The 72,089-nt window shown below is 45.3% G+C and overlaps 1 protein-coding gene across 1 annotated transcript; it reads right to left on the bottom strand.

Moving 5' to 3' along the window:
* Positions 1-51,175: 51,175 nt before the first annotated feature.
* On the bottom strand, positions 51,176-56,560 carry DLX2 (distal-less homeobox 2). The gene is made up of 3 exons (XM_085645293.1): positions 55,948-56,560; positions 53,836-54,020; positions 51,176-52,346 (listed from the first exon to the last, which is right to left on the bottom strand). The coding sequence occupies exons 1-3, from the start codon at positions 56,264-56,266 to the stop codon at positions 51,996-51,998; spliced, it is 855 nt and encodes a 284-aa protein (XP_085501419.1). The 5' UTR covers positions 56,267-56,560; the 3' UTR covers positions 51,176-51,995.
* Positions 56,561-72,089: the final 15,529 nt, after the last annotated feature.

Genomic DNA, 72,089 nt, shown 5'->3' with positions numbered 1-72,089 from the left:
ATTGCAATGTGTGACATTTTCAGAATTTCAGTGAAGTTATGAGAGACATTTTAACGACTATGAGTGACACTTTGTAACGAGCAAAACCAAGCAATGAAGAGGATGGACAAATATAAGGGCACCGCAGGCAGCTCAGGATGAGGCAAATTTAAGTAGCCATAGCAAGTGACCTACTACTATACGCCGGGATCTGAGTCAGGCACACTCACTAATCCAACTCAACAATGGTGCTGAGTTAAACCATCCTCGGAAGGATGAAAGAGACAGCCAGCCCTGCTGGGACCTTAACCCAAAACTGATCTGCAGTCAATTATGTGAAACTTGTAGCACCCAGATTAATAGTGCCCCGAGGCAACCTTTGAGTTTAAACATTGTGGGAGCTGCAGGCGTCAGCGCATGGCCATGTGCCAAAAGGCCTCTCGGTGCGGTGATGTACTCGTCTATCGACACTCGCTCTCCTGAAGAGTCCCCCCTGCACTCCCCACTTCTAAAATACACCTCTCCCAGTCAGGAGTGTTAGAGATAAGCCGATCCAGAAGGAAAACCGTATATTTCTATTTCAATAAAAAAAGTGCAGAAAGCAAAGCTACAGAGTCACTGCATCTCCTGAGGCCAGCAGGTCAAAGAACCGTACGTGCTTCCTTCGAGGAAGACAGGCAGCCCGACTCCATACTTGGGGGGATGAAACAGACATGAGATAATGCCGGGTTAAAGTGATTGAAAGCAGTTGCCCGTGTTACGGGGTCGACCGTGCTGCTTAAAAAGACACAAGTGGTTTCAGCTGAAGCAGCGCATGTCCTGCCTGCAAAAAGAGAATCTCAATAAAGTAAATAGTGCTTACTGACTAAATAACAGGACCCGTGTGCAATAAGAGAAACTCAATAAAGTAAATAGTGCTTACTGACTAAATAACCGGTCCCGTGTAACAACCGAAGTAAAGGGGCCAGTCGCCACGGGAGGGTACAAATGAAGACAAGGCCGTACTAAGGAGGGACTAACCCTATTAACGAATCCAAAGGCAGTATTTACAAAAGACAATGACACAAGCCAATGAAAAAGAGGAAGGCGGGGCCAGCATCGGCCCCGCCGCCATTATGGTGGTCGGCCGTGCCCCCACCGTAACTGTGCCCCCCACCAGTCCTGGTCACTCACTGACTAGCGCGGCCCGGAAGTGATTGAATCACTTCCGGGTCACGTGAGGCTCCCCCGCGCCCCGGAAGCGATCCGATCACTTCCGGGGGCGTGGGCGACCCTCGGGACTTTAAAGCCGGGGGGAGCTCTGCGATCATTCTCTCTTTCCTCCCGGCTGCACATCGGGCGGATGTGCATCACCTCCCTCGGGAGGCTCTGTAACTGTTTTTTCTTTGTTTTGTAGGTGCTCGTTGCGGTGTGCATCGACGATCGACGGGATCCAGTTGGCGGCGGCTGGCGGGGGATTTCGGACACCCGAAGCAGTCTTTGGCGTTTTCGAGTAGTGTGGCAGCAGCACCACGGCGAGGAACACGCTGCGGACTGCCACGTGGGGAGGACACATGCGGGGAGTACTGTTCAGGACTCTCCTCAGCAGCGCTGCACTTCGGACGGTTTAGCCTGAGTGGAGCCCTCTCGCTCTTTGGCCGGTATTTTTCGACTCGTTAAAGGTACGGTGGGGAGCGCGGGCAGTGTAGCGGGTGGATTCCATGGTCAGAGAGGGTAAAACTTGTTTGTCTTGCCGGCCCCCGGGGGGCTGCGCGGCGCCGCTTCCACTTCCCTCAGCCCGGGCGCGGGTGATCATAAGCCCCGCTGTTTTCACGAGCGCGCCTTTCCCTTCTTGGTTGCGGCGCGAGGGGGCGGTTCCAGGAATGAATATAGAAAACGTGGAGTCTCGCATTTAAGGACGTATTTATGCATCTTTACGACAAATAATTTTGCATCAGGCTTCAGAGGAGATTTAACAGTGAAACCTTCATTAGGGAGTGCCTCATTACCAGACGCTTCGAGTGTTGTGGTCTGGTTCATCGTTGCTAGGGCAATTTAAACAGCGCTTTGTCCCTTTTGTGTCTCCCTTGCATAGTACTGTCGTCTGGGGGGCAGGTAGGGTGGCAGCAGGTCGCCACTAATTTTGGTTGTTTTTAGGTAACATTTACACGGTCTTGGTTTCCATTGGAGGTGAATGCTGTTGTATTTTATTAATCACTTTCTTTTGTTCCTGCATCATAGGAAGACACGCTGTTATACGCACTAAGCAGACCGGTTAAAGGCAGCTCCAGGCGCAGGAAGGTGCCTTCTCATCGGTGGGACGCGGCAGTAACATCGGAGAGTGCCTGAGGACACGGTCTGTGGACTGCACCCCGGCGCTGCTGGGAGCCAAGCGGGTTGGAGCCTTTTGCCCACCTGCCCTGCTGGGTTAGCCAGTTGTGAGGCTCTGGTAGCGAGGGTGAAGTGGCCCGCGTGTTTCCTCCATCAAAAATCTTTGGTAAAAGTCTGGTGCAGGTAGTAGGGTAGCCATGCCCCCGAAGGCTAAGCACGGCGAGCAGCGCCCAGGTATAGCGACGGTGTTAGACGCGCTCATGAGGAAGATTGGGGAGATGGATAGTACCATGGCACAGCTGGCAGAAAGGCTGGATGCGCAGGAGGGGCCATCTGGGAGGTCGCGCAGGGACGCATTACCTCCAAGGGAAGCGTTTCCTCCCTTGCCAAAGAGGAGTAGAGCTAAGAAAGGCCCGCGGGTTGTCCCCGATAGTGGTGGGGTCCCAGTTTTGCTTAACGCACCGGAGGGTGAGCCCCTCCCTGTTGCCCCTCTAGGGGGGCCTGTTCCCTTGCTCCCCGCAACGCCTCTTGTCCCGCCTGCACCGCCTATCCCCATTCCCGCGCCAGCGGTGCCAATCCCGGCGGTTCCCTTGCTCCCCGCAACGCCTCTTGTCCCGCTTGCACCCCCTATCCCCATTCCCGTGCCAGCGGTGCCAATCCCGGCGGTACCAGTACCAGCGATGCCAGTTCCTTCCCTACCTCTTACCCCGGCACCGGCAAATCCTACCCCGGCGCCAGCACTGCCAGTCCCGGCGCTGCCTGCGCTTTCGGTACCTATTCCCCCCGCACCTGGGGGGGTGCCAACGCTGCCTCCCGATTTTGTTTCCAGTTTAGCAGCTGTGCTACCCTGGCTGGGGGGCATGGGTTTGAACGTGAGTGCGGCGGGTGTTGTCGGGGCGGACGCGTTGGAGCGGGCGAAGCAGCTGGTTAAATTAGCAAAGCCTAAAGACGTGCCGGCGGTTGAGGCCCCCAAGGAAACCTCGGGACCTTCGCAGGGTAAGCCACAGACGTTGCCAATGTTGGGCATGGGTGAGGCACGTACGTCTTACGAATCGCTCTCGCGCCACCTGTCGCAGGAGGTGAAGGAACGCATTTGGAAAGGGACCTATATCGATATTTTTTCACTTCTAATAGATGATGTGGAGAGGGAAGAGATGAGGAGAAAAAAGGATTATATGCCTGCGCGGGAGTGGGCTAATGAAATGTCAAAGTACAGGGTTGAGGAGAACATTAGGCATTGGATGCTGGCATACAACATCTACATGGCAGTGGTCACAGAACGTTTCCCTGAGGAGGCACCTGCAATGGCATGCTATATGTCTAGGATTAGCACGGCACAGGCGACTAAAGGGGGCTCGGGGTGGTTGGAGTATGATAAGAAGTTCAGGCGTATCAGGGCTTCGGATCCTACGTTAAAGTGGAATCAGGTAGAGGGGATTTCCTGGTTGGATCATGTGGGCGGACTTTCAGGGGAAGCTGTCACTGACTCGCCAAAACCGCAGCCCTTTCGGGCGTTCCCCCCAGCTGCGCAGGGCGGGGGGGGCGGAAAGAAGGGATGTTGTTGGGATTATAACAGACGCTCCTGCGTTAGGGCACCAGGGACATGCAGGTTTAGGCATGCATGCAGTTTCTGTGGTAACGCAGGGCATGGTGAGGCAAAGTGCCTTAAGAAGCAGAAGGATAGGGGGGGAAAGAAACCAGACGGTAGGGGTTTCCACCAGAACTAGGACTCCCATCCTCCTCCACGCCATGATGCCCTGGTTAAATCGATATAGGTGCACAACGTCTGCAAAAACCTTAATTGGGGGTTTCAGAGATGGTTTCAGAATCCCGGTAGTGAATTTTGTGGGCCCCTCTTTCTGCAGAAATCAAGTATCGGTAACCCAAAATGCCGGTGTGGCAGAGGCCAAGATTGCAAAAGAATGTCGATTGGGTAGAGTAGCAGGGCCCTTTGACAGCATTCCAGTGCGTAACTTCGTGTGTTCACCCCTGGGGGTAGTCCCGAAGAAGGACCCAGGAGAGTTCCGGCTGATTCATAATTTGTCAGCGCCACGGGGGCAGTCTGTGAACGACTCCATTGATGATGATTGCTGCTCGGTGCGTTATGCATCTATTGATCAGGCGATTGAGATGCTGAGGGGTCTGGGGCCGGGCGCACTGATGGCAAAATCTGACATAGAGTCTGCTTTCAGGCTCCTGCCCGTACACCCGAGCGATTTTCACCTCCTGGGCTTTCAGTTTGAGGGCAAGTATTTCATGGACATGTGCATGCCAATGGGGTGTTCGGTGTCATGTGCCTACTTTGAGATGTTTAGTACATTCTTGGAGTGGGTTTTTAGACAGGTGACAGGACATGCCCATGTGCTGCATTACCTTGATGACTTTCTCTTCCTGGGGCCTCCAGGGGGCGCAGGGTGTGGGCAGGCACTGGAGCAGTTCTGCGCATTAATGAAAAGCTTTGGGGTCCCATTGGCTCAGGGAAAAACCGTGGGCCCCTCCACGGTCATAGAGTTTTTAGGGATTGAACTAGACTCAGTCGCGGGATGCTCACGGCTTCCTGCTGACAAAGTGGCCAGGTTTGGGGAGACACTGAGGCAATGTTTGGAAGCAAAAAGGGTAACGTTGCACCAGCTACAGCAGATGGTGGGCCAGTTGAACTTTGCGCTACGCATTATACCTATGGCACGGCCATTTTCCAGGTCCATTGCACAGGCAATGTCAGGCCTTAAACAAAAGCACCACCACACCAGATTGAGCGGCGAGGTCAAGCAGGATATGCGGATTTGGTTAGCATTCCTGCGGGATTTCAATGGCTCTGTCCTGTGGCCCGGCCCTGTCACTTCCTGCGAGGAGTTGGGTTTGAAGACGGACTCCGCGGGTAGTGAGGGGTTTGGCACCATACTGGGCGTTCAGTGGGTGGCGCAGCGTTGGCCAGCATGGTGGGTGCACAATGGACTAACGGCTAACATTGGTTTCCTGGAATTATTCCCCATCTGGGTGGCATTGTGTGTCTGGCCTGAACAATTATGCAATAAGGCAGTGGTGTTCTGGTCTGATAACATGACGGTAGTGGAGTGTATAAATAACCAGGCGGCAAAATGTAAAATGATTTTGCGTTTGATTAAGGAAATTGTGTTGAGATGTCTCCAGCTGAATTTGCTTTTTAGAGCGAAACATGTCCCGGGGGTGTTGAATCATGCTGCTGACGCTCTGTCTCGTTTCAAGATGCAGGTGTTCAGAGCACAACTCCCGGGAGCAGCACCATGCCCAACACCGTTTCCCGACCAGCTCTGGCAGATTGGTGCCCGCACTTACCAGACTTGGTGGCAGCAAGTCTAGCACCAGGAACGCGCAAGGCATACGAAGGGGCGTTTGGTGCATATTGTAATTTCTTACAGAGTCAGGGGGGCACTGATTGGACGGAGGCGGGCGGGGTTTGCTGCTTCTTGCAAGCCCTGCGGGACAATGGGAAGTCGGTGGGGGTAGCTAGGAGACACATAGCTGCAATTTCATTCTTTGCGCAGCTGGGCGGCGGGCGGGACCCTACGCAATCATTCATAGTGCGTAAGGCGTTGAAGGGCTGGCAGCGTTTGCAGGGGAACGCGCCGGATACTAGACGCCCCATAGGTTTGAATACCCTGACTGCAGTCTTGACAGCGCTAGAACAGATCTGCAACTGTGTTTTTGAATGCTTATTGTTCAGGGCAGCCTTTACATTGGCTTTCTATGGGGCCTTTAGAATAGGGGAACTAGTGGCTAACAACAAAAGGGACCTGGAGGGTGGTGTACAGGTGGGTGACATTCATTTCCACAACGGTGCTTTGCAAGTTACAATCCGGCGTTCAAAGACTGATCAGCAGGGCAGAGGTCAGGTAGTGTTTCTTAGCCGGGCGCCGGGCAATCCCTGCTGCCCGGTTTATCATGTGGAGGCTTTCCTGTCACACAGGCCGAGGGATAGGGGGGGGGCACTGCTGATACACATGGGGGGGGATCCGCTGACAAAGTTCCAGTTTAGGCGGGTTTTAGACAAGGCAATAGGCAGGGCGGGTCTGGACCCAGGTAGTTTTGGGACACATTCATTCAGGATTGGTGCCGCCACCGAGGCGGTTGCGCAGGGTCTCGGGGAGGAGGCGGCGCGTAGGATTGGGCGGTGGGCTTCCAATTGCTTCAGGCGTTATGTGCGGGTGGATATGTTGTGACTCCATATGTTGACGGTACTGACGGCATTCTTTTCTTGTCTATCACCAGTTCCCTCTGCCTGCCACGCGGGTAGAGTGACGGCGACGCCCCACCAAGACAGCAACACAGTCAAGTCCACAAGGATTTCCCCGAAGGCACAGCGGGAGCGTCATGCTTGTGTTTTTGGCCATTCTTATGTGTCCCGGTTGGGCAGTTTTTTCAGGGCAAACAATGGGGCAGCACGTGCACAGCGTTTGGGTTTCAGGGTTTCCTTTTTCGGCTATGGGGGCTTACGTTTTGACAGGTTCAGGGAACGGATAGGCCACATGCTTACCTCCTTGGATGCCCCTCCTGACGCCATCATTTTACATCTGGGAGGCAACGATTTGGTACACCTCAACAGGAGGGTCCTGATAGAGACGGTGCTGTCGGAGTCGGCATGGCTGGCAAAGCAGTGCCCTGAGACGGTTATCGTGTGGTCACACATGATACCGCGACTCGAATGGCGTGGGGGGGTATCGGTGAAGGCGCTCAACCGCTCGGTGCAGAGGGTCAATAACAAAATAGACAGGCTGTTTAGGACCCCTAGACTACAGGTGATTGCTCATGGTTGCATTAGGGGGGATGTATGCTATGTGCAAGACGGAGTCCACCTCTCCCGGTTGGGTAACGAGTTCTTCCTGGGCAATATTTTGGCTTGGTTGGAGGGTTTCCGGTGGTAAGTATGACCTTGGGTTTGGGGGGGGGCCTGATAGTCGGTCTACTATGCAGGCCTGTGCGGTAAGGTCATAGGTTGGACAGACTAAATTGACTCATCTTTTGGGGCGTCTCATTACGTGAGCCGCCCAGAGGGGAGGGACATTTGGTTCTCACCAGACTCCAGGGGCAGTTACAACCGGTTGGTTGGAACGGTGCGGGGACAAGGGGGGGGTTACGCTTTCCATTGGCTGGTTAGCCACCCCGCACGCGGGCGTAAGTAAGCTGCGCTGTCTGCATGGCCCCTTTATGGAGTAAGTCCTGAACGTTTGGGGGTTGCCTGGGGGTAAGTACTTCCGGGTCAGCTGGGCCTCCGGCGCATGCGCATCCCGGTTGGGGTGCGCGGGACAGTTTCGGTGTAAGGGGGAGGGGCCAGCATTTTGACCTTGCCGTAGGCCCAGAACAATACGCAGAAATGTGAACAGCAATGTGTTAGACTAGGATAGGAACATTTATGTATTAGAGTTTTGTTAAAGCTAGGATCTAAGCAAATGTACCGAATCCTGTCTTGTCATTTCTGCGTTATGGTATGTTATGAATAAACGTGTTTGTATGTTAATAAATACGATCGGGGGTCAACGACCCCCTATTCCAAAAACAAGAAAGTTTCTTTGTTTTTGTCACCAGCAGGGGAGGAGGGGGCGTTAGGCCGTACCAGACCATAGAGGAAGGCGGGGCCAGCATCGGCCCCGCCGCCATTATGGTGGTCGGCCGTGCCCCCACCGTAACTGTGCCCCCCACCAGTCCTGGTCACTCACTGACTAGCGCGGCCCGGAAGTGATTGAATCACTTCCGGGTCACGTGAGGCTCCCCCGCGCCCCGGAAGCGATCCGATCACTTCCGGGGGCGTGGGCGACCCTCGGGACTTTAAAGCCGGGGGGAGCTCTGCGATCATTCTCTCTTTCCTCCCGGCTGCACATCGGGCGGATGTGCATCACCTCCCTCGGGAGGCTCTGTAACTGTTTTTTCCCCACCCACCATCCCTGAACGGAGAGCTTCGTTGTAAAGTGTATGTTTTATGTAAATTTTTCCACAGGTAACCAATTTGTAGATATGTTTTGATGCCTTTTTGTCGTGTTTTTAGGCGAATTTTCTAGGCGAGCGGTAAGGTCATAGGTTGGACAGACTAAATTGACTCATCTTTTGGGGCGTCTCATTACGTGAGCCGCCCAGAGGGGAGGGACATTTGGTTCTCACCAGACTCCAGGGGCAGTTACAACCGGTTGGTTGGAACGGTGCGGGGACAAGGGGGGGGTTACGCTTTCCATTGGCTGGTTAGCCACCCCGCACGCGGGCGTAAGTAAGCTGCGCTGTCTGCATGGCCCCTTTATGGAGTAAGTCCTGAACGTTTGGGGGTTGCCTGGGGGTAAGTACTTCCGGGTCAGCTGGGCCTCCGGCGCATGCGCATCCCGGTTGGGGTGCGCGGGACAGTTTCGGTGTAAGGGGGAGGGGCCAGCATTTTGACCTTGCCGTAGGCCCAGAACAATACGCAGAAATGTGAACAGCAATGTGTTAGACTAGGATAGGAACATTTATGTATTAGAGTTTTGTTAAAGCTAGGATCTAAGCAAATGTACCGAATCCTGTCTTGTCATTTCTGCGTTATGGTATGTTATGAATAAACGTGTTTGTATGTTAATAAATACGATCGGGGGTCAACGACCCCCTATTCCAAAAACAAGAAAGTTTCTTTGTTTTTGTCACCAGCAGGGGAGGAGGGGGCGTTAGGCCGCACCAGACCATATATGTGAGGAGAGTGGGCGCAGCTTCTCTCCCATACTCTACTACACCAGTCTTGCAGAGCAAGTAGCTCATGCGTGCTGCCGCTAAGCTCAACCTAAAAAAGCAGCTATAACACTTACAGTTACGCTAAGGCGATGTTTTTCATCAACAGCCGTCTAAAAGTTCCTTCCAAAAACAAAACAAAACTGTGGCTTTGGTAGGTAAACATCAGGTGGCACTGTTCATTGTTTTTGAAGATGTGATGACTTTCATTTCGGACTTGCTTTTATCAAAACAACCGATTTCTCTTGCCAACTGATATTCTCGAAGGAGGATCCCAAAAGAGCTCAAACTCTCTCTACCTCCAATCCTTGGCATAGTAGAGCAGCACAATGTGCTTGTCCCGAGAGGAAGATCGACCTCTTCCCCAGTGCCCAGTGGAAGTCTTTCGGTTCGCCCAGTTTGTTGTTGCCTAATTACCCTAGGACAACTGGTTTTAACCCTTCATTTTAATTTCACCTTCTGAACTCTGATTTTGATGCACCAGTGTGGTGTACCCCAAACCTTTCCTATAAGGAGCAAAGTTGATTGAATCATCCCACACATTAACTCTCAAATGTTTTTTTAATTCACACAAGATATTTGATGCTTACATAATTCTTTGAACCTGGTGACAGGCTTTCACCAGATGGTCTTTACCTTCCCTACACTTCTGTCCCAATGTTGTAATAATATAAGTAGCAAAAGCAGGATGTGTAGAAAATAAGGCGGGGTTCACAGAAAGAGAGACATCACAACTCTTCCTTACTTCTGGTCGAGTATTGGATAACGGCTCCTTCGTTTGTTTAGATAAGGACATGCAGATATACTCGGACCCCCCTTAGAAGGTGAAAAAGGAACAAAGGTCATAAATCAACAATTTTAAGAAATGTTAAGACATGTTGTGGTCTACAGCACACTACCAAAATAACTAAGTGGTTTCCACAATAGCAATAGTGTTGACTAGCCAGCAGTGAGGGCCTAGCTACTGACCCTAAAGCTCAGGAAACTGGTGAATGATGGGAAGTAAGGAGCAAACGGAGACAGGAGATGCTGAAGACTTGGAACGGGAGGAAAGGGGACAATGAGGGAAAACGGAATGAAAAAACAAAGCTGTGGGTTGGGAGGCAGGGTGCGAATATGGTCAACAGCTAAACGCAAGAGGCAATTATGCCAAGTTACCCAGCACCATGTTTCTACCCTGAAGTGTTCTTATACTGCTTCTGCTGTAGTTCTTATCCTGCAAAGCGATCGCAATCTCCACATTCTCCACAGCCACAAAGTTCTATCCCATAGAATACAAGTTGTTCACCTAACTCGCTAAATATATATCCTAACAATAAGAATGTAGAAATGAGAGTTGTAAAAATGCAAAAGTGGGAAAAAGTGTTAGTGTGTTTGGTGATTTAGAGGATAAAATGCGGGAAATGGGAAAAAAGACAGGAGTATCTCTGAAAAAGACAGTGAAGGAAATAAAGGATAAGGAGCCATATGTACGACCATTCAGTTTAGCGAGTTGCAAATTGCGCAGAATTACAACTCGCAATTTGCGACTCGCTAAACTGAATGTACAACAGTGTCTCAGACACTGTTTGCGATTCCCAATGGTGTCGCACATTGCATTCCTCATCAATATTTAAGCGCAATTTGCGACCCCATTGGGAATGGCTAGCACTCACAGGGATGGTGGCCAGCTGGGGTCAGCAGACCACCATATCTGTGACTGCTTTTTCAATAAAGCAGTTTTTCTTTTTTTAAATGCAGCCTGTTTTCCTTATAGGAAAACGGGCTGCATTGAAAAATGAAACCTGCCTTCTCTTAAAACTATTTTCGCACCCATGCACAAAGGGGTAGGGGTCTCCTGGGGATCCCTTCCCCTTTGTGAGGGGTTTACTATCTACTTTAAATAGGTGGTAAACTGCGGTTGTTTTGCGACCGGAAATGCGGTCGCAAAACAAACATACATCGGTGCTAGACTCGCTATTAGGAATGGACGCCCTTGGCACTCCCCTTCCTAATACCGAGTAGCAAACCATATTTTGTGAGTCGCTAATAGGTTAGCGACTCGCAAAATATGGTTTGTGCATGGGGCAGACCAATTTTGCGACTTCCCGTTTGCGACTGCAAAAAATGTTCGTACATCTGCCCCTTTGATTTCTCTGATCCTGGGGAAAAGACAAACACGAGGAGAAATGTTTAACATGAAAGGCACTCATCAGATTTGAGTCATCAATCTGGTAAATGTCATGCATCTTGAAAATTAAAAAAAAAAGGTTGGCCTGAATGGACTGGATGAGCCCAGATTTTCGTTTTACACTACAGCAGGCCTACCTTATTACTAAAGTGATGATGATTTAATAAAATGTGTTAATTGCAATCAAATATTTTTTGATTGCTTTCATGACCCTTGGTGCCTAGAACAATTAGTACAAGAGAATTTTATTGGGATTTTCACACTAGGAGTAAGAAGCATACAATGCCCAAAGGGTGGTTTAGTAATTTTCCTCAAAGACAATCTTCTCTTTCCTTTTGAAACTGACTATACATTGTTCATCCTCAAAAACAGAGGTTGACTTCTATTCAAAAAGTACTGAGGATTGTCGTCTGCCATATGCAAAGCGCTAGGTCCGTCCTTGTATCGGGAAGTTTTGACTCCAAGGAAGACAAGATCTCATTCCATAGCTCAATTCTAGCTGCTGATTAGAAACACCACCTAAAAAATTAGCCCCTAAAAATAAACTATTGTCAAGGAGGAAAAAGCACTTGGCATAAAAAATCTCCCAGTATGAAATCTAGCGAGTTGATGGCAACTGCGTTGAATACGAGGCCCTCCACAACACCGGACCAACATACCTGAACAACCGCTTCTCCTTCCACGCACCCAAAAGACACCTTCGATCACCTGACCTCTCTCTGGCCACCGTTCCATGCATCTACAAGAGCAGAACAGGAGGAAAGTCCTTCTCCGACCTCGCAGCCAAGGCCTGGAACAACCTCGCCCTCCACCTTTGGCAAGCTCCCACACTGCTCCAGTTGAGAAAGGACCTCAAGACCTGGCTCTTCGGATGACCCCAGCACTCAACAGGGCCACCTCCCCTCCAGCGCCTTGAGACCCTTGTTTGTGAGTAGCTGAACTTTAACAACCCCTGATTGATTGATTGATTGATTGAATAGGACCTTCTGGCTGGAGTCTGGTGAGTTATTGGCAACTGGATAGGATGGAACGTCAGTTGGAAGACCAGACTAATGGCTGGTGAGAGGTGGCAAAGCCAGACAGCAGAACCAATAGACCTGGGGCCGTAATACACGAGGTGCCCCAGGAGCGCAACAGGTGCTTGTGCCTGCTTTACGCGCCCTCGGTGCGCTTTGGTATTACAGAAGGGGCTGCAGACGATTGTGTGGCCCCTTCTGTAATACCGATAGCGCTGGCACACTTAAAGTGCCAGCGCTACCATGAGAGGCCGTTCCCTCATTTGCACGGGGGTTGACTAGTGCAAATGAGGGAATCCCTTTGCCTCTTCGCCCATGCCGTATTACAGACGCAGGCGCAGAGGCAAAGATGCTCTCAGGAGGCGCACTGACAGTGCACCACCTTTTGGGTGGTGCACTCAGTGCACCTCTTGATGGCAGCCCTCTAGAGGGTGGAAGGCGGGTCCTAGGACCCCCCAGACATCCCCTTCCAGGTGGGTGCAGTCACTCACTGCATCCGCATGCAAGGGGATCTCTAATCCCTCTTCAAAGTGCAGGCGGGTTGCCGCCTGCACTGTGAAAACACAGAGCGGCTTTAAAGCAGCCACTCTGTTTTACACCTGATTACGCTGCCCTAGGGGCAGAGCAAGTTCGCGGTTGGGGGCAACACATTCATGGTAATACGGCACATTTTCATTGTTTGCACCAGGTGCACCTTTTAAAAGGTTAGTGAAGTGATTGTGCGGAATTGGCTGATTATTTACTCTAAGCCCTTTGCCATGTATGGTAGGAAGGGGATAGGTCTGTAGTTGGAAAGTGTGGCTGGGTCTGCGGATGGTGTCTTGAGCAGGAGTGATGGTGGCATGTTTCCAGGTGTTTGGGAATGTGGCTGAGTCAATGGAGGTGTTGAGGGTGGGTGATAGTGTTTCGCTGATTGGTGGGATGTGGCGAATGCGTGGTGGGGCAGAATAGTCTTTCATTCATCCCCTTCCTTAATTCTCAACAGGTGACACACCCCTCTCAGATCTAATTTGGTGAAAATTTGTGAGTCATGTACCTCTTCACTATAGCCTTGATTAGGGGATCCTTAATGGTCATTTGATTAAGTCCTCGAAAATCAATGTAAGGTTGTAGATCAGTATTCTTTCAGATGTTTTGGTAACATAGAAAAGAAAATCTTGCACCCAGCTGGCAGATAAGAAGCTTACGGATCCTTTGATAAATTCAAGTTGGGGCCATAGATTGTAACAAGTACTGATCAAAAACCTATTGTTTGAATCAATGTGTGTTGGCCTCCTAGCAATGTTGATTACACTGTTGTGCTAGATGAATGATTAAAAACTATGTTTTATATGTTCTGCAACAATCAGGTCAAATTATCTGGAAATTTAAACACCAGAACGGGGCTTGTATTGGACACCTTAAAAAACTCAATTGAATTTACCTTAAAATACTGTACTTTCAGTGGATAAATACCGTAACCAATATGTATGGTAAAAATACGAGGAGCCTATTAAGAAAAAATAGCGTATTCACCGTGAACACTATGAGACAGTCCAACAAAAGCTAATCATATGAAATTTACGGATCAATAAATCAATTGCACTTTTATCACAAGTGTAATGTGAAATAACGTGTGGGACTTTATGATCACAAGGTATAAAAGCCAACATTTACCTCAGAAGCTCACATTAATAGGTATGTGTGAGGATTTGGGTGTATTATATGGTATAGCTGTGTAGCCTTACCATGGCATACACTCGCAAAAACTGTCTTGGGTCCAGTCAGGCTTGTTTGAACAACCTTAAGCTTAACCCTGGTTAGCTGTGGCTTTTGAGCATCAAGACTTGAACAAAGGGACTGAGTCTAAAGCATTTAACAGTACCAAACAATAGAATAAGAAAGCCACACAGCACAAAAAAACATGAAACCAATTTATGAGAATAGAATATATTTTTATTAATTTTTAGAATCCTTGATGAGCAAAATCCACTGGAGGGTTCCGGAGATACAGATTTTGAAAGGTTTTATTACTTTTAATTTCAACTGCAAACAAGCATTGGGAAACAAAAACATTTGTAAACTTTTCACAAGTTTGAAACAGGTAATTTGGCTACTCCAGCCCAGGTTGGGCAACCATATCCAAGAGGGAGATGGTCTAGGAGGCTAGTGGGGCAGATTTGGACAGTTACTTGGCCACTAGAGCGTTTTCAAACCCAGTTACAGCCCTTACAGTACATAGATGATAATGAAGTGGTCCTCATGCTGAGGATACAGAATGAAAAGATACTATCAGATGCTCCGGTTGCTGTGCGGTTCACGGAGGCGCCTTCGTGGTGATTTATCAGTCCACGGGTGATGTGGGGCTATTTTGGCCACAGAGGTCAGAGTCCCACACAAAGTCCTCTTCAAGACAGTAGAAGGCCAGCGGCTGCTGGGCTACTGGTCTCCGAGCACTGCAGTTGGAGTGAAATCCTTTAGTGGGGGCTAGTGTGTCTCTTGGCTGACCAATCTGGACTTTGATGATACTACTGAGACCGGCGACCAACTTGTCAGTTTGGACTTTTTCAGCTCTTTTGTACCTGGAGTTGGTTCCAGGGGATCAGCCAAATGATCCTTGTAGTCACTGCTTTGGTCTGGGGCATGACTTTTACCCACACCAGGAGACACAGGCACAGTCCCATCTTTGCTAGCCCAAAACCGCTGTAGGTACAGTCCAGCAGACGGTGCAGCCTCTCCTTGTACAGTCCAGGGGCAGCAGGGCAGTCCTTCTTCGGTCCTTGTTCCAGTTCCAATGTGATCTGAAGTTCAGGGTGCCAGGGGTGCTATATTTATCCAAGGAAAGTGCCCAGAGGGGGCCACGCAGTCACTAGCCAATGGATAGCTCCCTTCTGCTATTGATTTTCCGGCAATGTGTGGCAACTAACGATCCCAGAGTGCACTATTCTGCCCACTCACAAGATGTCAGCACCTTCCTCCGCTGTTAGGAGCTCTGTAGCTCACCCTAGAGGTGCGGCTACCTATGGGCTACACACTCATGGGAGAACGGTTTGAGCACTAGTCTTCCGTCTCTGGTCCTGTCTCCAGCTTTTTCTACCTATACAAAGGGCTGCCCCTCTGGAGTATTGCTGCCATTTGACCACCAATGGCACCTTTGCTTTTGAAGCTCGCCTTTTGGGCTTACACCAGAGTGGCTTTCTGCAAGGGAGAGGTAACACATCTCCCTCCAGCGGGCTTGTATAGTTTTTTGAGCCTGGGAGTCTTCACATGATTCCCCAGTCGGGCAGCATGCTGTCTGTGGACCAGCTAAGTCACAGAGTGGCAATTTTCAATAAGTTGCATTACTTTAATAGTGACCATAAATTCAACCTGGACATCAGGTCGGTTTAATACCATGATTAATTGAATACCTTACATTACCCTGTTAGGAAGTCTCAGACGTTAGCCAGGCTGGGGTGCTAGCCTATAAACCCTATATTAGCCAATGGAACTTATGACAATTTGAGGGTTTTTTCTACAAGGAAATATCTAAACATACATGTCCCTCTTAATGATATATAGCTGCCTGCCTTAGGTCTCTGTAGGCCTTCCTTAGAGGAGACTTACGTATATTGTTAAGGGAAGTGGGGGCTTTTACCAGTAAGATGCCGGTTTGAATGGGGTTTGGAGGTGGCAGGAAGGTGGGTTAAGGGGAAGCAAAGAATGTTCATCTAGTGACTGAGTTTCTCGATGCGTAACAAGAAAACCTAGGACAAAACCTGGCTTCCCCACTTGACCAAATTGTGTGATCCTAATCAACTGTTTTATTTAACTTTGACTCCTTTTTCTCAACTATTAAATATAAGACAACCTAATACATGAGTTCAGGATGTGCGGTGTATACAACCTTCTCTTGTGTTTGATTCAATAAACTGTCCATATATACCAACAACCCTGACCACCCATAGGGTGCACATGACAACTGACTCTGACTAGCCTCTTATTAATGGCATTGTTGTCAGGGTGGGGGGAGATATCAATGTTTTTAAATGCATGTAACTATCATTTTTAAAAAACGACTTCTCAATGAACTGATGTGATCTGATGTACTAAAGTGAAATGGGTCTGCATGTTAACGAAATTAAATTTTTGAAACGACAAGCAACTTTGTCATCATATTTATTTACACATTTGCTGCAAGATGTCTTTAGAAATGAAGGTGTTTCTAAAGTTAAGCAGTGCAGGACACCCTAGTTACTTCCTGTCTTTGATTTTAATTAACCTTGAAATAAATTCTTGCCTGTTTATTCAGCATCTTTTAACTTTAGTGCTGAGTTAGGTAAACAACAGCCCAGTGCTGTTGTTGACTAGGGTGCTGCATGACAGAGGCCAAGGGGGCCGTACTTTGAGTATCAATGTACTTGGTAGACATTTATAAGTAAGTCAGTGCTTGCCAATTGGGGCTAGCCAACTCAACATCCATTTTGTAAGGGGTTAGAACACTGGCACTTAGGTCTGGTTAGCAAGCCATGGTGCATTCTCAGAGTTGAAAAAAACAGCATCAGCCCAAAAATGTGGGTGTGAACATGAAAAGAGGCGTTTCCTTACAGTATCGAAGCTAGAAAGTGCATCAGTAGAACACCAGTAAAGGGTGGGAAGTCTGTCCCTTCTCAAAATTGGCTGATTACCAGACAATACTTTAGGCATACTCACTAGAAATGGGCTCAAATTAAATTTAAGACAATGCAAAGAAAAATCATGATATGAACTTACTGCAAATATTCTCTTAACTTAAAAAAACTTTTAGAATAAACACCGAGTGGTTATTCAAGGCAATCAACATAAATCTTTAGGGGGTGGAAGGAATACATTGCAACCACTATATCAGTTACCAAATAGGTCCTTCAGTATCAGATAGGAGTAGTGTCCCCTGCATTCAAAGACATCATCATTATAGGTTCTCATTTGGAAATATAATTGTCTCTTCGTAGCCCACGACTGCTCTCGTGCAGACAAATCTTGTGTCCCTTGACCCAGCCAGTATGCTCTACTCCCTCCTCAGCACTAGCCACTTTGCCATCCACCTTGGTTTTAAAGTATAAACCTCCTTACGTCCTTCCTGTACAGCACTCTCTTTAATATATATATATCTGTGTGTGAGTGTGTGTGTGTATATATATATATCTGTGTGTGTGTGTATAATTATATAATATATTTATATAATAAAGAGTGCTGTACATGGAGATAGATAGATGGGTAGATAGATAGATAGATAGATAGATAGATAGATAGATAGATGAGATATAGCTAAATATAGAGAGTCACCAGCAGAATAATGTTATTACCAAGTTTGATAATGTGTATATCGTATTTTGCTAATAATGGACAAGTGGCCAAATTTACCTAGGTTTAGCAGAAAAGTTCAAACTGGATTTTGTTGTGGTTGGCGATGCTATATTCTTGGGATGATAATAAACTACATTGTAAATGTACAGGCAAGGAAAAGCATCAAAACCTGTTTATTTTGTTGCCAACCAATCAACTTTTGATTGATTAAACAAAGAAAGAACATGGTACATGTTTTGTACTCAGAAAGTAGATAGCAAGCTCTTACAACTGATTTTAAAAAAGCATTTTGGTACATGATCCCCTGATCATTTGGAAGAGGGAAGAAAATCAACAAAAACAGTAGGCCAAACTAATACTCTTCGGTCAATGGTTGAGAAACACATGGCTATAACATTTTAAAAGAGTACCATTGATTTACCTGCTCTTTTTAGAAATAAATACATTGAGTTTGGTATGTATGTACATTTTCCTAAATTTGTAATTGAACTCTACCACCCAGTGGTTACCCCATGTGAACCATCATTGCTCCACAGCTCTTGATATAGTACGTTTACTGTAAAAGGGCTCAAGACCCATTGGACTGTTGTCTTTCTTCTATAAATAACATTTTACCACAACAAAGTTACACATTTTTACCTGCATGATGTCATATTTGCAGCGGTGGTTCATCAGCTTTGGTACTGAATTTGATAGACTGAAATGCAAATGTTTGGGACTTTCTCTATATGTGAGGAAAAACACATTTATGCAGCAGTACTTTTTTTATCTGGTTTTGGACCTTCTAAATTAGGGCAAATTTATACTTAGAAGAGCTAGAGTAAAAATGTACATGTTGAAAACAACTTCATTATTATATAAAGTTTCTATTAGAAATGCACAGCAGTAATCCGCATACTCGCACTGCTTCACAAACTTTATAAAACCACAACACAATTTTTAGAACGACAAACTTTCGTGACCCACATAGGTCTAATGGACATGAGATGGGCTATTATTTAATGTAACTGACCCATCGTGCGGTAGCGCACTTTAGGTTACAGACAGCACATTTTTCATTGAAAAGGGCAGAAAATTTGCACTAACATACAGTTTTACTGATAAAACTATATTGCACACAAATGATAATGCGTGCAAATCAGTTTGCAGTTTCAGTGAATATTTATCATATGTGTGTCACCAAGTATAGCGTTTTGATTTGTTTTGATCTTGTTAAAATCTTTGTTTCCAACACACTTCAGAATTATGAAACATTTACAGATATTTACATTTTGTTGTGTTTTACATAAAAATTACATCCTGCAGTCTATCATTTCATGTTCTCCATACTCCAGCAAGATTGTCAGATTATTCACTTTACTTTTCCTTCTCTGACTGCAAAGTGAGAGGAGTTTGTAAACACCAATCCCGATGTTAAAACAAGCATTGGCAAAGCCAACAGGCCTCGTCTTCGAGAGAGCTACTGGCTTTTGGCAATGTTTTTTAGTCATGTTATAAAGCAGCGTGGATGGTGTGATGAAAGTATAAAAAAATAAAGCAATGACGCAGACAGAGTTTGTGGCCAATGGGCGCGTCAAATCACTTTTTTCCCCTTTTAGCCATGATGCACAGAAGTCACGCGCTGTACATGGTGAAAAAACACGGGCAATGTCACCAGCTCGCTCTTAGGTGAGACCTGTTGCCTTAACCCTTTGATTCTGAGAAAACCAGTGTGTGTCCCCATGTGTGATAAAGAAAACATATGACACTTGCCAAAGCCTTAGACAGGCTAGCTCTCTAACTTGCTTCAGGAAGAGTCTGAAAACGTGACTATTTCCAAGGGGCGAATGATAGATCCCACACTGACAATTGGTTCTGTTGCTATAGTGGATACTTTTCAATCGAAGCGCCAGGATACCCGTAGGGTGGCAGTTTTGTGCTATATACATTTTTAACCCCTTCGATGCTCATGACGGAGCGGTTCCATCATGAGCATCGGTTGGGCTGTGCTTATGACGGAACCGCTCCGTCATGAGCACAACCCCTGGGGGAAGTGCTGGCGCTTCCCCCCTGGGGCATAGATCTTGCCCCCACAGAGGGGGATGGTAGCGGAAGAGTTTCCGCTGCCAACCCTGACCCTCCCCATGACGTCAGCGCGCACAGCGTGCACCAACGTCATCAGGAAGCGCTGGGACGCCTGGAAGCCATTTGCTTCCAGGCGTCCCAGCAAGGAGGAGGTGAGTTTTGCTGTCTGGTGGGGCTGCGGGGGGGATTTTTTCAACTATTGAGGCATTGGGGCAGAGGAAAGAGTATTTCCTCTCCCCTGATGTCTCAATACAGGGCATTCCTGCAGCACGATCGCGCACAGCGTCGCGATCGTGCTGCAGGAATGCCCCCACTAGGCACCAGGGATGCTGTTTTATTAAAAGGAAGCGACCCCCTTGGGCAAGGGTCACTTGCTTAAGGGGGCATTTATGTTTAAGACTTTTCTGCCCTCCTTGGGGCCCGATCGCCTCGGTTTTTTGGCGTTTCTGGCCCCAGGGGGGGGGGCAGAAAAGCCCACTAGAGCCAGGGAAGTGACCCCTTGGGGGAAGGGTCGCTTCCAGCCCAATATTCTTAAAAAATGTGTATTCTGCCCCCCCGGGGGCAGATTGTCTCATAGTTTTGGCCTTTCTGCCCCGGGGGGGGGGGCAGATTACTCCACTAGACACCAGGGAGTCCTTTTATTATGTAAAGGAAGTGACGCCTTGGGCAAGGGTCGCTTCCTTAGGGGGCACATTTTTAAAAAGTCCTTTCTGCCCCCCCTTTTTGTCGTTTCTGGCCCCGGGGGGAGGGCAGAAAAGCCTCTTTTTTTTAAAACATGGAAGCGACCCCTTGCGGAAGGATCGCTTCCAGGGGCCACATTTTTTGTTTAATGTGTATTCTGCCCCCCTGGGGGCAGATCATCCTGTGTATTTGGCTTCTGCCCCCGGGGGGGCAGAATACCCCACTAGACACCAGGGACGTATTTGAAATTAAAATGGAAACAACCCCTTGGGCAAGGGTCGCTCCCAGGGGGCAGATTTGTTTTATAAATTTGGTTATTGTTATTTTATATATTTGGTTATTGTTATTTCTGCCCCTCCTGTGGACAGATTTGCCCCTTTTTTTGTAGCCTTTTTGCCCTAGGCGGGAGGGGGGGCAGAAAACCCTACAAGGCACCAGGGATTTTTTTTCTTTTGCTAGGGGGGCATATTTCTGTCTGCTGTTTTCTGCCCCGCCCTCAGACAAGCTCACCCGATCCCTTGGGCAAGTTCACCCCTATTTTTGCACAGCCCTATTAGAAGGCCCAGGTACACAAAGAATTGTCACAGTGGAAACAAATTTGGAAATGTAAAAGAACATACATTTGTTAGCAATTCAAACAAATTTAACGACAACACCTATTACTTGCATGTATGATCATCATTTAATTGATTATCCAAGTTTTCAGTCAAACAGAAGATCAGCAATTTAAATCAAAGCCAAAAACATCACAATATCAACATTTTCAAAGATATATAGGTGTAAGGTACGTGATAGGTGCAAGATTTTGGGATTAGTGCAGGGCGTTGTGAGGGAGGGAGGTTGCGAAAAATTTAGGAACATCCACAATTCGTTGAAGAACCTAACCTGCCAGTTAAATGGCCACAAAATTTAAATCAGACAACACAGAATAAGACAGCAGTTGTACATTCACTGACAATCTCCTGTGTGGATTGAAGATAGAAGTAAGTCGACGTTTCGACCCCTATTAGAGCCAGCAAATTGGTTTGCTTGGGGTTGGGGTCTTCATCAGGACCAGGGAAAGGGCTTACACCAGCATCAGCAGCAAGCATCAAGCTGGAAAATTGGGAAGGGGCCAGTCAGTGCTCCCAAGGTGTAGTATTCCAATACTCGATAAGTGAGACAAGGGAAGGCTGAGTAAATCAGCACAGACACTGATCCATTGGTGTCCAAAGCTCAAGGGCCGCGTGAGTCGGTCTGACAGCTAACCTATTAGAAGGCCCATCTGGCAGATTGACCAATTGGGTAGTGACAGTGTGTTATAATGTTAAGTCTTTTATTTTTTGTGAATTTCAATTGTAATGCTTTTTTTCTCCCTTTTTGTTCTAGTTGAAAGCTTTTGCTCTTTAGACTGTTCCAGGTTGCGGTTTTGTTACTTTTGGTTCTGCTGCTTGTGTAGTTGCTTGTGTTTGGTAAGAGACTTTTTTTTGTACAATGTAAATCTTTTTTATTTCTCTGCATGAATGTGTTTTTGCAAATGATGTAAGAATTGCAATATGTATGGCTTCTGTTTTTTGAGTGTCAAAAACTTTTTGCATTTGTGCTCAATGTGTATGTTGTTCTTTTGTGAGTAATTTTTTTTTTTTTCTTTCTAGTGGGATATTGTTTTTGCTGTCTCTGCAGAGTAGGTGCTGGCGAGTGTAGCGGTCTCTTGCAAGTGAATCGTATAGTTTTTGAGTATTATCTTTGTGAAAAAGGCACACATTTTTTGTACTTACTTATTTTGTACAGTGTTGGTTGTTGTTGACTTGTTAGTGCAGTTTCCTTTCTTAGTAAGGATAATGGCTAGCCGCAGAATTACTGCTCAGCAGGTTGTTGGTAACTTTTTTGAGTCTTCCTCTGACCGTGGTCCAGAGACTGACTCTGATTCTGAGGCAGAGGTGGGAGGGGAAGATTCAGGCAGTGAGTTTTCTCTCCACATGGCATCATCGGATGATGAAGCTACTCTCAGTGCGGATGAAGCTACTCTTAGTGCGGATGAAGTGCCAGTGTTAGAGGAGGACATTGATGTGCCGATAGTGCGGCAAGAGGCATCTGGGCTACAGCCTGGGGCTGCAAGGCTTCCCGTTGGTGTAGTGCGGCAAGAGGCATTTGGGCTGCAGCTTGGGGCTGCAAGGCTTCCCGTTGGTGTAGTGCGGCAAGAGGGATCTGGGGCTGCAAGGCTTCCCGTTGGTTTAGTGCGGCAAGAGGCATCTGGACTGCAGCCTGGGGCTGCAAGGCCTCCCGTTGAAAGTGCTGACGTCTGGGTTGCCCCAGGGATGGTGCAGCCAGCATTGTCAGACTTTACTGGTGTTTCAGGGTGTAGAGTGAATATTGAAAACTTTTTGCCGATACATTTTTTTCAGTTGTTTATGGATGATGTATTTTTGGCAGAGATTGTTGAGCAGACTAATTTGTATGCCGAACAGTTTTTGAGGGACAACAGTGCCAGCCTTAAGCCCCACCTTAACCTACCCGGTGGACTCCCACAAATCTGGATGAGATGAAGAAGTTCTTGGGTTTAATTTTTTTGATGGGCTTGCTAAGGAAGCCATTAATGTGTTCATATTGTCTACTAGTCCCTTGATGGCAACTGCTATATTTCCGGCAGTCATGAGTCGTGATCGGTATTTGCTTCTGCTTCGGATGATGCATTTTGTCGATAATGGTTTAGCTTTGCCACGAGATCACCCTGATTGTGACCGTCTTTTTAAGATTCGGCCTGTCCTTGATCACTTTGTTGATCGTTTTTCTGAGATCTATGCTCCAGGGCAAGAAATAGCAGTGGATGAGTCTTTGGTGGTGTTCAAGGGCCGCTTGGTTTTTAGGCAATACATTCCTAGTAAGAGGGCACGCTATGGAATTAAGCTGTATATGCTGTGTGACAGTAGGACTGGATATGTCTCTAATTTCAGGGTGTACACCGGTAAGGAATCCAGGATTAACCCCCCTGGTTGTCCGTCCACTTTTGGAGTGACTGAGAAAATTGTTTGGAAACTTGGTAGAGGATTTTTTAACAAAGGCCACCATTTATATGTAGATAACTTCTTCACTGGTGTGCGGTTGTTCAGGGAATTGGCCAAAGTGGACACTGTTGCTTGTGGCACAATCCGCTCTAACCGTAAAAGTTTCCCAAAATAACTTGTTTGTCAAAAGCTTGTGCGGGGACAGTGCAGTGCGTTGCGTTGCGAGGAGCTTCTAGCTGTGAAGTTTTCAGACAGGAGAGATGTCTACATGCTGACTACCATCCATTATGAAAGCACTGCACCTGTGACTGTTTGGGGTCAGGTTGCTGAAGCGTGCAAACCTGTGTGCATTTTAGACTATAATAGGCACATGGGTGGTGTTCACAGAGTAGATCAGAGGTTGGAACCTTACGCTGCTCTTCGTAAGGCTTATATTTGGTACAAGAAGTTGGCTATCCATCTTTTCCACTTGGCAACCTTTAATGCTTTTGTTGTGTTCCAGGATTCTTGTCCTGAGTCAAAGATGACTTTTGCTAAGTTTCAGGAGTCTGTAATAGGCAGCCTTGTTTTAGTGGAACAGGCAAGTGTTACTAGAGTTGGAGTGGTGGAGGATGTTGCTAGATTGAAAGATCGCCACTTTCCTGATCACATTCCTCCCACACCCTCAAAAGACTTTCCCAGTAGGAGATGTAGAGTCTGTTGACGAAGAGGTACGCGGAAGGAGACTCGTATGTACTACCCCGAGTGTCCTTCTAACCCTGGGCTGTGTGTCCCTGCTTGTTTTAGAGCGTACCACACGCAAAATAATTTTTGGGAGCTTCCATGAGTGGTAACATGAACTGCCTGGTCTGTATTCTTTAAAAAAATGTATTCTGTTTTAAGGTTGGAATTAGTGCAATGTATTTAGTTTCTGATTTTGGGTTAGTAGATTTGTATCTATTTGCAATTTGTTTGTGTTTTTATTTTTGTCTAAAAAAATCCTAAATGTGATGGCGGTGTGTGTAGGCTGGCACTTGGCTGTTGGTGTGTGTGGACTGGCGCTTGGCTGGCGGTGTGCGTGGACTGGCGCTTGGCTGTCGGTGTGTGTGGACTGGTGCTTGGCTGGCGGTGTGCGTGGACTGGCACTTGACTGGCGGTGTGCCTGGACTGGTGCTTGACTGGTGGTGTGCGTGGACTGGCGCGTGGCTGGCGGTGTGTGTGGACTGGCGCTTGGATGGCGGTGTGAGTGGACTGGCGCTTGGCTGGCGGTGTGCGTGGATTGTTGATTGGCTGGCGGTGTGCGTGGATTGGCGATTGGCTGGCGGTGTGCCTGGACTGGTGATTGGCTGGCGGTGTGTGTGGACTGGCGCTTGGCTGGCGGTGTGCGTGGGCTGGTGTTTAGCTAGCGGTGTGCGTGGACTGGCGCTCGGCTAGCGGTGTGCGTGGACTGGCGCTCGGCTGGCTGTGTGTGAGTAGTGACTTGCTGCTGGTCACTACACACACTGCTAGCTGAGTGCCACTACACGCAATCCATCAGCTTGTGTGGTTGCTGTGTCAGGAATGTGGGCGTGTGAAAGTGATGGGCCCTTGAATGGCGCTGTCTGCTGGTGTGAGTGTTGTAATGTGATGGGCCCGCGGCTGGCGGTGTGAATGGTTTTGTATGTGTCACACGTATGAAAGGTGTATGAATGGCCTGTAAAGAGGTTGGTGCCTTGTCGTGGCTTTACAGCTCACGAGCTGTGAATTAATGGTTCAGTTTCTCGCCCTTTCAAATTTTAACAGTGCATTTCATTTTTGTGATATCACTTGCTTATACAATTGTATATACTGAACCATCACTCACCCTCGTGCCAAATCCAACCAGTATGTGTGTGTGCTTGAGGATTAGATGGCTGTGCAGTAATATTTGTCTTTCTGAAGCAGGGTGTACCTTGTCCCTTTTTGTGAATGTTGTAATGTGTTGTTTTTGTGCCTGGTGGTGTGAATGGTCTTGTGTGTATCACGTATGAAAGGTGTGTGAATGGCCTGTAAAGCAGTCGGTGCCTTGCTGTGGCTTTACAGCTCACGAGCTGTGAGTCATTGGTTCGTTTTTTTGTCCATTTAATTATTTGACAGTGCATTTCATTTTTGTGAAATCTCTTGTTAATAAAATTTAATATACTGAATCAACACTCGCCCTCGTGCTAAATCCAACCAGTATGTGTGTGTGTTTGAGGAATAGATGGCTGTGCAGGAATCTTTGTCTTTTTAGTTTCTCTGCCAAGGTGTACGTTCCATGTAAGAATAACCCACCAACTGTAGATATTGTCGTAAACCCATGGGAGTTCATGGTGATGTCTCTCTTGTGAATTCCAAAAAGTTATTTTATCCACAATGTCCTGCAAACCTCAAAATGTCTGTCACATTTTCCTTGCAATATTGTGCCGAAATTCTCACGCTGTAGAAACAAACAACTAATTATGTCAAAGCGATCTGGTTTTGCAAGGGGGGTCATCTGGGTTTTTGGCCCCGTGCTCGGAGGCCATCTAGGGAAACCTACCAAACCCATACATTTCTGAAAGCTAGATACCCGGGGGCATCCAGAGAGGTATGGCTTGCGTGGATCCCCCAACGTTTCCTTACCCAGAATCCCCTGCAAACCTCAATTTTAGCTGAAAAAATCACTTTTTTCACACATTTTTGTGTGGGAAAGTTGTGGCATCACCGGGCTCACACAAATTTCCCACCACCCAGCATTCCCCCAGGTCTCCCAGTAAAAATGGTGCTTCACTTGTGTGGGAGGCCCAAGTACCCGTGACAGGCAAGGGCCCAAAACGTAGTGGATCCACGCAGATTCCGAAACTTTTTGCACCACAGAAATGTGGGGGAAATGTGTTTTTTTAAACATTTGTTTTAGGTTTGCAAGGGATTCTGGGTAACATACCCTGGTGGGAGACAGTCAAATCACCCCATCCTGGATTCCCCTGGGTGTCTAGTTTTCAAAAATGTATAGGTTTGCTAGGTTTCCCAAGGTGCCCGCAGAGCTAGGGTTCAAAAACTACAGCTAGGCACTTTGCCAAAAAAAGGGTCATTTTTCACTGATAAATTGAGGTGTGACCACGTTGCGTTTTGCGCCGTTTCCTGTCGCTGGCACTAGGCCGACCCACACAAGTGAGGTACCATTTTTCTCGTAAGACTTTGGAGAACGCGGCGTAGGTGGAAATGTGTGGATCCACGCAGATTCCAGAACTTTCCACCACAGAAATGTGGGGAAAATGTGTTTTTTTGGGGACAATTGTTTAGGTCTACAATGGATTCTGGGTAACAGACCCTGGTGGGAGGCAGTCAAGTCACCCCATCCTGAATTCCCCTGGGTGTCTAGATTTAAAAAATGTATAGGTTTGCTAGGTCTCCCAAGGTGCCCGCAGAGCTAGGGTTCAAAAACTACAGCTAGGCACTTTGCCACAAAAGGGTCATTTTTCACTGCAAAATTGAGGTGTGACGACGTTGCGTTTGGTGCCGTTTCCTGTCACGGGCACTAGGCCGACCCGCACAAGTGAGGTACTATTTTTCTCAAAAGACTTTGGGGAACGCGGGGTGGGTGGAAATTTGTGGATCCACGCAGATTCCAGAACTTTCCACCACAGAAATGTGGGGAAAATGAGTTATTTTTTACACTTTTTAGGTTTGCAAGGTATTCTGGGTAACAGACTCTGGTGGGAGGCAGTCAAGTCTCCCCCTCCTGAATTCCCATGGGTGTTTAGTTTTCAAAAATGTATAGGTTTGCTAGGTTTCCCAAGGTGCCTGCAGAGCTAGGGTTCAAAAGCTACAGCTCGGCACTTTGCCAAAAAAGGGTCATTTTTCACTGCGAAATTGAGGTGTGACCACGTTGCGTTTTGCACCGTTTCCTGTCGCGGGCACTAGGCCGGCCCGCACAAGTGAGGTACCATTTTTCTCGTAAGACTTTGGGGAACGCATGGTGGGTGGAAATTTGTGGATCCATGCAGATTCCAGAACTTTCCACCACAGAAATGTGGGAAAATTGTGTTTTTTTGACAATTCTTTTGCTTTGCAAGGGATTCTGGGTAACAGACTCTGATGGTAGGCAGTCAAGTCACCCCCTCCTGAATTCCCCTGGGTGTTTAGTTTTCAAAAATGTATAGGTTTGCTAGGTTTCCTAAGGTGCCCGCAGAGCTAGGGTTCAAAAACTACAGCTAGGCACTTTGCCAAAAAAGGGTCATTTTTCACTGCGAAATTGAGGTGTGACCACGTTGCGTTTGATGCCGTTTCCTGTCGCGGGCACTAGTCCGACCCGCACAAGTGAGGTACCATTTTTCTCGTAAGACTTTGGGGAAAGGAGGGTGGGTGGAAATTTGTGGATCCACGCAGATTCCAGCACTTTCCACCACAGAAATGTGGGGAAAATGTGGGGTTTTTTTACAATTGTTTAGGTTTGCAAGGGATTCCGGTAACAGAACCTGGTGGGAGCTAATCAAGTCACCCCATCCTGGATTCCCCTAGGTGTCTAGTTTTCAAAAATGTATAGGTTTGCTACGTTTCCCTGGGTGCCGGCAGAGCTAGGGTTAAAAAACTACAGCTACACACTTCGCAAAAAAAGGGTACATTTTCATTGTGAGAATGTGGTGTGTTCACGTTGGGTTTTGAGCCATTTCCTGTCATGGGCACTATGCCTACCCACACAAGTGAGGTACCATTTTTATCGGGAGACTTAGGGTAATTCAGATTTGTAAAGCAACTGTTATTACCTATTGATTTTTGATGCATTTCTGCCTTCCAAATGAAAGATTTTGTGTAAAAAAGAAGTCATTTTGAAAAATGACCAATAATTCTCATGCTAGTATGAGTATTCCCAATTTCGAAAATGTGCAAATATGTATTGCTTCTAAACTCTATAATTTGTTCCCATTTCAGAAATACATAGGTGTCTTTGATACCGATTTTTCCATTTATACATTTTCCCACAAAAATTGCTATATACCCAGAACATAATAAAAACCATTGCAAATTGCTGCTCAGTTTTTGACTCTGGGTTCGTCGGGTTCTTGGTGAACCTACAAGTCCAATATATCCCCACAACCAGGAAGGCCCAGCGGATGTAACAGTATATTGCTTTCAAAGAGCTGTCATAATTAGAAGAAGTTACAGGTAAAAACGTTGACACAAAAGGCTGTTTTTTTCAACTAATTTTCAATTTTTCCTATTTTTAACTGTTAGTTTCTATAAAGAAACCTTGATGGATATACAAAAATGACCCCTTGCTGAATTCAGAATTTTATCTACTTTTCTAAGCTTTCCAGGATCCATTATTGCTTTCACACCCGCTTCTACCTTTAACTGGAAGGAGGTTGAAAGCACAAAAAATAGCAAAAATAGGCTATGTCCCAGAAAAATGCCAAAACTGTGTAAAAAATGTTGGTTTTCTGACAAAAGTCGGTCATTCCCTAAAAGCTGGAAAAATGGCCTAGCAGCGAAGGGGTTAATTCAATTCAAAGAAATCCAATCATTTTAAGAAAGCAATCGTGCACATGTCCATGTCTTGGTGAAAATACATTTGGATGCACATAACATCTGTTGTCACAATGAAAGCAGATAAAAATCTGTTGTCACAATAAACATCCATTTCAAAGGAGAAAAGGGCTTCTTTAAAGTGTGTGTGGCATAGTAAAACAAAGCTACAAATGGCAAGAGATTCAACAAGGATGACAGTGAAGAAGAAAAAATAAAAGTAATGCCTCAAACACAGTGCGATCAGAGGAAGGACACCAATGAAGCTGAAGCAATCAGTATTTGGTCAATGCTCCAGCCGAAAGTAGAGAAAGTGATGCCAGCACGTGTTGGTCAATTAGAAAGTAGCAAGTAAGTGTGACAATGAAGCCAAGGAATATTAAGCAATGGACAGGCTGCAAGACCCTTGTTGTATACAATATCTCTTGCAAATGAAAGCACATGAAGCTTACGAGCGGTCACAAGCAAGACCTAAAAATAAGTAGCAATTTGTCAGAAGACATAGCCTGACATCTGACCTCTCTCTTTGAAGCGCAACATATGTGACAAGATAAATACAGAATTTAAAGTCTTCTTTATGTATTGCTTGGACTTTCGCTATACACCAAAAAACAAAAAACCTAGCCAAAAAGGCAGTGGAATGCTAAACAGTATCACGTGCAAGCATACAGTCATTAAGCTAAACACTGTTAAACACTGCATTGTGATGTGGTGTTCTTTAAAGAGGTGTGACTTCAGTGCCAAGACTCTCATCAGGAGGCCATTGCAGCTGACACCACCCATTGCCCCTGCCAACGCTGACAGAACAAACACAACTATTAACCATCACACCCTACAAGTGTGGCATTTCTGATTATTCCAGGCCCCCAAAGCTAAAAGAATGGCTTTGGTGGCAGATATAAGTGAGTTTAATGTATATTGAATTAATAAACAGCTGTTGTGTTCACCTGCAATTTAGACAAACAGTGCCACTATGTGGCAGACTGTCATAAGTGCTGGTGTTAAGTAAATGCTGTTGCCGAGCACTGGAAACCACTGGCTCAAATTAGTGAGACTTCACACTGGCACTGTGAGAATTCAACTCTTTCGTAAATTAGAGCAGCATTTAGGCTCACTTGACCTATACAGGTATGTTGCATGGATGGCATAGAAAGCCTGCTGCCTTGTTCTTTCCCTTTTTACACTTCTTAGTCCCCATTCCAATGGTATACTGACTGCAGGTGTGCCAAGAGCCACCAGTGATGGTTTTGTAAATGATGCAGCTGGTTTTAAAGATGGAAGATTGTGCAGGCCAACATTGGAAACCAATTGAGTTCCATCAGGATGGGGATAATCATGCTTATTCAGGCCCTGGATGAGATGTGCTGTGGCATGTAGGATGCTAATAAAGGTGGCCAATGTGGAGTATGGACGACCAACAAGCAGGACGTTAGCACCATCCTGATGTGAAAGTACAAGGGCTTTAACAGCAGTTCCAAAGTCACTTTCTAGAAGCACCAGTTTCACTTTCTTTAGGAGAGCTGGTACCAGGCAGTCATTCTTTTTAACAATGTGTTCTCTGAGAATGAGGTTGGTGTGTAAAATGAATCCATGTGATACACTCATTGAAATTTGAGGTTCAAAGCTGTCAAGAGTCATGTCACTGAGCCATGGTTGTACTATGTTGTGTGTGTTGTTCTTGGCAAATAACTGGAATTCGGCCTTTGTCGGGATAAACTTCAGGTGTGTGTTGGACATCCATGTCTGGATGAGGTGCAGGCAGTGTTTTAGGCAAATGGATGACTCGTGTGGAGAAGACTTTCAAGTAGAGTTGTATGTCACTAGCATACTGTTGAATTCTGATACTGTTATTTGTGACTCACAGGGGGCTTTATGTTGATGCTGAAGATGACAAGTGGCAGTTTGGAACTATAAGGGATTCTGTAGGTGATAGGGATCTTTTGGAATCTGGAAGTACCCACATGAACAAGCCAGTGTTGGTTGGACAAGTAGGAGGAAAACCAATGAAGGACATTGCCAGTGAATTCCATTTGAGATTCCAGGGTGTGGATGAGGGTGGGGTGGTCTACTGTTGAAGCTAGCTGCGAGGTTCAGCAATATTAAGAGGCTGGCATCATATTTGGATGTGATCAGAAGAGTGTTATCTAAGACGTGAAATGTAGCAATCTCTGTGCTTCAATGTGATCTAAAGCTAGATTGGTAGTTATGGAGAAGATTAGCGCTGATGTGTACTAAGAGCATGCCTCTTAACTCACTCTCATTTAAAGGGTGTCACCCACTTATCTTCACCCTTCAAACAAGTCAGATGCCCCCCAACAAATGGACTTCAAGGAGCTTGTCAACATGTACTTTGCTAACTTGATACCCTGCATCAATAGCATAGCATATCCAGCATTCCCTCTGGTTTCCCTGAGTTTAACTGCAGGGTAAACTAACCATGAATCGAGTTCATAAGTATCAAGTTTTAATGGCCTCTCAGCAACAATTCATATATGGGGCTAGTTAAATCTAGCCTGACCTGCTGGAAGCCGAAGGGGAAAGCTGTGCAATCTATTTGCATTGTGAGTCAAAGAGGGGAAAACTGAGGACCGGACAGCTTTGGCTGTGAAAGCAAAACCTTGTCACCTATAAGCTCTATTCTTGCTAGACATGGGATAATGTGCTAACCGTAAAAATATGTAAGGGTATGAGATGTATTAGCATGTCTAAAGCCTGGTTGTAAATATGTATATGGCTGCAATTGAAAACTATTTTCAGCAATAATGGGACTTTAGCATTATCATTATAAATAAACCCAGAACATTTGTTTTGCCCTTTTTTGATTTACCAATCGTCACTTTGTATCACTTAAAAGCTCAGTTGCTCCTCAAAATGCAGAAAAGATATAAATGGTTTACAAGTAAAAGTACATGTCAAAATAATTATCTAGTTTATTTGCTGTTTTTAGGTCGAGCCTAGACATTGCTTGTGCGATCTCTTCGAGACATGTTGTATATACTTTGTGGGCTTACTGTCCACCCACTGATTTTCATTTGTTTCTTTGAGTGTCCTTTAAAAAGCCTTACTTCCAAGTGACTAACTGTTAGAGATGGGGTCTCTAGTTGGCAGAGGTAGGTACATTTATCCAAATAGGGACCCTTGCTTTTAGTCAGGGTAAGGGGATACACTTCTAAAATAACCCCTGCTCACCCTCCTTGGTAGCTTGGCACGAGCAGACAGGCTTATCTCAGAGGCAGTGTGTAAAGCATTTGTGAACACATACAGTAATACAGTGAAAACACCACAAATGGACACCACAAATGGACACCACACCAGTTTAGAAAAATAAGTTATCTTTATCTAAACCAAAACAAGACCAAACAACAAAAATCCACAAGTATAAAAATATGCCTTTCAGATGGTATAAATAGTTCAGTTCAAAGCAAATTGCAGATGCAACACTTTCCTCACAAAGTACCTGGGATGCGTCATTCAAACAAATAAAACGGGCCACAGGGAAGGTGATGCGTAGGTTCTTTACACTCAGGGAAGGTGATGCGTGGGTTCCTTGCTCCGGGGGAGGTGATGCGTCGGTTCCTTACTGCAGCGCAGGGGAGGTGATGCGTTGGTGCCTTACCGGAGAGGAGGTGATGCGTCGGTTTCTTACTGCGTCCCCCACGATGCGACAAACTTGGCGCCTCAATGCGATGACCTGGAACGATACGGCGTGTGGTGATTTCTCGAGCCGCGTTAGGCTCTGCAACGGTTTCTTTGGCAATGCATCGGAAACAGGTGCTGAAGCATCTTGCTTCTTCCAAGTTGCGTTGATATTCCAGATCCCAGCGGAAAACAGCTCTCTAGAGGCCCACAACAACAGCAGGCACCTCTTTGCAGGTCAGAACTCCCAGAAAGGCAGTTCAGGAGAGCTGGTGGTGAAGTCTTTGTGTCCTTGAGACTTCAGAACAGGAGACAAGCTCAGTTTGAAGCTCTTGGAGATCTTTTCCTCAAGCAGGTGACAAAGAAACAGCAAAGTTCTTTTCTCCTTTCCTTGGCAGCAAGTAGCCACTGCAGGCCGAACCCAGACAGCAAATAGCGCAGGGGCAGTATTCCTCCTCAGCGTCTCCGGCTCTTCTCATTGGCAAAGGTTTCTCTTGATTCCCAGAAGTGATCTAAAAGTCTGGTGTCTGGGCCCCTCTTTTTATACCCCAAAATCCTCTCTTCTCTGAAGGCAGAGAGTGTCTGTACCCAGCCAAAACCCGTTCTGTCGTCTCTGGTGCAGCTTCCTGGCAGGAGGTGGAGACAGCATTGTTGAAAGCAGACCAGGCCCATTCAAGGTGAAAGGAAATCTTCTCCACCTACTCTAAATGCAGCCCAGGTCTATTCAGCCCAGCCCTTACTCATCAGGCTCTCTGGAGCCACTGCTCCTCCCCAGCCCCTGTCATCCAAAAGCTAGACATGCAATACACAAACCAGGCAGAGGCATACTGGATGGCTAAGCAAGAAAATACCTACTTTCTAAAAGTGGTATTTTCAAACACAGAATGTAAAAATCCCCCTCACTAAAAGATGCATTTTAACGTTCAGAGATCAGGCATACTAAACTTTATTTTCCTACCTTGTTCCCAGGGGTGGTTATGTTCATAAGATGTTATAAACAAACTTCCCATTCTATCCTATGGGAACAGGTAGCCTTGCAATAGTGAAAAATGAAATTGGCAGTAATTCACTCATCAGAGCATGTCCTACCTTTCACATATAATGCACCGGGCCCACAGGGGTACCTTGGGCCTACCTTAGGGGTGACTGACACAGGGGCGGCTCCTCCATTAGGGCGGAGGAGCGCCACCTCACTGCTTTCTCAAAGTGCAAGAAGCAGAAACATCAAATGGTATTTTAAGTACCATTCTATGTTTCTGCTTCTCGCGCTGTGAGTAAGCAGAAGACAGGGGTATGCCTGGTTGGGGGCGGGTGGGAGGGTATGCCTGGTTGGGGGCGGGCAGGTAGGCGGGTCGGGAGGAGTGGCTTGCACCACTCTGAGTACCCTGACTGTTTGGTCGGCCCTGTGCCCAACCCAAGCAGTCATGGGCACTCTACATTTTTTCTATGTAGGCTGCATGCCTCCCTACCTGGTACCCAGCTGGGCACTGTCTGCGACTCCACACCAATGGCTTACAGGAGGGGAGGGAGCATGCCTGTTCCTGTTTCTGTTCAGGAAAACGCGGGACCCGGCCCAGGACTCCAGCCTGGGTGTGCTGCCTGCCGTGGGATAATCTGGCGGGATCCACGAGCACTTCATTCTTAATCCGTTGCTAGTCTTGGCTGCCGTCCCAGAAACCTTGCCCCCGCAAGTCTGCGGCCCTAGTACAAATGGATGGTGGGGGGAGAAGATGAGAATTGGTCTAGCCTCTTTTTCTAGTTCAGGTATGTTACCTGCTGTGGTGCTTTGTCACCGGATTCTGTTGCGAGTGCAGTCAAAGCCCCAGGTGTTTTTTTGGTACACAATATTGGACCATTTGAAAACAAAGCGCCAAGGTGGCAGTGCACAACTTGTGAAGTCACACAGACTTTCGCCTCGGGTGACATATAGAGACATGCATAGGGCAAGCAGACACTGCTTGGCCGTGGGTGGAGAGGTGAACTGAGCCCAGGGCTGGCTGTCACCACTCATAGGGTGCATCACTCACATCCGCCTCGTACTTCTTATCGGGATTGCCACTAAAGCTTTCTTTTCTGTTTCCCTTCCCACACGTGTAATTGTCTGCACGCTTCTAGTTACGTAAAATTTCTTGAAACAAAAGGCTGTCATCATGAGGGCACTGGTGTGTGTGTGTGTGTAAATAATGGAAAATCCCCGCTCCTGAACCCCCCACAATTACATATTGTGTGTCTTAGCCTCAGAGGCGGCGCGGGACCCGGTCAGGTAAGGTTTCTTTTTCTATTTATTTTAACCTCCTGCGCAAACCCCCCACCCGCAAGTATTGCGAGCCGCCACTGGACTGACATGTAAGAAAAGGGAAGGGTAGGGCATAGCAAGTGGGTGCACTTGCCAAGTCGACATGGCAGTACCAGACTACAGACACGCTCTGCCATCGCTGGCCAGAGTTAAATTTACAGGCTGCTTGTATGGGTGGCACAATCAGTGCTGCAAGCTCATTAGCAGCATTTGATTTACAGGCCCCGGGCACACACAGTGCACTGTAATAGGGACTGACTAGCAAATCAAATCAGCCAATCATGGAAACACCAATCCATAACAACAGTTTACAAAGGGAGCACTTGCACTTTGGCACTGAACAGCAGTAGCAAAGTGCCCAAAGCATCTAGACCAGCAAAACAGAGTCCAACACACAGCAAGAACAGATGAGGCAAAGGCAAAAAGATGCAGGGGAGACCCACGCCAATGGTGCCAGGTCTAACACTAATCTTTTCTATTTGTTCCTCCTTTCCATGGATGTGTCCCTCCCACAGAGCACCACCCTATTACTTGTAGCCTTACACTTGTCACATTTAGGAAATGTTTTGGGAACTACTTTTTTCGTTTACAGTGCTTTTCACATGCACTCATGTTTTCACTGGCTCCCTTGTCTGCGCGTGCACTAATGCAGGCAAAGCCACAGTTGTCTTAGTGCTGACTGTGTGGGCTAAAGTCCATACACTACTCTCTCAGGCCCTTGTGTAAGACGAAGTCGCAGCCTTCTTTGCTCTGACAAGCTCATTCGGCTCCCGTTCATTTGCTGCTCCGGCCTCCCGCTGCCCTACCATCCCCCCGATAAACGCATGCGCAGTCTACTGTCAGGGGGCATGATCGCCAGAGTAAGGTCAGTCAAGACACAAGGTATCACCTTAGGTATGTGTGACACAACAATTTCTGTATGCTTATAATTACGTTTTAAATGCAGGTCTTCCAAATGATGGGTGCACCGTCTACGTTCTAGCTCCACACTTCCTAGATGTCTAAACTTTCTGTGAAAGTGCAAAATTCTAGTACTTTGTTTCATTTCCTCCTGTGGCATGACCCGGTGAGTCCACACAGCCACGTCTCAGACCAGTTGCAAAAGCTTCCAAATGCACTCTACCCCACACGTGCCATCTTGATTTTGGTTTGTCGACTTGTCTCAGTCTGGCATTACTTGTACGTTCTGTTTTTTTAAAACCACTACATTTGCATGTTTGCATTTTGCGTCATGCAGCATAAAGGACGGGAGCTGTTTAAAAAGAACTTTAAAATTCTGAGGCAAATAAAACTTTGAACTGTTTAATGGTAACAATTGAGTACCAAGCCTCTGTGGGAATCAAGAAGAATGCAATTTGTGGTTAAAAGTTACTTTGTTTTGATCATAGTGTTCATTGTTTTGACAGAGGTGGGCGTCACACTCTAAGGCTGCATCTTGTGGTGTGTGGGGTGTTTACACAGAGCCATAGCCACGGAGAGGGCGTGTTTGGGGATCCAGGTCCGCCCATAATATTCTTTGTCCTCTGCAAACGGCCAAGGCAGCTGGCACACAATAGAAGTGAAGGAGTTCAAAGGGTGAATGAGCAATAAAAATCTCTTTAAGTGTTGTTTTTATCTTGTTATATTTGCTGCACGTTCCAAGACATTTTAAATGTCAGGCCATTTCTTTTGACAAATTGCTTCTTATGACTTTAACCTGAAAATGTTGTTTACTTTTCTTCCTTTGTAAAGTGAGAAGATTTTGTAAAGTGAACTATATGACAATATCTCTCTGGTACAGACAGGGCCACTGGAATTAGGCAGCAGCGTAGGCTACATTTTGTGGCAGTGTTGATTAATTTATGTGGCAAGACAACACAAATCACGCGTCTTTTGTGTAACGTTTTTTAATAGTATCACTTCATTATGTTGTCATTTTTACACTTTAGCACTGTCTGGCCCATTGTTTCACTTCATTAGTACTTGTTCCACATCCAAATACAGCAGAAAGTAATTGAAAGTTGGCCATTTAACCTTTGTGAAGGACCTTCCACTGCATGGCAGCATGTGTCGCGCCATTTTTAGTCAACTTTGATTTGTTTTAGCTGGAAACAAACTTTTTTGTTAAAATATGCAGCAAATGATGGATTATGTGGCAAAATTCGGAAAATTCATAATCATGCTGAAAACGCAGCAGCCACAGAATCGCATTGTTCCCTGGCCGCAGCATCTTAAACATCCAGTGGCCTTGTGTACAGGGAGTGTGAAAAGAAATATTGTAGGATGTCACATTTTCTTCAATTCACCCAAAATTAAAATACCTGTAAATGAACTGCACATATATTTCAACATACACAAGCAGTTATGACAGCACAAATTAAGTACATTTTGTTTTATAATTTTGAAGTATGATGGAAACAAAGATTTTAGCAGGATCAAAACAAATCTAGATGATGCAAGTGATCAACATTGTTTTGTATTGTATTGCCCGTTTGTAAAGCGCTTACTACCCGTATGTGTGGCACTGAAACCTTTGCCCACATGTGCTGCAAGCTAAAACATATAGGGCTGTGTGTGGTGAGAAGGGTGTTTTCTTTGTTTTGTGATCCAAAGTAGGAAGTATTTCCATGTTATGCGTAATGATCACCAATGTGCGGTTAGCATGTTATGGGATGCAGCATGTAGCAGTGGTGGATGATGAGGAGTGAGACACTGACACACAGTTTATGATTTTTCAGTATGCTGGCAACTTTGAACAGATCCGCGGGCCCCATTATGGTATTTCTTATGATTATAGACTGCTTAGCTAGTTACTGCACTGGGTTGTTCAGTCAGAAATTTGAGGGCAGATTGACTTACATTGCATGCAACTCAGCAAGGAGAGCAGAAATGTGCCATATTTACAATGATATTTGTCTCCTAGTGCTGGCACACTGTGCTGCCTGGTGCCAACACAGGCACCATTGTGCTATGGTGCAAGGGTGCCTGCATTATAGGCTGGATTGTTTATGTGCAGGAAGGTTCAACTTCCTGCACAAAAGCAAACCTTGGAGGCATATTCCTCTTTCTGAGTGTGCTGCAAAATAGGGAAGTAACAAGGAGAAATAAGGATGAATTGCATAGCATTTTGATGCATTCCCGTTTCTGTCAGCGTTATCAGGCGCTGGCATCCGTTTCCTGGATATTTCCTTGAAGTCTCGATTTTGCTATTTACACTGTGACCGCCCCATGAATGCCAAACGTCAATTGAGTTCTATTTTCATTCTTTGGGGGTTCTCGAATACTTTATTGCGCATATATACGGATTACCCTGCTACTTAGCCTTTATAATCAAGCTATACCATTAGCCTTACGGACTAATAACATTGCACGTTTACTTTTCATTTCAGTTTTATCCAGACGGATTACTTTTGCCAACATTATTACACTGTGGGACTATATCTTTACAGTCTTAGCTAATGATGAATATACGCATCGCTTACACAGTCCGGAAATTGCCTTGAAAAAGTCGTTGTATTCACTGTGTACAGACGAAACACGTGTTGGCTATTCTTTTGTATACCACATGCATTGAAGAACATTAAAAATCATCAATCATACTGGAACCGAGTTGGATCATCATTTCATCATCACTGAAATGTTGTGAATATCCTGCAAGCTATACAGCAACTTTGGACATGTTCTGCCTTTTGAAATCGACTATAATATTGCTACTGGTCTGTTATGCCTATGGAGGATAAATGACCTAGCTTGTTACACACGGGTGTGCTGCCTAAGCCAAACCTTTTGGACAATTTTCTGGCATCTGTGTTTTCACTTTGCCTATAGCACTTTCAGGTAGTAAGCGCTTCTGGCTTTAGCACCCCTTGACATTTTGAATCTATATATGTACTCGTCTTTACTCTGCTTTTTTGATATTTAATTGATGTGCGGTCCATTCCCAGTTTGGGGACACTACTACCTTTCTGTCTAATTTGATGCATTCCCATGTTTACTAGCTTTAGTAAATCTGAGAATGCTCCAAAATCCCCAGGCGATGCATGGGTCAACTTTCCTTATCCTACCCAGTTATCAAAAGTAGTTTGCTTGTTGGGTTGTTTCAATCTGTGTGTTGTAGGCTACTGATTGAGCTTGAGGGAGCAACTGTCTTACCAAGTTCTGTTGCTGGGATGTGTGGTAGTGTAGTTGCTTTGGAAATAGCAATGTTTCTGTCTTCAGGAGTGTATAGGCCCTGAGTGCTTCTACCGCTGGTTGGTAGTGTGTTTCAGAGCTTGATGGCCTGTAGTGAGATAGCTGTGCCTCCTACGGATTTCTTATGGTAAGATGGCATGATAAGTGGTACAAGCCTGCAGCGCAGTGTCCTGATTTGCTTTGAACAGATCCACGGGCCCCATTATGGTATTTTTTATGATTATAGACTGCTTAGCTGGTTACTGCACTGGGTTGTTCAGTCAGAAATGTGGGGGCAAGTTGATTTAAATTTCATACAACTCAGCAAGGAGAGCAGAAATGTGCCATATTTACAAAGATATCTGTCTCCTAGCACTGGCACACTGTGTGCTGCCTAGCGCCAACGCAGGCACCCTTGTACTATGGTGCAAGGGTGCCTGCGTTATAGGCTGGATTGTTTATGTGCAGGAAGGGACAACTTTTGCACAAAAGCAAACCTTAGAGGCATATTCCTCTTTCTGTGTGTGCTGCAGAATGCAGCACACATAGAATAGGGAAGTAACCAGGAGAAATAAGGATATTTCTTCTCATTATGCCTCACTGCGGATGGCATAGCATGTTAACCCATTCCCAGGTTTAGTAGCTTTAGTAAATCTGAGAATGCACCGAAATCCCCCGACGATGCATGGGTCAACTCTCCTTAAACTACCCAGTTATCAAAAGTAGTTTGCTGGTTGGGTTGTTTCAATCTGTGTATTGTAAGCTATAGATTGAGCTTCAGGGTGCAACTGTCTTTCCTGGTTCTGTTACTAGGATGTGTGGTGGTGTAGTTGTTTTGGAAATAGCAATGTTTCTAACTGTCTTTTGTAATATATAGGCTCTTGGATGCTTCTAACACTGGCTGGTAGTGTGTTCCAGAGCTTGCTGGCTTGTAGTGAGAAAGCAGTGCCTGCTACGGATTTCTTATGGTAAGGCGGTATGATAACCGGTACAAGCCTGGAGTGCAGTGTCCTGATTCGTTTCTATTACTTGACTTCAGCTTGTAGTTATAGCTGTCATTTTCTTGGAGGCTCTGTGAATAATGCCAAGTGCCTTGAAAACTGTCCTTCTTGCTATAGTTATTGGAGTGACTGCAATGTGTTCTCTTGGGAGAAGGTAGTGAAGATATCATGCAGCAACACTTTGGATGAGTTGTATTTTGCGTATTATGAAAAGGGGTGCACCAAGGGATAAGTCGTTGCCATAGCCAAGCTTGGCGATTACAAGTCAGATAATGGCATGCAGTTTCTGTAGGTATCTAAGGTATTTAGCTTTACATGGTTATTCTTCATCCATGTGTTTATGGACCGAAGTCAGTCATCAAGTTTTAAATTGTATAGGTCTTCCAGACCATCCAATAAAAAGAAATGATTCGGGTGTCATCTACATAGTTGTAACAGGTGAAATTGAATGATTTAATCAGGTTTGGTAAGGATGTTGGGTAGATTCTGAACAGTAGAGGGGATATGATGGATCCCTGTTGGGCGCCACAGTGCTGTGTGTGTGGAACTGATATGAAAAGTGGTATCAACACTTGTTTGCTGTCACAGCTGAGAGGCCAAGAATTTAATGGGCTTTAGCCGAACTTCCTTTTCACCTTTTACTTATGGTATGTCAAACAAGAATTTACTGTGTGAAGTGATTACACAACTGTACAGGACATTGAGTCATGTTGTTCTTAAGCCAGTAACTTTCATGACATTTCCTATTCCTGATGCATAAGTGGTTGCCACTACCTAAACCTACCAGTCATTCAGAAAGCAATCTTCAATCAGGAAACTCCAGATTCCAATATGGGTAGGCGATTTGATTAGCCTGTTGGGCTGTGGCAGTTATCAAAAGTACGATTTATATTTTACTGACATTGCTCCAGCCCATTGTGAAATATAGCCTGGTGAGATTGTGTATCTGCTCTACAGACTGTTATTTTGTTTGCAGGAATCAGATAGTTTATATTAATGTGACTGTTGCAGAAGGGTGCAAATACCCTAACTAGCAGTATTGTGAGACTGAAATGACCCAATATAGCCTGTCATGTCACAAATGGCTGCTATAACAGGCTATCTTCCGCAAATGGTTTAACCCCCCCCCCCCCCTGTGGGGGTAATTCTCCCCGGTGCGGGGGTGGGGGCCACGGCGCCGCTGTGCTCGTGACGAGCTCAGCTCGTCATGACTCACAGTAGAGCTGTGCTCATGACGAGCTGAGCTCGTCACGACCCCGCCCACTGATTAATTCTCCCGCACAGGCGGGGAATTAATCGCGCGGGGGCAGGCCGCGGCAATTATGACGAGCTCAGCTCGTCATGAGCACAGCTCCACTGTGACTCATGACGGGCTGAGATCGTCATGAGCACGGAAGGGGTTAATATCTAGATAACCCTGCCATGGTCAACACACTGAGGATTCATCTTCTTCAACCAAACATTGTGGAAACCATAATCAGGGTATCTGAGGCTGAAAGCACTTATATTATAATTGACCTCTCTTTAACATCTTCACAGACCATCAACTAACATTTTCTGATTTTTCTATATCGTAATGTAAGGCCTGTGTACCATGAATCTGCTTTTTGAAATGTATTGACTCCTTTGAAATTCTGCTTTATCTTTACCTAATTTATGATCTTAGCAATTAGATTTCTTTTATGAGGTCCTACATAATTAATGTACTAAGGGCCAGATGTATCAATGGGTTTTACCCATTCTGTGTCTATGGGAAAATGTGTTGATACATATGGCCCTAAATACATATTATTTGGTGAACCTTTGGGACAGAGGTTTAATTGGGAGAAGTGTGGGAACACTGGATGGTAGGGATTTTATCGATCCTCACAGATTCCAGAGAGATAGGAATGGGAAGATAGATGAGCAGCAAACAGAAATGGATAGTGGGGAAAAGATGAGAGAGGAAGTGGGGGTAGAGATTGGGATTGAACAGAGAAAGTAAGAGAGAGCCTAAAGGGGCTAAATCAGAGCTAGGTATATGCAGAGTAATGGTGAGTGGAGATTTTAAGCAGAATTTATAGCTTATCATGTTTTGGCCAATACAATTGGCCCAATGTACTTTCAATGCACAATTTTGCACGTTATTTCTAAAAAAAGGATCTAATAAGGTCTAACCATTGTTACTTGATCCACATTGCTTTTTGTGATTGCTTAACAATGGAACCCCCTTGTTATTTGTTACTATATGCTTTTGGTGAGAAGTGCTGACGCTTTCTCTTTTAATGCATATCACCCATGTGTACATTTGCTAGTATAGTCGCTGGAAAGTGCAACCTATTGCTGAGAAGTTACAGTTCTATTAAGGAAATGATTTGAGTTTCTAATGTACATTTACATATGAGTCTCTTAACTGCTTCATAACATGAAGCTTGACTTTTATCTGCACCTGTAGTAATACTGAGCAATCCCTCTGCATGAAAATATATTCTGTACACATGGCATACTTAAATGCTTTCTACATTCCCCACTCAGAAATGTCCATGCTATTCCAAGCAATGTTAGCCACATAGAGGGTGCCACCTTGAGGATTCTATGCAAGAAGTCTACTGCATTTGACAGAGTAGAAAATGTGCATTATGCCTGAAGGGGAGGACTCTGCATCATCCAAATGGGAGATCCCATGCAAGCAGTATCAAACAGATATATTTTTATTATTACAGAGCAGGGGCCTGGTTGAAAACTGTGAAACCACCACTCAGAGCATTAGAGGCAATCCTTCTACCTGTGTCCTTAGTCAGGCCACTGACCTCAAAAGGACCCATCCCAGCCTCGCACAATCATCTATACTTTACCATGCCTACCCCTCTTACTGGTCGATTTCTAATGAAGGTCTCCTTTTGAACACCACTTTTGGCACAACCCGCCTGTAAATAAGAGAGGTATATGTCAATGTTGGAGCCTGCTTTAAGTCCATGTAGTTTTCATTGGTGCTTTTGATGAAATGTAATTGAACTATCCATCTTTTGTATCAACCTTACAGTAAAATTCATTGTGGAACCTTCCCAACTTCCCCTGGAAAATGACATTTAATTTCCATTTAGTTTTGCATCCCTAAAATGTTTAATCCTCACTATTCGCCACTAATTTCTCAGCTCTCTGTAAGGTTAGTTTAAATGAGTGGCGAGTGCGGATTTAGGAAACTACACGCTTTATGAAGCAGATGAAGTTTCCTAAATTTATGAGAGGAAAGGGTTATCCTTTTGGGTATCCCAGGTGTGATGATTTTCTGATTCAGTGGGAGAGAGGGTTCTGAGTCAAGGCCAGCTTATATTTATTTTAAAAAAAAGACCTCGATGAGCTTTGTATTGCACATAACTTGCACAGTTTAGAAAATCCAGAGTTGTGTATCAGCCTAATTTAAATTTAATCGAATTGATAGGATTTAAATATAGATTGTGAAAAGTTTGAGCGTGATTTAATATGTACCTTAGAAAATCCACATATGTCTTCACATACAGTCACAAAGTGTGCACCTTAATATTGAAACCAGAATATAGATGACACATATCAAGGACAGAATATAAAATCCAAAATATTGACAGGTAAGTATAGAATTTCTATACCTTACTCCACATATATGTACCTAATTAATATTTATACCTTCAAGGTATGTAGATGTGGAGTTAGAAGTAATACATCTATACTTCCCTATAGGCACTTTCCATTAAATATTCTGTCCTCATTGTTCTTGTATCTCGATATTTTGGGTATTGGTATTTAGTAGTGCAACCAGTAATTGGGAAAGAATGCAATTAAAGAGAACAACTTTAATGTTTGGTCAATATACACTACCCTCGCCCTGCAGCTTAGACGCCGACAGCTCCTCCTTCCAGGGCAGGGCACCTCGGGGAACTTCTGCTTTCAATTTCGCTTCGGAGTTTCACTTTCTCATCAAGCTCCTGCTTCTGTGCTTTTTGACCTCCAGTAAAGCACTGCATTGGCTGGAACTTGCATCGAGGCGCTGAGTAGCAGGTAATTTATGCTTCAAGGCTGAGGAGGTGCCTTATGGCGGTCCTTGAGATTTGTTTATAGTTGTTTCCCATTGATCTGTTTGTGTTACCAGGTCGACCATGGCGGAGGAGAATAATTCTGTCTACAAGCCCATCTTTGTGCTGAACAAGGAGGGATCCACCTTTGTGGGATGGAAGCTTCTCCAGCCACAACGCTTTGCCCTCAAACTCTCGGAGGTGGTGAGTATGGAGCACCAGAGTGGGCCCCTGACCCCCAACTCAATCACAGATGTGTTATTACCCCTCTTAATTGCAAGCTGTCCACTAACGTCTGCCCTTATCACCAGCGGGACATATGCCCCCACCTACACAGCTACTGCCCACCACAAAAGCATTGTGACCAAGAGGGCCACTACCCCTATCCCTCACTGGGGCTGCACCTAAGTACTTCTACGAAAGTGCATACTCAAACAAGACCACAACAACTCATCAGTGCTTTTACCCTCTAACAGCAACCCTAGCGACCGGGCCACTACTGTCCATCAGCACAGCTACCCACCAAGAGAGCCCCTACCTATGAACAGGGCCCTTACCCAGCTAGAGTGCAGCTACCCTCCTCAACTGTCCCTATACTCACTGATAGCGCCCCTAACAGCATCCCTTCTCACCCCGCCACACCTGTTCTTTTACTTGTACGCTCTGCCCTGTACCCCATCCACTTACTGCAGCAAGCCAAACCTGTGCCGCCCTTCGAGAACTTCCCTATCTTACCCACCCTCTATCCGTCATATAGCCCCAGCCAGACCTTCTCTAACCACAGATGAGACTAGAAGATGGGGGAATGACACTAAACGCGTATGAGAAATACAAAAGAGCAAGTGTTGCTCAATTTATATTATTTTTAAATGTGGTAGCACATATAAACATAGGCATTCAGCAATTATGTTTCCAGGTGATAGGACAGACATATGGGCTTTGCCGGTGCTTGGTAGTTGTGTTGAGGCATTGGCTCCTTTAGTATTGATAGTGGTGGTATTGAGGGTGATGGTACTGGTGGTGGTAGTGTTGTTAGTGATATTATTGATTCCTTTAGTATTGATGATGGTGTAATTGAGGAGGATATTGCTGGTGGTGTGTTATTGGTAGCGGTGATATTATTGGTGGCGGAGTTGGTTCCTTTAGTGTTGATGGTTGTGGTATTGTGGATGATGGTGTTGGTAGTGATGTGTTATTGGTACTGATGATATTATATTGGTGGTGGAGGTGGTATTGATGATGGTCTACCACTGGTGGTTCTGATCAAATGCATAGATGTCAACATACATATCTCGTACATGCATCTCCTAATTGCTTTTTAGGTTGAAGCCAAATAGATAGCGCAGCTGCCTGGTTTGCTAAGGACATCTTGATGACATTCAAAAAGCTTCCCATGGAATGCATTCCACCCGAATCTTACCATTATCTTTGTGGTGTGTAACTCACATTTTCAGGCTTTCTATATGCTGGATTTATTTGTTGTAGCCTTCCCAGCATGAGTTATTCCCTCCCAAGGAGCAAAGCCTTTTGACTCACCCGCTCCTTATATTCTTTCATAAGTGCTCCTTTCTGTTAACAGGCCTGTAAATCTTTTTATCTTGTAGCATTTGCTCTGCATGCAAATACAGATGTCAAATACTAGGCTCTGTCTTCCAAAGGAGCTTGGAGTTTACTTTTCTTTCCACAACTTCAAAGTGAGAGGATTTATATGACAATCTTGCTGGATACTGGGGGTAGGAAATGTTTTTTTTTCTGGTAGACAACAATGTTTAAATTAACTGCACAAGTATTTCAAAATATATCAGTATTAGAAAGCACAAATGAAGCACATTTTTTGCTAATTCTTCAGTATGTTGGAAACAAATACTTTAATATGATCAAAACTAACCAGTACACTAGGTGATACCATTTCCACACATTATCATGTGTGCGCTGTATAGTTTTATTAGTAGAACTGTATATCTGTGCATTTGTAATGGCCATTTCAATTGAAGATGTGTTGCCTGTAATGGCAGTGTGCACCACAACATGCATACTCTACTCTGCCCTTCTCCACATCACTTCACTCCACCTCTCTACTCTGCCCCTCTGTACACTATGCCAATGCACTCTTCTCTACCCCATTGCACTCTACACCACTCAATTCAAGGCCACTCCACTCCACTCTACTCTGCACAGCTCCACCCTACGCCGGTGTGCAATACTGCACTCTATGCCAATGCATTCTATTCTGCACCACTACACTCTACACCACTTTACACCATTTCACTCTACGCCATTGTACACCACTACACTCTACTCTGCACCACTCCACTCTGAAACAACCTACTCTATGCCACTGTACTGTACACCACTCTACTCCGCCCCACTCCACTCTAAGCCAGTACACTCCACGCAACTGCACTCTAATCTGCACCACTGTACTCTATGCCACTGCTATCTACGCCTCTCTACTCTACGTCACTGCAATCTATGCCAAAGCAATTTACACCACTGCACAGCACCCTCCTTTGCAACATTTCACTCTCCACCAGTGAACTCTACACCACTCTACTCTGCACTACTACACTCTGTGCCAATGTACTCTGCATCAGTCCACTCTACGCCAATCCATACCACTGCATTCTCTGCCACTCTACTCTGTCTCTCTACTCTGCACCATTGATTATACTATGCACCACTCTAATCTACGCCACTGCATTTTACGACACTGCATTGTACGCCTCTGAATTCTATGCGGCTGCACTCTGCGCCATGCATGCTACACTATTCCATTCTACTCTATGCCACTCTACGGTACGCCATTCTATGCAACACCACTCTCTGGCACTCCAATAAATGACAGTCTATGTCCCTCTACTCTACGACACTGTACTCCAGCCACTCTTCGCCATTAGACTCTACAACACTCTCGTCTATGCCACTAACTTTTAGCTATGCTGAACAGCAGCCATGTTTGTGTACAACCTGGCTATAACATATTGGCAAAGCCAATAGCTCCTGCATAGGCGAGATCTATTGACTTTGCCAATGCTTGTTCTATATTGTTTACATTCACAAGACCAATTCAGAGCATAAATAAGTAGAGAACGTGATCACTAACCTTTGAGCTCTGTGGATGGAAAAATGCATTCCTGCCCCCGGCCCACTATCTTTAGTATGTTTCTAATATATCCATTTGGCACAATACATCTTTGCTGATAGTAACTGAATGAGCTCCAAGGGAGTGTAAAGGACAATGGCATAAAAGTGGACTGCTTCATAAATCAGTATTTACATCATTAAGATCGGTTTACTGCAAGACAGGTATGCCTGAATATTTATAAATGCATGCATTACCTTGCGTTCTTAATGTCCGTTTTAGTGCCAGTGCGACTAAATATTTTTTTAAATGATGTGTGCTCTTGCCTCTCCTTGGCCATTCACTGCTGCTTTGCGGTGGCAAATTGGTAGAAATGCGTGGTTTATGCATCCAAACGTATATTGTATGGCTTAAATTCATATAAAATACATAAATCTAAGTTTTCCCCTCAGCTTTGGCTGGTAAATAGATCTATTCCTCAAAAAGAAGGCATCAGAGGATTGTGATGACCTGATATCATTACACTTTGTCTATTCTGATAAACCCTAAAACTCCTTCTGAAACTTCTTGCTTTCTGGTTTTATGGGAGGGTGCTCGGATGTCCAGCGCTGCATAAAATTACTAAATGATAGATTATTTGTGGCCCAAGACATCGCAGTTATTCCTGCATATTTTCCATAGTCTTTTGGGCCCACAGACTAGAGCATCCTGTTTACCTCGCTGGAACTGCTTATATGATCTGGAATGTACCCCATTAATATTTTCAAAAACCCTGCACACATGTTCGTCTATATCAGCTTCTGCAGGGTAAGCCCCATTTACGTGTAACTGTACACCAGGGGTGCTGTAACTTGGAGTAGTAGGTGCTGCAGCAATCCCAAGTGACCAGAAAGGATGTCAACAAAACGATAAGGCATTTTAAAGTGCAAGGGGCACAAGAATCAGATCAAAGGCAGCTGTTCTTACGAACCACTGCTTGTTTGGTCATAGCGCAGATATATATATGTCTACATGTATCTTTCTGTAATTTATGGGTCTTCCATTAAGAGCCACTCTCAGCTTGAGTGTAGCAAAGGGGGAAAAGAGGGAAGGTAAGGCTATGTGGGCAAGATGTATCCCATCAGAAATAAAAACAATTTGCTATTTTTTCTACAGGGTACAAACCTCTGAAACTTTCTGACCAGCATGTAGGAGGCACACTTCCTATCTTAACGAATGCTTCACCTGTAGTGTGAGAGAAAATGAACATCATTTGCTTTTACTTAGATGTACACTAGGTAAATAAAACTCTTTTTTAAATGCTTTGTTTTGTAGCACTTAAAGTTATTATGCTCGTGTTTTAATTTCACTCACTCTGAAGATTGTTCCAGCTCTACTGCTATACCCTGGTGGCTTCGGTTCTCACTCCACTATTTCAGGACTACCCGAGCACGTCGGTCAGATAAGGACTCTCTGCAAAGAGGAGGCCTCTGAGGCCAAGGTTCACATCCCTCCACTGCTCTGCCTGTGGCCTCCTTCGGCATGGGCCAGCGCCGCCTGATCAGAGGCTGCGTGCCTGCTCACACGCGAGAGCTGGGAAACGGCTCGGAGCCTGAGGCGCTTCCCTCACAGCCCGGGCCTGGCGTTTAATGAAAGAGCCTGTGTTCCGGGGTGCAGCGACTCCGGTCAGTCTTCAGTGGGCGGCCGGGCGGGCGGGCGGATATTGCCTGCCACCGCTGAGCCCACTCCCGCCTCAGGCCGGGTAGTCTGCGAGACTCGGGTCCAGCCGCGCCGACTCTCCGCTCCGTCACCGCGCCCAATTCTGGTGTGTGATCGTCGAAACAGAAAACAGACTACACGCACTGCCAACGTTCCTGAGCACCAGGCCCAATCCCGCTATTATGCAACGGTTAACTTTTCAAAGTGTTTTGGGAGACGTTTTCAAAATAAAACGAAGAACCCTTGTAGGACAATGTTCCAGTCCCTCAATAAATGGCAAGGCAGGTTTAGTAATTTTGTGGAACACAGCCAGTAACTTTCAAACAAGTTTACCAGATGTAGAATCTAGTTAATGCGAAAATGTCAACCCTAAAAAAATGTTGAAGACCAGAAGGCAGCAGAAAACAGGAACGTTCTTCTACAAGAATGCAGCACAATTCAAGTGCTAAAGTTAATTGATGCGCCAAAGAATTCTGAACGTTACTGAAAACACTTTCTAGCATGCACAATAATGTGGAGTGTGTGTTTTTTTAATGCAGTAGTCACCGTGCCTTCCCTTAATGCACAAGTAGATATATTTTGCACCATATAGGATATCAACGGGTGATGCGTGTACAATACATGGTTAAGAAAGTTGTTTATGGTACTCTGTGAGCTGATATATGGTACTCAAGTGTTTGTTTGAAGTCTGCACAGTGTGGAATGGGATTTGACGTTTATATTTCTCCCATGTAGTGTTCAATGATGGCAATACAAACTCTTTTGTAGTCATGTTTTCAGCTACAGTAATACCTGATACATTTCAAGTCTTTTAGAAAAGTGTAAGGTTTCTTTTTCACAAGTATTTCAGGCAGTATTTATTTGCAGCTGACGGCTCTCATTTGAGTACCACTACTTCTGTTGTGCAGTATTTACCATGTCTTAAAATAATTGCAGGACTGAATCCTCGCAGTTAAAAACAATCTAGTGGGGAACAAACAAACATATTGTTGGCATAAGTATCAAGGAATGAACACAGTTGTCCAATGTGTACCAAACATTGTGTTAAGGCTTTTGTAGCTCTTTTCAAGTGGAAATAAAAGTGAGTATCAAATTACCTTTAGACATTCAAATTAAAATGTAAAGCTGGGCCGATGTTTTTTCGGAAAGTGTATTTCAGAAATTGTATTCATTTAAATATCCATTATAAAGGTGTATATCACTGTGAAGGTGTGCTCCTACAAAGATCTAGTAATAATTATTGACAGTACTGAGATTACAAATTGAAGGTCGGTAACGATTTGTTCAATTGTGTGGTGGCGACGGGAAGATTAAACTGGGGGTGAGGGGTAGTGTGAATAGTATGAGCTTCTTTCTCAGGCTCCCCTTTTCATAGTTGATTATATTTGTATGGAATGTTTAATTCTACAAAGACAACGTTTCTTGCCAAGCCATGGAAACATGCCTACATTTCTGCAAAATATGCCTTTTACACTGCCAGTTGGGCACATCGTTGCAGGCACTACTAGTTCTATAAAGATGTACCTACTGTTGTCCAGTCACTTGTAGAATATGGGTGGGGGGAGGGCAAATGAAGGGGTCAGGGCACTATAAAGCAGATTCACACATGGTGCGCCCCCTCTAGGCCCACGGTGGCTGGCCTGCTTGGGGACTCGCTGCTGCCCACAGGTACACCGCAGGCTCCTAGGCCTTCCCGGGCCGGAGAGCAGCCGCTGACGGCTGTTGTCTGCGGGAGGCGGTGATGTCACCCCGAGGCAGACACTGGGCCTCTGGCGCCAGGTCAGCTGCAGGGCGGACCCGCGTCTGGGACCCGGAGCCTCGCGCTGAGTGACACCTGGCTCCACCCAGGGTCCGGGACACCCTCCACGGCAGGAGCACAGGATCAATGCCCGCTCTGTCAGGGCTGCGGAATGCAGGGGATTCTTGCAGCTCCGGCGGGCGGCTAACAACAAAAGGCACGCTTGGAGAACCGTGTTCAAGGAGGCCGCTGTGCACTGGGGGAATTACCTGATTTACATAATGCATTCACCGCGGATGCCTCGTTCTGTTTTTTTCACGCATAACGTGTGCCTTCCGCATACATGCCATCATTTGGGAACAGATAAGAGGAAGATTTAAACGTAAAAAAATAGAAATGATTTCATTTCTCATGTATTTCCTAGAGGTTCCTAGAGGTTTAAGCCCGAGAAAGCAAAAAGAAAAAAAACATATTTTTCCGTAGAAAAATAAGGAATGTTTGCATGCAAGCCATCCGCGAATTCAGGGGTATTTGGGTGGTAAATGTAAATTCTTTTTCGGGTAGGCTTGGCAATTATTTAAATTATAGGGCTATTTCGGTCAGCCCATTAGTCACTGTTAGTCACTGATAGTGTTTGATTAAGAAATAACATTTGGGAAGATATTAATGATTTAATAATGTAACGTGTGCAATGCAAAAAGTAAACCTAAAAATATTTTTTGAAAGACCAATTCGTTCAATGAAATTTGAGAGACTCAAACGTTCATTGAAAATAGTGCTGTCTACATTTAAAATGCAATCATCAAAAAATGGTCTGATTTACAGTGAAAACAATATTTTATTTAAATAATCTCTTCGTGTCGTAAAAAACAACGTTATGAGTCAATCGCCGTGTTACAATAAATAAACAAAATATGTATTTTTTCAACTTTAAAACCGCAACCGGCAGGAAATTACAAAGGATCTGACAGTAGAAACGGGCACTTAAAAATACACACAGTCTACTGGTCAGAAACCGATCGATCTAGGTACCCGGTCAGGAATATCAATCGAAGAGTGTGATATTTTATATAAATTAACCGGAATTGAAAATCTGCACCAACAGTTTTATTTACATGCGTGCTTCCTAGCACCTGCGCAATTTTGTAGCGTCATTTTTTTTTTTTTACAAAAAAGATAATTTAAACACGCTTCTCATTTGTTTTTAATCTACATATAAAAATCATTTATCTTTCAACATGAAAAATGAGGTCATCCGTAAAGGCACCTAATCATTTATAAAATAAACCTACACTGGTGATTTGATGATCATGACTGCTGTGCTACACACGGTTAAATAGAGTAGAGCAATAAATTACATTTCTCCCAGTACATAATTTACTAAATCACCAAAAACAAACAGTTACACGAAAATCAAAAAACGCTGGTGTTTTTCCTTCTCCGCCAGGCAGTTTGCACCAAAGGGTAAATGAACAAGGAACAGAAAAAAGTCACCGGTGGCGGCCGTGGGAGTTCTTGGTGTTTTCGAGTTGGGGGGGGGAAAGGGGTACTTCATCAGATCACCAGTGTGCTTCTGAGTGTCCTCTGAGAGGGGTCCTCCTGATGCTGCTGTCAGCGGCTGCGCACAGTCCCTTCAGGGGCCCCGGGCCCCTGGCTCAGTATATAGTCCCCGCGCTGTGGTGGTGCAGGTGATGCGGCTGCAGCAACGGGTTGGTCTGGAGGTGCGAGCTGGGGTTGGGCGGCTGGTACCACGAATAGTTTCCCAGGAAGGAAGGGGGGCCCGGGCTGGGGCAGGTGCTGGGCGGCTGGAGGCCGGAGTTGGCTCCCGAGCCCTGCAGCCGGTGCTGCTGCTGCTGCTGCCCAAAGTCCCAGCTCACGGCCGTCAGGGGCGGCGAGTCGCACTGGGGGGATTCGGGGCCGGCGCCGGGGTGCTGGTCCGGGGGGAGCTCCCCGCTCTTCCACATCTTCTTGAACTTGGACCTGCGGTTCTGGAACCAGATCTTCACCTTTAGGAGAGACACAAAGAGAGAACTGTTACAACCACGCGCCAGTGTGGACATGCCGGGCGCAGATTCAGCAACCGGAAGCGGACATGAAGTAGGCTCGCGCGTGAGGCGGGAATAATGAGTCGCGGCCCTGACCCACAAGCACAAATTGGAACTGCACGGGTCAGACAGTATACCTGTGTAAGACGCTGGAGCTCTCCAGCAGAAAAGATAGCCATTACGTGTTTTTATTCTTTTTTAATTACATAAAACCACAAAACGCGCCCGAGGCAAAAGATGTTACATATTAAATAATCCAATATTAGATTATGTTAAATGCTGTGAGTAAACCTTGAACATCGATTTGCCTTAACGCTATCCTAATAAATCACTTAACAAGAATGATTTGATTCTAATAATAATAAAATAAATTGTAAACTAAATTTATTAATACAATATTGCAGACTTGTTTTATTTGCTAAAATGCCTTCTTCATTTTAAACGCAATCGGCGACTGTATTTGAACCTTTAGGGTTTACTAAGCTATTAGAAAAAAATATGTGTGTATAAAAACAAGAGCCAAAACAAGTCTCCCAAAGGTGACTAATCATGTACAGCACACGCAGGACTCGGACACACACAGGCAGATTCATTTCCCAGTGACTGGGTGGTTTTCGTGCGGTTTGAACACGCTCAATGCACTCATCACCTGCGGAGAGCCCTGCTTAAATCTGTTGGAAATGTAAAACAGTTTCCCGGCCAGAAGCTGGTCGGCCCTCCCTTGCTTTTACATCTGAATATGGCGCCAGGACCATTGCAGAAAGGGAAGTTGTTTTTTAAGGGGCCCAGGGTGAGTGAGGCCTGGAAGGCAGGGACCGAGGTAGGTTCACATATGCAAACGGAGGGGAGGCCCAGGGAGCTGGCTGGGACAGGAAGAAAGCTAGCTCGGGATGAGGCCTGGGGTGGTAGTCTGGCCGGATGTGGGGTGCAATGAAGGTTGCCTTACCTTGGAACCTGTGAGACTCGGTGAGATGACTAAACGAGCAGGAGGAGAGGTCTCACCTAGAGTTGAAGAGGAGGAGGGTCGTGACTTGGCTGTGCCATGAAGTGAAGTGGGTTCCCTTACATGGGGCATGGAGTGAGGCAGACAGGTTCCCTTACCAGGCCCTTGGGGTATGGAGTGAGGCGGAATCCTTTACCTGGGCCTAGGCCATGGAGTGAATTGGGATTTCCTACCTGGGCCATGGGATGAAGTGGGTTTTCTTACAAGGGTCTGTTACATGGAGCGAGGTGGATTCCCTTACCAGGCCAAGGAGCGAGGCAGGTTCCCTTACTAGGCCATGGAGCGAGGCAGGTTCCCTTACTTATGGCTGGGCATGGAGTGAGGTGGCTGTGGCAGGTAGTGAGGGGATTCCCTTACTGGGGCTGGAGGCATTTAGTGAAGGGTGTTCCATTACTCGAGCCCGGGGCATGAAGCGAGGCGGCTTCCCTCATGGAGGCACTCACTCACCTGTGTCTGTGTGAGGCCCAGGGAGGCGGCCAGCTCGGCCCGCTCGGGCAGCGCCAGGTACTGGGTCTTCTGGAAGCGCCGCTGCAGGGCCGCCAGCTGGAAGCTGGAGTAGATGGTCCGGGGCTTGCGCACTTTCTTCGGCTTCCCGTTCACGATGCGCACCTCGGGCTCGCCGTCTTCCTTCTCTGCAGGGATAAAAGTGAAGGAGCATTATTTCCGGGTAGGGGGCCCCAGGGTGCAACCGTGTGACATCGGGCACAGGGGAAAGGCTAGCGAAAATGAAATGAATCTTCAGGACTCCCGACCACTCCGAGACCGGCAGGCGCCACGCGCTCACCTCGCCCACGACTGCCATCGAAATCTCCCAAACAAAAGTCCAATGAAACTCATTACATAACAAGCTTACAGCTTTTTTTGTCCTGAAATCTACTCTTGTTTTCCCTATTGTTAAACATGGAATGTACCGCGGTCTCCGCTTTCACCGAACATTTACAGTTTAGATTTGTGTCCGTGTGAAGCCAACCAACACTTGTATTAAATAAAAGCATCTGCAGCCCATCAAACTAATCAGTACATTCCCTACACTCTAATGTACATTCAATTTGATACAATTTAGAATTACTATCTTGCTACTTAATAGACTGCCAGAGGACACGAGAGCAAATAAGAAGGGATTCGAGTGAACGAGTGAGGCGGGTCCGGTCGAGAAGAATGGCGCGCGCCAGCGCCCTGGAATCTGGAAATGTAATCTGCTGTAGTCCCGGGCTCCGCTCAGGGGATGATGGGTGGGCATTTAAGACACACAGCGGGGCAAAGGGTGGACACACACACACAAAAGAGGTAAGGGGGCGGGCACTTCACAGACACAGCGGGACTCAGGATGGGCACACACACAAGAGGTACGAGGAGGGGTGGCTATTTCACAGATACATAGTAAAGCCCTGGGTGGACACATGAGTGGAGGAATGGACACTTCCTATGCGCACAGCGGGTGTCCAGAGACTGGTGGAGACTTCACTGACAGGGGGGAGGTCGGGGTGGTGGTGAACACTTCACAGGACATGGTAGGGCTACGGAGACAGCTGGACACTTCAAAGACACACAGAATCAATACCGGAGATATGATGAACCACAAACAGACACACAAAACAAGAAATTGGGGTCGAGGGGCTACTAACAGAATAATCTGTCTGGGACGGCTGCCACGCACAGACATTAACACAAAATACTGGAGTCACTTGCAGGCAGGCCGAAAAGACTCCGGGCCAGGGAGTTGGCGCAAGACTCGCATGAACCAGAACTGTGCCTGTGAAACACAGACATGGCTGGGGCCCCCAGGCATGCGGGATAGACTCGAGTCGGGATAACAGGCATGGAGGGATGACACAGTGATGCCTGCTTGACTGGGGATGGGTAATAACACATGCATGGATGGCGTAGCACAGGTATGCAAAATATACTAGGCGACAGAGTAACTAATAAAGGTATGCAGAATAGGCGGTGGAGTAACAGAGGCAAGGCTGGAGTAACAGAGTAACAAAGGGCATGTGGAATACCCTGGAGTAGGGGTATGACAGGTATTCAGTGCAGGCTTGGAATGCAGTCACTCGGGCATGCATGATAGATTGCTGTTAACCCATGCACGCAGGTAATACTTTATAGCATGACGGCTCAATGGCCCAGCAGCAGACCATGTCGGAGGCCCTGGGGGAGACGGGTCGATTACAGAGGATCCGGGAATGTAGGCCAAATTAATAAGCAGACGGAACTGCCGTCTGGGTGGCTCAGTCGGACAGATGGAGAGTAAAACGAAGGCCCGGGAGGGTGGGTCGGACAGAGATACTGAATCAGCGTGGGGTCTGGAAATGTGGGTCAACCTCAGACACGCAGAGTACTCTGGGGGTTGGGGGCGTGGGAGTACATTTGGGATCTGGGGCAAGGGGGCCGCGGTTCAGTGCAGACACGTAATCTAGCGTGTGGGCCAGACCCCGACGTGCAGAGGTTAGGAACACTTTCTTTAACTAGAAATGCAGGGTATCCCGTGGCCCTGCGAGAGTGGGCCAGACGCAGGCTTGAGTTCAGAGGTCTTCGGGCACTTCCTGGCGCACTCACCTGGTTCGTTGTTGGCTGGGGGTGGGCTCGTCCCGTAGGGCCCGTAGGAGCTGTAAGTTCCGCTGTAGCCCATCTCGTAGGGCTTGGCCGGGTAGGGAACGGAGCCCAGGCCGCCGGGGTGGTACTGGTAGGAGCCCAGCTGCCCAAAGGGGGAGCCGCCGCCCCCACAGTGCTGCTGGTTGGTGTAATAGCTGCTGTCCGTGGCGGTAGACACCGGTAGCGTGGGCGACTCCTGCGGCTTGTGAAGGCTGTGGTAGTTGCTGGAGGTCATCTGGGTGGAGTGCATGTCCGAAACTAAGCTGTCAAAGACGCCGGTCATCGCTGGGAGTGCAGAGAGGCGGCGGGGAGCGCACTGAGTCCCGAGGAGTGATCACAGGCGGGCTGCAGCGGGCATGGTCTGCCCAGGGGAAGTAGAGGTCTGGAAGAGGCAAAGCGGTCCAGGCAGTCCGATCACAAGAGGACTGCAGACATTAGTCCTGCCAGCGGGTCTCTGTCAGAGGGAACCGAAGACAGGAAGCGGTGATGCGTTCCTGGAAGCCCCGCGGAGTGATGGGAGGCGGGCAGGGTCCGGTGCGGAGCTGGAGGAGGACAGGCGGCGCTCACTCTGCACACTGTAGCCTTCTATGCAGCCTCTGCACCAGGCAGCCAGGCATTTAACACTTGTCACGTGAGGGCGTGCTACGTCACCTAGCAACGGCCAATCGGCGCGGCTTCTGCGGATGCTCTCGGTACCCTGGGACGCCGAGATGCCCATAGGGCGCAGCCCCTGGGCGTCTGGAAAACAATGTCCCAGACACAGAAGGATAGGGCGGGCCCGGGCTGCAGCCAGACTGCAGGGGAGAGCAGCCTGTACTCCTTGCAGTCACAGCACCACCGCTGCTGGCCGTATGCATTGTGTACTTGGGACATTTTGTACGCGAGAATGGCCAGTCTGGTGCTCAAAACTTCAAGAACCTCCAAGGCGGGGCCTACGAAGTTAAAATGTGTGCCCCAGTCCTGCTTTTTAAAGGCCCTAGGCTCCCCTTCAACCTCGCACGGTTTTCTGATCAATTGCAAAGTAATTTTTCCGAGTTTAAAGTTCCTCACGGACAAAGCCGCTAGGGTGCTTTAAAGAGACCACTACAGGTACCGTTGATCCGGATCTGACGTCTGGGGGGGGGGGGCGTCTTCGTGCGCATGGTATTAAGATCATGTCAGGGCAGTAAACACGGAACTGTATTTTTTTTCAAAGATTTTGACACGAAATCTTTGGTTGGGATAGTGCAACTTAAAATTGCCTACCGTCTGCAAACCAAACTGACGAATTTATGCCAAACAGCCCGTTCTACTCACAAGCAAACGCCTGACGAGAGCTCTCTGCACATGTAATCCCAGACCCAGGCGGGTTTAAGTTAGCGTTCTGTAAACATTGCGAAGAAACGTTTCCATATGTGCCCACGCGTATATGCCACTTCAATAGTTCCATGTCTTGGCTTATTGCCATATGCACAGTAAGGAACGCAACTCAGTCTGGAGCGAGAACACCTCTTTCAATATTCAGTAGCTAATATTTAAAAACAACACATTATTGCACCTCAGTGGACAGCCTGTGAATTGGACCTCTTGTCGCATTTTATTACACATGGGCAAATATCTTCCAGTTTTCTTCAAGTTTAATGTTATGTGTCTAGAAATGTTATGGCCGAGGTGTGTCCTTATTTTTGCGCGTGGTTTTACTTTAACACGTGTAACAAAGTAAGGAACATAATAAACTACCATTTGATACAGTTGCCTTACACGCGTTCAACAAAACAGCCATGTTACATTGTGAATAAAACTAGCGGTGAATTGTTGTGTTTAGTTACAGGATCTGAAGGGTTTTTGTGGGGAGGGGAACGAGCACTGACAATTTTGACTGCCGGCTAGCGCCGCCCAGTGACTGAGAAGCGTAAGTTCATCCCCGCTCAGGTAGACGGTCGAAGCTTTGCTCGGCGCCAAACTCCCGAAACCGCCAAGCCTTGAAAATAGTAATTAAAAACCACAAAGATTGTGCTAACACTAACAGTCTGAACCTCCACGTCTTAGGCCCAAGCCCCTGTCTCCGAATAAGCTTGTTGTAACAACAGTGAGCTGGAAAACAAGTCGCTGATGTGGAAAAACATTTGCTCGTCTTTTGCAGTAGTGCGGCCTACAATTACAAAGCGAGCCGTCAGCACCCAGGCTGTCCACTCTCCGTGCAAAGATGGAGGCAGTCACTCCTTCTTTGTCCGGAGCCCGCCACACGCCCTCTTTTTCAATAACGAACCTCTGGACTATGGGCTAAGAGAACAGAAGGTATGAAACTAATGCCCCAGCCGTGACAGCCTCACCCAGAAGTGACTGAACTGGTCACGGTACAGAGAAGCGCTTCTGGGGGGCAGAGGGGTCTGACCTGGAGTGGAGGGTGGGTGGTACTTCATCATAATTGTCAAGTTTCTGATGTATTGAAGGTTCTCGTTAGAATTGCATATAAAGTCAATTGCACGCTTTTTGTAAAATATCAATGTGAAATCAATAGTTGGACCCCATTAAAAAATAAAATCAAAAAAAGGATTATTGTCGGAAGAATGCTCCACTCATCCTGTCCCAAGGTTTCAGGACACACCACGTCCCAAAAAGAGGTGGTGAATATTTAGGGCTAAGGTCAGCTCCCAGTGCACCAGGAAGTACCACATATTTCATTCACCATGACGTGCTTTTGCCGTTGTTTCAAACGTACTGCCAGTGGCAGCTTGTGAGCAAAAGTCTGGGCCCGACACTTATTATTGCACAAGTTAAGCACATGAACTCACTAAATATGAAGTCCATTCATGGTGTGCCAAACCTGACACTGTCCAGGATTTGAGCCCGTTTGAAAAGCATGTGCTAAGGGTGTCTGCAAAGAAAAGGGACCCCCTGCAGCATAGTATGAGAACCTAGGATAGGGAAAATATTTCAATATAGAAAGACCTAGGACTACTCTTAAATATTTTCTAACAGTGTGTATAATCTAACAATAAAAGGATTTTTTTTTTTTTACATTCATAATGGAGCTTTATAGAATTTAATAACTTTTTAAATTGTGCTAGTGTGAATTGTATTATTTATATAGTCTTGTCATGTTTGTTGTATCTTTTTGTGCTTTTATGACATATGTCGAAATAAAGCTTTATGATGATGAAAAGGAAAAATATATGTAATGAGACCAGATAAACAAGGCACAAAGTGTATGTGAAAGAGAAGAAAGAAAATACATTCAACAATAATATTCTTTTTTTGCTTTTTATATTAATTAATCAATGTTATTAAGCGTAAAAAGCAATTTCATACTATAAACTTGATATCATTAGAAATTTCATCAATGACTTCATTCATCCTCCATTCTCATCAACAATCAAACCAACACATACACACTAAGAACTTTCAAATGTGATAAAAAAACAATATATACAATACAAATAATGCCTAAACTGTACGTTTGCCAATGTTGGTGCAATCTTGTTGGCAAAAGTACATTCTTGTTGTGGCTACTTGAAATGTGTCTTCCAAATTCATCTACGCGCATTTCGGCACAAAAGCACCTTCTTCAGGAAAGCCACTAGTTACCATTGTATAAAAACCTGCAATCACACATGCCTAGTTAGATAACATCAAACGATTACTTAAAGATGAAAACTAGAATAGTTTACGATTTGTCACTGCCAATCTGTATACCGCATTAAAGAAACACCAAAATGTGCCCAGAAGCTGCAAAGCAAAACAGTGTGTACAGAAAAGAATAGAAAAAAATAACAATAAGGTTGTAGAACTACAGAAAGCACAAGTGTTCTGAATACAGAGATAGGAGAAATTAAATAGACAAGATCGTTCACCTTTAAGATGGAATAATGCTCTTACTCTATATATGGTGAGAATGATTTAATAACCTGCAAAAATGTTTTATTCCTGGGCTTGTGAAGGAACCTAAATGAACAGCACATAGATATCCTGTAGGTAGACAAAAACATGGAGATGCTGTGAACAATATCTTTGGCAAGGTACTCAAGTTCTTCTAAGACCTTAGAACGTGCTGGTTTGGATCTAGAGAGTTTTCATCTTGTGTCTCACTCTCTTCTGGCACTGTCTTCAGAATTCGTGCTATTGACAAACTTCTTTTCAGTCTTTCTTTTTCTTGATTTCTTGGCCACTATACTTGACAATGGATTCGTTTTATTCCAGAGCTTGTACCTTCTCCAGAATCTTGTTTGTCTCCTTGTTCAATTTCTGCTACATTTCCATCTGAGACCCTAATGCCACTTTGCGTTATTTCAGTACTTGTCTTTCAACTTGCAGATCCTTCATCCCTTTCTTCTCCATGTGCTTTCTCTCTGCACTTTATCGGGCGCTAATGCTGCAGGTCTAAGTGGACTTTTGACAAGTGGTGCAACCACTAATGCTGTTCTTTCTGGATCATAGACCAAAGACTCTTCCTCTAGATTACACACACTTTGTGTGGGTTACTTGAGCCCAGTCTGCAGTGACAACGTGAACATAAGTTCTCCCTCCTGCCTTTTAGAAGGGTATAAAGGCTATTATTCATTAGCTAGGAGAAAAGTAACTATGGCAGACCATGTGGGGGTTTGGCCACTTTTATATCAACCGGTCTAAAAATAGAAAGTGAAATGAACGTTCAAAGTCAAAAGGATTATTTAATTGTTAAAATACGATATAAGGAACAAAATCTAACTAAAACTCTTGTAATAATTAACATATACATTCATCCTGATATTAAGACACGAAGATCAATGGCGAGCAATCTGATAATTATGATATTACAGTTACTGGATAACGATTTCCAATCAGAGTTCATTATTACCGGAGATTATAACATGAACATGCTATGGTCTTACATTAGAGATGTTGATATACAACGGCAAAATTACTTATGGTCAATTCCAAGTTTATCCTTAACAAAGGAACAAAAGAATGAAAAAATAGCCAAGAGTCTGGTAAAAGAATTAGAAACTATAGGCCTAAGAGTGCTGAATGGTCGATTTCCTCAAGATTCACCACCTGCATGGACTTCCCAAGCTGGGGATCATAGGTCCAGAATAGATTATACCATAGCATCGTTGAATCTATTCCATAAAATTTTCTCCTATCAGATAGAGAGAACAGATATAAGTGACCACGACCAACAATTAATTGAGTTAAACCTAAATGGCCTAAGATTCGAAAATTATAAGACACTTCCGGGAGAAATAGCGACAGTTAATTATAAGAAACTTTATTGGTCAGATAGTACCAGTGATTCTATTTCAAACACTGCACAGGCAATTGCTGATTCTTACTTTGAAGGAGATTACTCGAACGCTGTTGGAAAATGGTCTCTCTTCACTAAGGAATTAATTACCAGTCAATCTAAAAAATATGCTAACAAAGGTCAATGGAGAAATAAATCAGCATGCTCAATGGTGAAAATTTCGTTTGAAAGCCATCAACTAAAAATAGAACGTAACAGAATCTTGAGACTGGTAAAAGTTAATTTAGTTTATAGAGTGAAACTTAAAAGGATAAATAAAGAAGTTAGGAAAAGGGTCTGGAAGGACAAAATGCAAGAAAAGCAATTTTTGTGGGCGAAAGCTCTATACTCTTGTAAAAGGAGTAATTCAAGAGACTTCTGGATTTTAGTAAACAAACTAAGTAGATCTAGTAACAAATCTACTTCATCAACAGTGACTGAATCTGAATGGGTATCGTTTATAGATATGCATTTGAATCCAACCCCTAATTTGGTTAAGAATCTTACTGATAGGACTATAAACGGAATAGAAGAAGAAAAGAATAACAACTCAATAGATATAACAGAAAACCAAGTATGTAAATCAATAAAGAATCAGAGATCCAATGGTGCCCCTGGCCCTAATGGGATTCCCGCAGCATTATATAAGAAGGAAGCTTCATACTGGTCAAGCTATTTAACACCAGTTTTTAACCATGCCCTCCAATCAAGAATAGTTCCGGATTCATGGAAGGGATCTATTATTTCTCCTATATACAAAAGTGGGGACTGGTCCCTCCCATCCAATTATAGACTAATCACGCTCCAAGATATTGAAGCAAAATTATTTGCATCGGTCCTACTTAAGGAATTAACTGACTGGGCTAATGAAAATCATTTAATTCCAACAAACCAATCGGGTTTTGTACAAGGGCAAGGTACAACAACAAATGTGATAACACTGGGAATCTTAATGGAAAAATATAAAAATAAAAAACAGCCATTATATTTATGTTTTGTTGATTTTAAAGCTGCCTTTGGCTGTGTGAATAGGCAAATTTTATGGAGGAAATTGGATCGTTGTGGCATTAGCTCCAGCCTTTTAAATGCAATACAAATGTTATATACCGACACTTGGACAAGAGTCCGGCTAGGGAATGGATCAAGGCTCTCGAGGAAAATTGAAACAACTCAAGGCCTAAAGCAAGGGTGTGTTTTAGCCCCATATTTACTTAATCGATTTTTATCAGATTTCACCCTTGAAATGAATAATGAACTAGCAGACTCACCGAAGCTGGCGGAGAAACAAGTATCAAATTTATTATATGCTGATGACGTCGTCTGCTAAGCCAAACAAGGATAGGGCTGCAGCGATTAATAAACAAAACATCAATGTATTCAATTGAGAACAAAATGACTATAAACGAAACAAAAACAAAAGTAATGGAAGTTAATAACAAGAAAAGGAAGGACAGTCACTATAAATGGTATCATCAAAAGCAGGAACTAGAAAAAGTACAATGTTACAAATATCTTGGGATACTATTTGATGAGAAAGGAACATTCACATTCCATAAAAAGGAGGTGAGGAAAAGAGCTAAAAGTCTCCAAGGGGCCTTCCGTCTACTTTATAGCTCTTTGGGAGGTCCCACTTATACCCCATTAATAAAAGTTATAAAAGCGAAATTGCTTCCAAGCCTTACATACGGAAGTGAAATACTGTGTGGAACAGATTCTGCACTATTAAATAATGCTATTACAAATACATTTAAACATCTATTTCGGCGTCCACCTAATGCATCACCTGCTCAAATAAGGCTAGAATTTGGCTTTTGTAATCAACAATATACAAGAATGGGTCAGTACATTAAGACCTGGAGACAAATTAAAACTAATAACAGGGCCCTTGCTGTCCGGACTGCGAGGACCAGGGCGCATTGCGCTTAGAACATCGCCAGCAACTGGGGCCCTCTTTCCGACCCCTCCCCCGAAAGGTACTTCACGCTCGCAGGCTTGGGCTATTGCTGCTTACATCCAGACCCTCCAGAACTTCCGTGTGGAGCTGATGGGATTTTAAAAAGGAACGTGTGCCTTTGTCTCAGGGACCTTACTGTCGGGACTGCGAGGACCAGGGCGCATTGCGCTTAGAACATCGCCAGCACCTGGGGCCCTCCTCCCGACTCCTCCCCCGAAAGGTACTTCACGCCTCGCGGCCCCCGCTTCGCGGGAGCCGCTCGCAGGCTTGGGCTATTGCTGCTTACATCCAGACACTCCAGAACTTCCGTGTGGAGCTGATGGGATTTTAAAAAGGAACGTGTGCCTTTGTCTCAGAGACCTTGCTGTCGGGACTGTGAGGCCCAGGGCGCATTGCGCTTAGAACATCGCCAGCACCTGGGGCCCTCTTCCCGACCACTCACCCTGATTACTTAAGGCACGCCCACACCCGCGCGAGCGGGGCGTAGACCGGGGCGAAGCCCGGGCAAAGGGCGGGCCCTCTGTGGCCCTCAGAGGCACAAGGAGACCGGACCGGGCCCATACACTAATATATTGTTGAGGACTACCTGGGAATTTATCCTGTTCGTTTATTGTTATGGCCGCTATTTCGGACAAACATTTACTTGTAAATGTAGGGGGTATTAACAAGGGAACATTAGATGATTATTTTACTAGGGTTGCTTCAGATATTGGAAGAGAGAGTGTACTCGCTGAGCGTAGGGCTGAGCGGCGTCGCTCTATTGAATGTATGAAAAACAGACCGTCTTTGGAATTCTTGCACCAAACTATTCCTTCTGATGCAAGCCCCCTTATTGGAACTCAGGATTTATCATTCACAGATAACGTTCCCATACTTTTACGAGATACCCCCCCTCGACCTGATATTTTCAACAGTTCGTACATAAATAATAATATATCTCCCTCTAGGAATTCAATCATAGGAACTGATATGATTTCAGAACCCCTTCTACCAGCGGTTAAGGTTGTTAAAAAGAAGGTTGGGAAAGTAGCTACGCCTAAAGCTCAAGGGCCACCTCCTACTAAAAGAAGAAAGAGGGTAGGTGACCCACAGAGAAGTAAGATTAACCACTCTGATTTTGGCAAAACGTCAAGGGCCACTGTAACTACTGTACCTACGTCAAAGTCCAGTGTACCAATTATTCCAACTTTAGCGGTTCCCACGGAAATAGCTTCAATCCCAAAAGTTCCAGTATTAGCCGCATCTCCTTCATTTGGCCCAGTTACCCCTCTACACTGTCCGCCTAAGGAAGCACTGCCCGCTGCCCCTCTTGAGAGTATCGAACGATTTATAAGGTCATTCGTACTACCTATAATAGAGAGGTTAAAAAAGATGGAGCAACGGTTGGGGAATCTAGAACTGGCCATTAGTAATAACGCGGGGGTACTTAAGGACCTTGCAAATCCAGTGCCCCCCATCGTAGCACCAGCGATACCTCCTATCCCTGCTACTCACAATGGTATAAGCAAAATTAGTAAGTCCATTATTAGTAGTCAACTTAGGGTTATATCCCCCAAATTAGTTCAACAACCAGTACAGCATGATCCTGGTGAAGCCCCAAAGGGAGGGAAACAATCTCTTATAGGAAACATGCAAGATGAGAGGGGAAGCACTAGCCCAGTTAGGACAGTGGATCATAAGAGGCGCCAAGTTGAATTACCCCCAGAAGCGGTTCCTTATGTGGTAGTGCTTACGGGATGTCCGATACTAGAAAAGGGTAGGAGGGAAGGGTTCTCTCAGCTAAAAACCAAAACTATACACTGGCTTAGCCAAAATAGACCCCTTCCCTTCAATGTCAATGGTGAGATCCTGTATGTCCGACGACTCCCCTGGTTGGGACGTAGAGCTAAAGATATTGGGGGGGACCTAATTGTTATTAACTTTAGAGATCCTAGAGCTGTTAATTATATTTTAAATTGTACTCCAGGGAAAACTAGCATTTCTATTGTGCCTTGTGAACTGACATATTTTTACCCAAGATCTCTAGCGACCCCTATGATGTACCCCGGGGTTATAGCTCGACCGCAGATAAAACTGCCTGTACCACCCATACCTTTTAACAACCGGCATACAATGTATGCACCCAACCCTATGGCTACTGAAAATGCATCTGGATTGGATACTGTACCTTTTAGGAGGTATAGAAACGGAACTAGGAGGACAGATTATCGGTTACCATTCACCCCGCTGGAAGTCACAAATAGATTTGATGCCCTTTCAGGCTTTGATGATTGCGATTGACAGGGGGGGCCTCCTAACGACAAGCCGCCCACTATCGAGTACCAGGCTGTGAATGCCAAGCCAAGCCCTCCAGTGCAAACTCTGTTACCAGAACAAACTATCTACCCTGTAATTACCCTTCCTCTATTGACCGACATTTATTGAACTGTGAGTATGAGTCGGCCATAGAAATTAGTCCTCCTGTGACTAATGACTTCTTTGGTTCCTTGGACTACGACTTAACTAGTCGAGATTTGCCGACTGCCCATATTAAAATCCTCTCTTGTAATGTGGCGGGACTTAAGAGTAAACTGCCCATTCCTGAGTGGGGCTCTTTTATGGCCCTACACGACATCTGTATGTTGCAGGAAACTTGGGCATTAAAAAGAAGCATAGCCCAGGGATTTGCTACGTATGATATCTTGGCAAGTAAGGGCGAGAAGGGCAGACCTCTGGGGGGATTGTCTATATGGGTTGGCACGCACTTGGGAGTCAAAGCATCGCAAATTCCAACTAATTCGCTGGATGTCCAGTGCGTACTGCTGACTATACCAAAAGGGCCAAACATTGCCCTAATTAATGTATATTCAAGGCCAGTTAGGCGGGGCCTTGAGTCAGAGGCCATTGAAACTTTATTGACCCTCATCCAGTCAATGGACTCCTCTACTGTGTTAATACTGGGAGGCGATTTTAATTGTCATTTCGAGCCAGTCATGGATACGAATTTGGGTGGCTTGGATGATGTTGACTCACTGTGGGCCATCCCTGAGCCATTGACTACTCGGGTCAAGGCATGGACCCCTTTAGTTTTACAACTGCAGTCATTTGCGCTCACAACTTCATTACGAGCATGCAACAGGAGGGTGGAGCCTGATAGACCAGGGAAAGCCACATTTAACCGATTAAATCAGTCCTCAATAATCGATTATATTTTCATAGAGGCTAGGCATTGGGATAGGGTGTACGAGTTTAGGGTCATTGAAAGATTTGACAGTGACCATAACGCCCTGGTACTCTCACTCAAGATGGGGAGCTTTGGGTTGAAATGCCAAATGTCGGATGATCACTGTGTCACTGTGCCCTTAATTATCACAAACTGTAGGCGCAGGGTTAAATGCCAGATTTTCAGATGTCCGACAGCAAACTTGCCGCATTATATGAGATTACCATTCCATTTATCGAAGAGATGGGGAAATTTGGCCTTCTAGGCAGGGCATCTGAAATACATAACCAATTGGTCACAGCAATTAAAGATATTCTTTGCCCTGAGAGAAGGGCAAATCAGCCACGGACCACGTCTTTTCAGTGGTACAATGCCTCTTGTCGGAATGCCAGAAAGGCTCTTTTTAGAGCTTTAAAAATCAATAACAGGGAGGCCACTAAGGCACACTGTACTGTGTATAAAAAGGCACTCCACGATGCAAAAAAGGAATGGGAGGCTACTAAATGGGAGAATTTGGGATCTGCACTTAGCAACAAAAATTCCAAATTATTTTGGTCGATAGTTGCAACTGGATTTAGTGGGCATATCCCCGCACCCGCCCCCAACATTGCCCCTTCCATCTGGGAAAGCCATTTTTGTGCTCTTTATGGCATTTCTGAGTCTGGTGGTACGCCTGATAACACCACTGAACCCCAGCAATCCCAAAGTGCTAGTGGGGCTGAAGAGCAGGGATGGTTAATTGCCGCCCGTTCATGCCTTTCCCCAGATGAATTAATCACCTTGACCGAGGTAGAGATAGCATTTGGAAATTTGCTCCCAAATAAGGCTCCAGGTTTGGACAAACTGCCAGGGGACCTATTTGGGACGCAACCAAAAATATGGGCCCCTTATCTGGTTGTTTTATTTAATGGTATTTTGCAGGGTGACGATCTGCCTCCTACCTGGTTAGGAGCAGAAATCGTGCCTATTTTAAAAAAGGGATGCCCATTAACCCCCTCTAACTACAGACCCATCAGTTTAATTTACACATCACAAAAGCTGATGGGGAGGGTTATCCTTGATAGGATCCTTGGGTGGATTGAGGAAAAGGGGATATTGTCAACACTCCAGGCAGGATTTAGGTCTGGCACCTCCACTTTAGATCAGATATTTCGCCTGCAGGTCCTGTATTGGAAAACAGCAAAAGTGGAGGGTGGCAGCCTCTACCTTGTGTTTGTGGACCTGCGGGCTGCATTTGATCTGGTCCCGCGTGAAAAACTTTGGAGAGTGCTAGCAGACATAGGCCTCCCACCCTACTTGTTAGCCATTCTCTCGAGGCTCCATCTATATAATTTTGCGCAGGTCAGGTGCTGTAGGTACGGTGAACTCACAGACCAATTCCCTGTCTTAAAAGGAGTTCGTCAAGGGCACGTGCTGGCACCAACTCTATTTAGCCTTTATATAAATGGCCTCATAGAACATTTGAATGGTGTGATAAATAACGATGCCCCTAGATTGGCCACAGGTAGAGTGCCCGCTCTGATGTTCGCAGACAACACATTGTTGCTGTCTAGAACATCATCGGGCATTCAAAAAACTCTCGATGGCTTTGTGGAGTTTTGTGACCTTCGGGGGTTGGAAATCAATATAGGAAAAACAAAGTTTATGATCTTCAACCCCCCCAAGCGTGTACGTCCAAACCCAGTACTATATGGTACCCCCCTGGAAAGGGTTAAAACATTTATTTATTTGGGTGTCACTCTTACTGAGAATTTTGACTGGCATAAGCAGATCGCCAAATCTACGCTTAAGCTATCTCAGCTAGCGGGGGGATTAAGTAAAGTTTTTAGGGAATCTACCTTTAGGCCGGTCTCCCCAGCACTTAAAATATATTGCCATCAAGCAAGAATGGCAGCAATCTATGGGGCTGAACTTTGGGGGCATAAGCAGACTACGGATCTCAAAAAGGTGGAGCAGTCTTTTGCTAAAAATTTAGTTGGGTTACCGCCTAGTACCCCATTGATCCCTCTTAGATTTGATCTTGGCTAGTCTCCAATAGAGGAGATCATAAGCGCTAGACCAATTATGTATTGGAAGAGGTTGTGGTCTGCCCCTGAATTGGCTGATTACAGAGCAGAATTTTCCGAGATTTGGCCTACTCTTAAATACAAAACGATCCCATGGCTTCAGTATATTAGTACAGTTAGTACCCGGCTAGGCTCCTCCGGATTATGGGATACCCCCGAGACCTGTTGTACTGGGATACCTAAGAATATACTCCTCTCTCAGATACGTATGTTAAACTATCAAACATCAATGAGCTCTACATCACTGGGTAGGCTGACATCTGAGTTCCTCTTAGTAAAATCAGAGCCCAAGGCTGAGGAATTCATGGACCTAATTGAACCCCCAGCAGCTTGAAAGCTGTATATTCAGCTAAGGCACGGTACTCTTCCTATAAGGACCCTTACCTCCAAATGGTCTAAATCCAATATTGAAGCTTGCCCCGCATGCACCTACAAAATTGAGAATATTCCCCATGTACTGTTCTTTTGCCCTGCCTATTCTGTAATTAGAAAACGCTGGCTGACCCCTATCTGTAAGAACTTGGGACTTTTGCACTTTACACAGGCTTGTAGGATATTGACATACGATACTTATCCTCCTATTGTGTTTGCGGTTTCTCGATATTTGTTTTATATTTGGCGTAGGAGGCGGAATTGTTTAACCTAATTGTTGCGTTTACCGTTTCTTCAATGTTATGTATTGTGATAACTTACAGCTTAACCTGTTTTTAAATATTTATGATCATTTAGTGTTTTAACCTTTGTGTTGATACAGTTTGTATGCACTTTTTATGGTCTGTTGACCGAAATAAAGTTATTACAACAACAACAACAATATTAATAATCCAATGTGCACATTCTTGTGGAAAGAAATGGAACAAAATAATAAACTGTCCTTCCATAAATATTTACAAAAAGTACTTCAAGATTTGTCAGTTGCTGAAATCTGGGAAATGTCCTTAACAGCACAAAGTTTTAAGAAAATAATAAATAAATCAGTTAAACATTTGTCCCTTTTAAAAGATGAAGAACTGTTTATTAAGAGATCACATGCATGGATGTTGGTCCAGGAATATACAAATCTTAAGGTCCAACCATACCTAGAAATACCATGGTCTGCAGAAACAAAAACACTTTTATGAAAGCGCGATTTGGCAACTTACCTGACTTAAAACATCCAGTGCCCTGGTTGAGACCATCTAAGCCGTCTATGTGCAGATTATGCAATCTATGGGATGAAAGTATTCTACATCTTGTTTGTATATGTACAGTAATGATGGTGGAAAGAAAAAGATACTTGAAAAACTGCTTTATTGACAGAGGTGTTCGTACCTGCAGACACGTCATGGTAGTCTGTTTTGGACCAACGGATATTCAAATGATTTCCAATTTTACAAAATTTTTAATACTTGCTAAAAAGAATTTGAATGCCTGTGAGTTGGCCACAGGAAATCTGGAAGTCCAAAATAGCTAAGGACTAAACTTAGGACGAAATTTATGATCTCAGGCACAAGTTATAGAAATATTAATTGATATATTTTATATTAAGTTTTGGAAAGCTGATGGTTTGATGTAATGTTTATATATTGTATTTATGTCTAAGAAAACGTTTTAACTTTTATAATTTAAAAAACAAACAAATTTGAACTATATTTCTAATTGGTGCGTTTTCGCAAAGAAAGTAGTAATTGTAAGATTTTTATTAATTATGCAAATAAATTTACCTCCTGCCTTTTATCCATGTTGTTTTTTTGTGCAAGACCGGCGCGGGGTGAGCGCTGACCCTTTTGCTTCCTTGATCGCTCTCCTCGCATTGCCGGCAGCCAGTTTCCATATAACCTACCAGTGTAGCAGTGAAGCAATAGGGCTTTGTGTGTGGGGTGAACATTGGGTGATTCCTGTACAAGGATAGTAGGTGATGTGTGTGTAACCAGAAAGTCGGCATTTTATGCCGGGTGACAAGGTAAAAAGTACCATTGGTAGGAACTACCTATTATGTACCATGATAATGTTTTCCTGATGGTTCTTTTTATAACATGTGCAGTCTATGAGTAGTTACTTTGGTGGCTCTCACTGGGATGTTAGGCATAATGTTTTCAGATGATGTTTTCTAACATACGCAACCTATAAGTGATTACCTCAGTGCACTACATGTGATATGATGACAATTGCCTGGTTGGCAAAGTGGTTTATGATGTACATTATTATGACAATTGCCTGGCTGACAAAGTGATTTATGATCTATGTGATGTCATGACAATCACCTGGATGGTGAAGTGATTTATGTGATTGGGGTCTAATGTGTTTTATGTATAATACAAAGGATATTTGTATATAACCTTGTGTGGAGTCTCTTTTTATGGTGTGCCTAGTGTGTCACTGGTGTGTGCATGTTACGCAAATACTTTGCACATTGCTTCTGGGATAAGCCTGACTGCTCTGCCAAGTTACCAAGGGGGGGAGCATGGGTTATCTTGTATGTGTAACTCCCTTACCCTGACTAGAGTGGTGGGTTCTGCCTGGCTTAGGTGTATACCCTAGCCAACCAGAAACCCTATTTCTAACAGTCATCATGGGTCTGGAATGCAACACCGGCTGGTGTGCAGTATATTGTGCAATTTAACTTACACAACAAACCTCTTCTAGCTGATTTACTGGGCTAGTATCGCAAACCACAAATTGGTGCTTTTCCTCAAAGGTTCCCATTTTAACTGGAATCTCTTTTGAAATATGATTTAGCATTTGTTTATTTGTAACCCCTACTATTTGGATCATTTTCCCCAAGCGAGGTGAGTCCGGTAATTCCATTGTTCTCACTGTGGAACTGGTAGCTCCTGTGTCAATCATGAATGACACATCGTGCCCATAAACATTTGCATCTACATATAGTCCACTTTGATCTACCTCTAAGACTGCTCCAAGTACGCAATCTTTTTCCTCTCTCAGGCACCATCATTGTGAATTATCAGAAGCAAAGTCATCAGTTTCAAATAATGGATATTGGCCTATAACGTCCTGATTCTGGCTTTGGAATTGTGGCTTTGCATTTTGGAATTGATTTGCATTAAACTTTGGCATCTGATTTGAATTCAATTTGGGATTTCCCATTTGCATAGGAGCAACGGGCATCATCTGAGTTTGATCTTACATGGGAGACTGCATTTGCTGTGCAGGCATTCTCTGACCTGTCATATCTTGTGAATTTTGCACTAATCCTCCAGCATTTTCAAGATTTAATCAACGTTCTCGTTTCCAATGCCCCACCCGATTGCAAATGTGACAAGCAGTAATGTCTCTCCCAGATCCCACACCTGCTGGAACACCTCTACCTCACCGTGGGGCATTCACATTCCATTCTGAATCCAGCCTGCGAAGCAACCACTCCTTGCATCATTCCCTGATTTCCTGCAAGAGAAGGGTTCTGAAAACCTTTCTGAGACAATCTTGTCTGAGCCAACATGAATTTCTCCTTTATTTTCCTCTGCTTCATGTCCAGTTCATCACTGCAATACTTTGCATAACGCAAGATCTCATCTAGTGTCTTTGTCTGCCAGCAGATAACACTTTGCGTAAAGTGAGCACTAATCTCAGGTTTCAATCCTAGAACAAACTGAGACACAAGAATCCCCATATCTTTCTCTTGAGGATATTCATATCCACTGT

Source organism: Triturus cristatus, chromosome 3_1 (genome assembly GCF_964204655.1).
Source record: "Triturus cristatus chromosome 3_1, aTriCri1.1, whole genome shotgun sequence".
NCBI lineage: Eukaryota > Metazoa > Chordata > Amphibia > Caudata > Salamandridae > Triturus > Triturus cristatus.
The sequence above is the reverse complement of the archived record's forward strand: the minus strand, read 5'-3'. Positions and strand labels throughout refer to the sequence as shown.

Coding starts and splice junctions, on each gene's coding strand:
- DLX2 (XM_085645293.1), bottom strand. CDS start 56,266: ATGACCGGCGTCTTTGACAGCTTAGTTTCGGACATGCACTCCACCCAG. Junction 54,021..55,947: donor CCCAGCCAACAACGAACCAG/GTGAGTGCGCCA, acceptor TTATCCCTGCAG/AGAAGGAAGACGGCGAGCCC. Junction 52,347..53,835: donor TGGGCCTCACACAGACACAG/GTGAGTGAGTGC, acceptor TCTCTCCTAAAG/GTGAAGATCTGGTTCCAGAA.